A 72089-nucleotide genomic window follows, 5' to 3' on the forward strand; every position below is an offset into this window, starting at 1 on the left:
AAGCAGCTGAGTCAGCCGAGTGGATCAACGCTGAAATCTTCTCCTCTGATCCACTTGAGGGCGCCTCCAAGCTAGTCCAAGGCGCCTCCAACTCTGCCGCGCAGACTTCAACTCCTTTGCACCCGAGGCGCTTCTAAGCTCCATGTAGGCGCCTCGGACACTGTTCATCTGAGGCTGACCTTGCTCATTTGTCCCTGAAAAGCATGTTAGTTCACAAAATACACACATACCCTACAAGACAAAGTTAGCACACATAAAATATAGTAAAAGTAGTATTTGACAGTCGTCGGACTATCCGGATTTGACTTCGGATTTTCGACCGGAAACCCTAGGTCGACCCGACGCCTACTATTCCCTCTACGGGGAACGCGTCCTCACCTACTCCACTCAGGAGAGATTACATGATGCCAGTCCAGTCCTCCAGACCGACTGGACTTTCTGCCTAGGGTTACCATCCCCTAGGACCTAGGGTTACCGCCCCCTAGGGTTTTTTCTCCATCTAGGGTTACCACCCCCTAGGACCTAAGGTTATCCCCCCCTTAGGGTTTTCCTCCACCTAGGATTACCACCCCCTAGGACCTAAAGTTGCCGCCCCTTAGGGTGTTCCTTCACCTAGGGTTACCGCCCCTAGGACCTAAGGTTATCACCCCTTAGGATTTTCGCCTGCCTAACCTCAGTTAGGTCTTTCCTGAAAATACTTATTCAAGTACGTTAGACAACAATTAATCTTAACTTTGAACTCTTTTCCATTATCAAAACTCAGGTTGGATCGTCGGATGCTTCCTACACCAACAACGTGGGCCTGATATGAGCACAAACCAGACCCAACATGGGTCTGATATGGTATCGTTTATTAAAACTTGATTCTATCTCCCCCTTCTATAAACTAACACGTGCTACCATGGTCCTTATAAAAAAAATAAAATAAAATAAAATTTGAAAGTGCTACCATAGGGTTTAAGTCTATAGTATGACCATCAATGGGTTATGAGCCAACTGACACAGAGCAATAACTTAGTCTCCAGGGTGTATAAATACGTTTTGGCACCTTATATACCATCTCCCCACCCAGACCTTCACAGAGAACTTGATTTCAACTAAATCCAAGTAGGGAGGGCTATCAGTGGATTTTGGTCAAAACTCACTGATGGACCTAGACACCTCTGATTTGACCCATTTCAGTTCGAGTGGGATTCTGGAATTGCAAGGACTCCAACGGTACTAGAAAATCATGATTTAAAGCTATATATGTGTGGTAGCAAGTGTTGGAAAGAAAAAAACAGCCATTGTTGGGCCTGATATGAGAGCATATCAGGCCCAACGTAGGGCCTGATATTAAATCGTTTCTTAAAACTTGATTCTATCTCCCCCTTCTATAAACTCAACACGTGCTACCATGGTCCTTATAAAAAAAATAAAATAAAATAAAATTTGAAGGTGCTACCATAGAGTTTAAGTCTACATCATGACCATCAATGGGTTCTGTGCCAACTTGCACATAGTCATAACTTAGTTTCCAGGATGTATAAATTCATTTTGACACCATATATACCATCTCCCCACCCAGACCTTCACAGGGAACTTGATTTCAACTAAATCCAAGTAGGGGAGGGTCATCAGTGGGTTTTGATCAAAATCCACTGATGGACCTAGACACCTCTGATTTGACTCATTTCAGTTCGAGTGGGATTCTGGAATTGCAAGGACTCCAACGGTGCTAGCAAATCATGATTTAAAGCTATATATGAGTGGTAGCAAGTGTTGAAAAAAAAATCAGTCACCGTTGGGCCTGATATGAGAGCATATCAGGCCCACCGTGGGCCTGATATGAGCGTATATCAGGCCCAACGTGGGGCATGCTATTAAATTGTTTCTTAAAACTTGATTCTCCTCGAGCGATCATTCATATTTCTCCCCGAGCGGCATTGCTCTGGTTCTCCTCCTCCCATTTCGACAGTCTGATATGCTCGGCATATGCTCTGGTGGGGCTTGTGTTATTCCTTCGCGGGAGTTGACGATGACGTGACTCAACTATCCTCCTTTCCGTGTTCCTTTGCCTTGTAGATCGACGTCTATGTTGTCGATCAGGAGAAGGTGATCGACGACAGTATCCACGTGGTGTTGGTCTGCTAGCTATGGGCGTCAAATCATAGTAGTCCCTCGAGTTATGTGTCGTCGATTGGTAGAAGGAGCAGAAAAGTGGCGTTCATACCTTACCTTTTACGGCCCTCAGGCGACCATCCACCACATGTTGTACGGCATGTGTCTTTTGCACCGGTGGGATTGGGCTCCACCCGATCGAGGCCCCTTCGGAGGTTGATGGCTACTCGGCGGTCTTCGTTCAAATGCAGTTGCTGGTTTTGCGAGCATTTCCTTTTTTTCACCGCTTGAGCTTCTTTCACGTTGATATACTCCGTGACCTTCTTCTGAAGATGTTCGTGTTGGACCGCTAAGCCGACTAGAAGAGGGGGTTCAATAGTCTGCAAAAAAAAAAAAAAACACAACCCTTCTCGATCTTTTAACAGAACACTTGCATAAATTATTACTTAAACATAAAAATAGAAAAGACGAGGCACACCGAAATTTACTTGGTTACAACTGAGTAGGTTGTTAATCCAAGGAGAATGTAGCACTAAATACTCCTTCAGGCGGAGAAGCCTAGTACAACGTTGAAGCGCAAAACAGAAAAGATAATCTAGAAATTGAGCGTACAAGTGTTGGAAGTGAATTACTTTGAATGATTAAACGCTTCTGGACCAAGGCTATATTTATAGCCTTGGTTGGGGTACCCCGAAGGGGTTCCGGGTGCCTTGGGGGATAAAACTTTACCCCCCCCCCAACGTTTAGATCGCGATTGACCTGATCCTGGTCAAAGTTCAGGTCCGGGCGCCGCGGACATTTCCTGGCGCCCCGGCTGGGAAAGTCAACCCCGTTGACTTTTTTCAGCCCGGGTCTTCTGCTCCGGCTCCATTCGCCTCAGACTGAGTCTTCTGCTTGCTTGGGTGATCTCTGACATCCGGAATAGGGCTCACCTGAACCCAGGTCTTCTCGAGTAGGCTTCCGCTGCGGCTTCTCGTTCCTCTAAATCGTCGCATGCTTCCTTCTCGTCCGCCAGTGTACTCATCCGCAGTCTTCGTCCCTCGGTCGCACCCCGTGCTGACCTTCTCGCTAGCTGCATCTCTTGCTCCTCGAGCAGTCTTCTGCTCCGGCTTCTCGTCCCTCGGAACCACTGCACGCTTCCTTCTCGTCCGTCGGTGTATTCTTCTGCAGCGCCTCATCCCTCAGACGCATCGCGTGCTGTCCTTCTTGTTAGTTGCGTCTTCCGCTCGACTACCTGTGCTCCTAAGCTCCTGCACACTTAGACACAAGGTTAAAAATACACAGGACCTAACTTAACTTGTTAATCACACCGAAACAACCTTGGGGTTCCAACAATCTCCCCCTTTTTTATGTGAACAACCCAAGTTAAGCTAGGGTAAAAATAGACATAAAAATAAACTAACTAATTTTTACAATAAAGTGCAAAAAGATTGAAAATTTAAATTTTGATCTACCTCCCCCTAGACTTATACTTTTCCTTCTCCCCTTTTGATCACATAAAAAATGGGGTTCCAAAAAAAATTTTAAGAGTAAAAATATTTCTAACTTTAACAAAAATTCTAAGTTGAATAAATTATAAGTTAAAGAATTTACAATAATTTTCAACAAAAAATATTCTAAGTTAAACAATTTCTAAGTAAAACTTTAAGTAAGAAAATTTTCTAAGGAAAGACTCTAAGTAAAAAAAAAAAATTCTAAGTAAAGCTTTAAGTAAGAGAATTTTTAAAAAAATCTTGACTTAGGAAATTTTGCAAAAATTTTTTTAAAAATTTTTCTGAGTAAAGATTTTAAGCAGAAATTTCTAATTTCAGAAAAACTTTTAACTTTTAAGTAAAAGTTTTACGCAAAAAAAATTCTAAGTAAATTTTTTTAAAAAATATATTTAAAGGACTTTTTAAAGCATTATTAAATTTCCACTTTAATACTTTATTATAAAGTTAATTAAAAATTTTATTTCAATATTTTGACTTCCAGGTCGTGGCGAGCTACTATGCCTTCTTGGTTATTGGAACAACAACAACTTCCTTAGACAAAGTCTTATAAAGAAATTTTAATGTCTAATTTTCTCGCTAAAAGCCCTAAATTAGTTCAAGTTCAAGTCAGACAAGACTTTGGAACCCAATATAGGTTCCAGCCAACTGAATTAACTAAAAATGTCTTAGGGACATATCTTTTTGAAATATTCCTAATTTGTCCCTAGTGATATCTAAAATATCAATTTAAATTATTAAATCTTCTAAAATTTGTATTAGATGAGCATGCACGGTTTTTCAAGTTTTCTATTTGAATTTTCATATTTACATTTTCTGATTTCAAGTTTTCATTTTCTAATTTTGATTTGTCTAAATCTTCTAAAGGGCAAGATTTAGCTAGTATTATTTTTAAAATTTTATTTTCTTTTTCTAATTTGCAGCAATCTTTTGTTAACAATTTAACGAATTTAAAGAATTTATCGGGAGGAAGAAATCATACCTGACTTACCTTGTCGATCTCATTATCCATGTCTCCCCCTGAACTGTTGCTTTCTTCCGACGTAGCTCCCCCTTCATCGATGCTCTCAATGCTCATTTCGTAAGAACTTGAATCGCAGTCGTCGTCTTGATAACTCGCCATTAATGCGAGTCCGAAAAATGCCTCGACTTCTGATTCGGACGACGTATCGTCCCACGTCGCCTTTAGGACCTTGCGCTTTTAGATAGGCTTCTTACCTTTATCCTTGTCTTTGTTCTTTAGCTTAGGGCAGTTGTCTTTGACGTGCCCTTCTTCGTCGCAGTGGTAGCAGCGGATCATCCTTTTCTTTTTACCTTGCGGATGGTTAGAGGTTCTAGATTTACAAAGTTTTTTAAACCGTTTTACCATCATTACCATTTCCTCGTCGTCGAGAGAAGACTCCGACTCAGGTTCGTCTCTCAATGCTTTGAGGGCGGCATTGTGTTTGGGCTCCTTCAAACCTACACATCTTGATTCGTGCACTTCAAATGTCGAGAATAATTCTTCTAATGTAATTTTTTTCTAAATCTTCTGAAATATACATGGCATCTACTAGTTATGCCCATTTTAAATTTCTCGGAAAAGAATTTAACACGTACCTTAGCGAATCTCGGTTACTTACCTTTTCTCCTAGATTCGTTAGTCCGGTGATGATTTCTTTAATTTTTGAGTGTAGATGTGCAACTGTCTCTTCTTCCCCAAGTCGCAGGCTGGTGAGCTGATTACGAAGTAGATCCCATCTAGCGAGCTTGGCTTCGGACGTTCCTTCGTGCAGCTCAAGGAACTTCTCCCAAAGTTCCTTTGCCGAGTCGTAGTTCATGATTCGGTTGACTTCTTGTGGTGGGAGAACGCTTAGAAGATGGTACTCTACTTTACCGTTCGCCACATAGTTGACCTGCTCCTTTTTCATCCATTAATATTTTTCTTTGCCCTCTGGTCATCCATTGATATTTTGCTTTGCCCTCTGGAGCTACAAAACCAAATTCCATTATTAGAATTAACTCAAAATCTGTTGTAAAAAATACCTACATTCGCTTTTTCTAGGTAGCGAAATCCCCTTCGAACTTCGACGGGTAAATGCTCGGTCCGACCATCGTCTTTGCTTCGATCGGCGGTTAGTCCTCCTGAAGCGCCTTGGCTCTGATACCACCTGTTGGACCGCTGGGTCGGCTAGAAGGGGGGGGGGGTGTGAATAGCCTACAAAAAAAAAAATAACCCTTCTCTATCTTTTAACAGAACACTTGCATAAATTATAACTTAAACAGAAAAATAGAAAAGACGAGGCACACCGAAATTTACTTGGTTACAACCGGGGAGGTTGTTCATCCAAGGAGAATGTAGCACTAAATTCTCCTTTAGGCGGAGAAGTCTTGTACAACGTTGAAGCGCAAAACAGAGAAACTAATCTAGAAATTGAGCGTATAAGTGTTGGAAGTGAATTGCTTGGAATGATTAAAAGCTTCTGGACCAAGGCTATATTTATAGCCTTGGTCGAGGCGCCCCGAAGGAGTTCCGGACGCCTTGGGAAATAAAACTTTATCCCCCAACGTTTAGATCGTGATTGACGCGATCCTGGTCAAAATTCAGGTCCGGGCGCCCGGAAGCATTCCGAGCACCCCAGACAGTTCCAAGCGCCCCGGTTGGGAAAGTCAACCCTGTTGACTTTTTTCAGCCCGAGTCTTTTGCTCCTGCTCTGTTCACCTCAGACCGAGTCTTCCGCTTGCTTGGGTGATCTCTACCATCTGGAATAGGGCTCATCCGAAACCAACTTCCGGTCTTCTCGAGCGAACTTCCGCTCCGGCTTCTCGTCCCTCGGAATCGCCGCGCGCTTCCTTCTCATCCGTCAGCGTACTCATCCACAGTCTGCGTCCCTCGGTCACACCCCGTGTCGACCTTCTCACTATTTGTGTCTCTTGCTCCTCGAGCAGTCTTCCACTCTGGCTTCTCGTCCCTCGAAACCACCGCACGCTTCCTTCTCGTCTGTCGGTGTACTCTTCCGCAGCGCCTCGTCCCTCGGACGCACTACGTGTCGTCCTTCTCGCTAGCTGCTGTTGGTGCAATCGACCTCCATGGTTTTAATGTCAGACAAATATGTTTAAGTATGTTTAAGTATGGAGCTTGATCAAGAGAAATCCTAGTTGTAGGCTAGGCAAGGAGAGAAATTTTGGTATGTCGTGGAAGTCAGGTGGATAGGTCTGGAGGACCTGATCCCTGGGTAGCCGAATACTGAGTTCTAGTTGTAAGCTAGGCAAGGGGAGAAATCTCGGTATATCGTTGAAGCCAGGTGGATAGGTCTAGAGGACTTGATCCCTGGGTAGCCGAATACTGAGTCCTGGTGAGTGAAGCCAGGTTGAGAAAATCTTAGGGGGTGGTAACCTTAGGTAACGAGAAGTCTTGGAGGAGTGAACTCCAAGCAAGGATGATCAGATGGTTTCCGATCCACCGCGCGCGGTCGACTGGACCAACGGATCTCGGTAAATCTAGGTTTAGGTTTATCATTGTATTCTGTATTACTATTATTACTGTTGGCTAATGTAGTATTGCAGGAAAAGTCTTAGTGGATCAGGCGATCAGACACTGAGCAGGCAAAAGTCCAAACAGGTCTGGAGGACTATGTTTGGCAGGTAAGTTGAGGTAAGCAACTGGAGGAGCGACAGTGAGGTTGAGTTCCCGAAGGGAACAACCTAAGGTCGCTGATCCAACTAAAGAAACCGGGAAGGTTTCGAAGTTGAGATCAAGACAGTTCTACTGTCTAATATTACTCATGCATAATATATTATTACTATTCTAACCTTTGTTTTGCAGGAATATTGTTTAACTCTGTTTTACAGGTTTGTCCTGATCAGTCGACCGAATAGGAGGATCGGTCGACCGAACCAGCTTGACTCAGGCCAAAGATCAGTTCAGATCAGGCAAAATAGAGTTCAGTCCGATCAAAGCTTGATCGATCGACTGAATCAGAGGATCGGTCGACCGAACCATAGAGACTCAGCACTGGACAGCTCATCAGTAGCGATTAGCAGAAAAGGGAAAAAGGGTTGATCGGTCGACCAAACTGGAGGACCGGTCAACCGATCCAATCAGAATTAATTGCAGCATTAATGAAGATCTCGGCTGATTTCGACGAACAAGGAAATAGACTGTTCGGTCGACCGAAAAATAGGTCCGGTCGACCGAACCATTTATGAGCATTTACTACAAAAGATCAAGCCAGCTTCTATTTTTGGCGAGGAAGGAATGGAGTCGGGTTCGGTCGACCGAATAGAGGGATCGGTCGACCGAACGCTCAAGGAACTTATAAAAAGTGCTCGAAGTCAGAGGCTATGATAACACTTTCTGATCAACTCAAGTTCTATTCTGCAAGCTGTACGTGCTTCATCAACTCTGCAAGTCATTCCGATAGTGCCGACCGAGCTTCGACTTTCAAATCTATTGTCGGTATCTTTTATTTTGTATTGTACTTAAATTCATTTAAGATAGTAGAAGTGTTACTATCTTAAACATCTTTGAATCTGTACGATCTGCTTCTTTCTGAGGGTTTCGGAAAGAAGGGTTATAGTGCTTTGCCCATCGGTGCGGTCAAGGACCGCAGACCTTCGAGTAGGAGTCAAGCTAGGCTCCGAACGAAGTAAATAACCTTGTCTCGTTTATTATTTACGCTGCACGATTCTGATTTAAAAGTAAAAGAAAAGTTTTAAAAGAGTACGATATTCACCGCCCCCCCTCTCTATCGTACTCATCCGATCTATCAGCTGCGTCTTCCGCTCGAGTACCTATGCTCCTAAACTCCTACACACTTAGACACAAGGTTAAAAACACACAGGACCTAACTTAACTTGTTGATCACACTAAAACAACCTTGGGGTTCCAACAGTTCGAAGTCCCGCGACGACCTCCTAATGAGTGATCTGAAGAACTCCCCTTTAGTGAGTCCCTGGGTAAAGGCGTTCACCAACATGTCTGAGGAGACCGCCGGGATGTCCATCGCCACTTGATTGAAGCGCCGGATGTAGGACCTCAGCACTTCTCTGGGCCCTTGCTTAAGGACGAATAAGTTGATGCTCGTCTTCTGGTGGCGGCGACTGCTAGCGAAGTGATGCAGGAAGGCCGCTCTGAAGTCCTTGAAGTTGTGGATCGAACCGCTCAACAACCGCTTGAATCAACGTTGTGCCGATCCAGATAGCGTGGTGAGAAAGACCCGACACTTCAATCCATCTGTATACTGGTGAAGTGTGGTCGCGTTATCAAACTTGGCCAAATGGTCGTCAAGGTCGGTTGCTCCATTATATTCCTCGATCGTCAGCGGGGTATAATGCTTCGACAGAAGGTCGTCCAGAATCCCCTACGAGAACTGTTGATTGATCTGCTCGGGCAAATCGTCTTCCTTTAGCACTTTTCTTTTTTGTGTGTTCCAAACGAGAGCCTCATCTGAAGAAGATCCCCGATCTCTATCTGCCCAGCCTCTCTCTTATGATGGAGTCCGGAATAGTGCTCAATGGAATGGAATCGGTGCACGAGGGGCTTCCCCATACGTGTCGATCAACTTCTTGGTCTGCTCCCGAGCAGCTTTTTGGTCCGCTTGCTCTACTCGTTCGGCCGACCGGCCTGTAGCTGATGTCGCAGGCTTTGGTGTTTGGCGTTCGAAAAACGCTTTTTGTTGTTGCTCCACTATCTTCGCTGCTCAGGCTTGTATCAGCGCGTCGAGCTCTTCTTGCGTCAGAGTCACCGTGTGGTGTCGTACAGCGTCTTTCATCTCCTCGTTTCGGATGAAGGCTATGTTCTCACAAAAGATGCCAAAATGATCTTGTCCGAAAGTGGGCGAGTGGAAAGCTGGGATGTAGCGACTTCACTGACCAAATGTGAAATCTGCTCCGATTTGCAAAACAAGTGATGTCAATGCCGAGCCAAGGAAGGGGTCCCTGACATTGGCCCTTCGACACTCAAGTCAGTCACCGGAATGGGGAGAAGTGAAACGGTAAAATTATGTGTCAACCGTAAATCACGGGTACCTTAGCCGGAGATGGACCCTCCTTTATATAGAGCTCTGGTGGGCAACGTACACGCTCCTCGAGGTGTGAACACGTTCTACGATATGTTCTTAGTCACGTTCTCCAACACGTTCATGGTCACGATCTCCAACATGTTCGGGGCCACGCCCTCCACTGTCCTATGAAAGGATATCGGGAGGATCACCGTCCTACTGTCTGGCCGAGCGGATTAGTTGCTCGGCCAGGACTGCACTCTGTCCACGGTCAGGTCCTGCTGCTCGACCGAGTGGGTAGTCGCTCGACCGGGAGGCCTCCGCTCTATCAACTCTAGTTGCCCTTCCGTGCGACGCTTCAATTGCCCTTCCGCGTAATGTCTGTGTAGTAACTTGCCTTCCTCCGTTCGGCCAAAATATCTGGTCTCCCTCAGCGTCTTGATAATATGACTTGAGCGCCTACCTATGGTATCCTCCTGAGTCGGATGACTTGTCCGCTCAGACCTATCTCCCTTGATCGAGATCTACCTATCCCAATCGGTCGTTACATTTATCCTCCGTTCGGCCCTTTGACACTTGGGCGTTGATCATCTTGACTTGACTTCTACCCTGATGATTGACCCCGCACCAGGTGGACCTCCTCCTATCGCCGCATCATGTTTGTTGCATAGGTAGACCATATTATGTCAATCTATGCTTTTTGAAACTTCGAGAAAAAGAGATTGATTTACGATAATTAATCAATAATGCATCAATAGCTAAATGAGTATGAAAAAGTATCACCTTGCAATGCCCCTAACATTGCCATATTTATAACCATCATGCGCGGATTGCTTGAAGCCCACATTGAAACCTTCTTGGGTAGAAGCCTCTTTGCCGGTAGATATAACATCTCGATAACCCATATAAGTTATTGTCAAGGATTTATTGGCATTAGAACTTAAAATCTCTAAAAAATTTAATAAAAGTTCATCAAGAAGAGTTACACAGAATAAAGTTAGCAAGGATAATGTATAAAAATAGTCATGGCGCTCTCTGATTAACTCAGCATCTGAAGTCTCAACAGGAGGCTCATCATCAAACCAACAGTCATCAGACGCATGCTCTGATATGAAAGAAAAAAGTTCCATTGTTAAACAATATATTTGATTTTTAAAACATGGTGGATCATAAATCTACCCCTCATAAAGTCAGTTTGTAGTTTTACAAATCACTAAGATTTACCATAAAAGTTTTAGAACTAACTATTAATTTGTAACTAATTAGTTTCGAGACAGAAGCAATTTGTTTTGGTTCTATACGAATCACTAAAATTGAGCATAAATACCCAAGAAGAGTAATACTCGTAGAATGAAATATCGATTCGTGTCGTCCAGGACGGACAAATTTTACCGTTCCATCGGATGATCGAAACCGGCATCGAAGGTATTCTTGTCTCATGATGCATCGCAGGCATCACCAGAGGTGTCCTACAATGCCTCTGACAGCGCCAGAAGTGTCCCGCGACGCTTGAAGCATCGAGATGTTTTCGGAGGTGTCGCAAACGCCTCCTGCAACGGGATGCTTCCGAAGACGTTGCGAGACGCCTCCGTCGATGCCTTCGGCACTGGTGGAAGCGTCCCCCCTGGTAAATCGCCGCTAGCTGCGATATTTCTTTTCCTTGCAAAATTTAAATTTTCTATTTAATTAATTTAAATAATTCATAAGATATTGTGATATTTCATACCGACTCTATAAATCCTAAATTATCCTAATTATATATATATATATATATATAATAACTTTTATTAATTAATATTCTAAAAATTTTTTAATGTTTTAAATTTCATTTAAAAATTTTAAAAATATAATAGTTATATTTAAATTCAAATATTTTGTATTATTTTGAATTCCATTTAAAATTTTAAAAAATTCATTAAAAATTCTAATAAACTAGTTTTATATTTTGATAATTTTTTATTATTTTATATTTTTTTCAGTTGATATTTTTTATTATTTAAAATATATATATTAATTAATAATTAATTAAATGAATAAATAGTTAATTTATATAATTATTATATTTTTTTATTAATTTATATACTTATTATTATAGATAGATAAATTTTAATCCGAATTATTGATAAATTAATTTTATTTAAATAAAACTATATTTAATTATTTTTCTAATAATATTAAGTTGTTCAATAATTGAGAGCTTATATAAAATTAATATACAACTTATTTTTATATACCCCACAAATATATTTATCTTATAATTATTATATATAAATAAATAAATACCGAAACCATATCGGCACGGCATGATACAATACTGAAACTGCATCGTTTAGGTCTAAGATCGAAACCTCGGCACAAATCAAAATTTTAAACCATGCTTAAAAACCGTATTAGTTAATATAAGGTCATATGTTATCGCAAAATCTAATATAATTTTCCCTTCTCCATTTCTCGTTCCAAACCCATAACCCCCATATACCCTCTCATATTCCTCATTTTTCACTCTGACATGCCCATTTAGATCACCTCCTATTAAAATCATTTCATTTAGCAAAATATTTTATAATACTTCATTTAAGTTGTCCCAAAACCTTGATTTTATAGCTTTATCTAATCCTACTTATGGTACATATACATTTTGTTCATAATTTATTTCACCACTGTTATCTTAAGGGCTATAATTCTATCTATTTTTGTCTAACTATTTTTACAACTTCATTTTTTAACAAACTATCTACAATCATATGCGGATTGCTTGAAGCCCACATTGAAGCCTTCTTGGGCAGAAGCCTCTTTGCCTGCAGATATACCATCCCGATAACCCATATAGGTTTTTGTCAAGGATTTATTGGCATTAGAACTTAAAATCTCTAAATAATTTAATAAAAGTTCATCAAGAGTTACACAGAATAAAGTTAGCAAGGATACTGTATAAAAATGGTCATGTCGCCACTTCTGCTCTCTGATTAACTCAGCACCTGAAGTCTCAACAGGAGGCTCATCATCAAACCAACAGTCATCAGACGCATGGTCTGGAATGAAAGAAAAAAGTTACATCGTTAAACAATATTAAAAATAATAATAATAATAATAATAATCTGGTGCACAAAGCTCCCACTATGAGGGGTCTCGAGGAAGGATACATTATGAGCAGCCTTATCCTACTGTTTACAGGATTCGGACCTTTAAAACAGAGATCATAAATCTACCCCTCGTAAAGTCAGTTTGTAGTTATATAAATCACTAAGATCCAACATCAAAAATTCTAGAATAACTATTAACTTGCAACTAATTAATTTTGAGACAGAAGCAATTTGTTTTGTTTCTATACAAATCACTAAAATTGAGCATAAAAACCCCAAGAAGAGTAGTACTGACTACTAATTAATTGAGTTCATGTCAGAAGCATGACCAAGTTGTAATTCTGGAAGCTTTAAGAAATGTCAATGTACAATTAGTTTAGTGGAAATACTAAAAATAACTAATATAGAAAAATTCACAAGAGAGAATAGTAAGAAAGGATATAGGTTTATTCATATGTAGTTATTTGATTGCTGTGGAACCATTCTCCTAATTGATGGACTGATGGAAGGAACTGACAGTTTAAATTACAAATTTTCAGACTAAAGCATACCGATTTGATCATTTTCTTGAAATCCGATCGATGAAACAGCAATTTTTTGGAGAGTCAGCTCCCCTGTTGATGGTGCTGGATGCTCTTCAGCCATAGGCCCTTCTGAAGGCAATAAATATATTATGGATAAAGTATTAATTGCAAAATAGAAAGAACACACAAATAAGAATAACTGAAAATAGCCTTGCAGAGCAAATATTTAAGTGATCCACACTGCAGATATATTAACAAGCGTTGCATTTAGATGAAATTGTGCATCATCTCTAGAAATTAAAGATCAGTGTGTATAAAGTACAAGAAAAAAGCAGGGCATTAGAAAAACTTCTATAGTAAACCCTAACAGCAGCAATGTCAACAGTAAACCCTAAACCCTAAACACTAATGCAAAGATTTTCATTTGATATTACCATTATTAATGAAAAAAATTACAGCATAAATGTCAACAGTAAACACCCCATTAATTGAAACCATAACACAACATATAGTGAGATCTTGATATCTTGCTCATTGAACAAGATAGGCATATTAGAATTTTGGCAGGGCTATAGGATTGTGCTAGAGAAATTCAGCTAAGTGAAATCCACCACGTATTATATAGGTCTTCAAAAATAGAGAGCATAAGTAACTATGAATGTCTTATTAATGATTTATGAAAGGTTATTTCTAATAAGAATAATCAACTGTCATTCATTAAAAACCATTAGGACTACAGAGTGTAGACAATTCAATAAGTCAAATTGGCACACCAGGGTATAAACAAGGAATAGGATCAACATTCAATAAGGCTAAATGACCATGCATGGTTGGTTGGTGCAATGATGCTCCCAAGTGGTCAAAAGGTTATTTTGATGTATTTGACAAAGGGTTTACATTATGTTTATTTTGTGCTTGTAATGGTGTACATTAAGTTTGCAAAAGCTTGACAAAGTACATATGACTCTCATGGAGCTTGTTGACTTGATGAAGTTGACTTAGTTTGATGTGATTGTGAGATCATTTGACTCGATAGCTTGGAGATTTGTAATGAGGTGAATTTGAAAGGAAGGCATGGAGCATGCTCGAGAAGCTGAGTGCATATCAGAGATTGAAGAGCTGATAAGGTGAACTCTAGGATGAGCAGCATAGAGCGACTGTTAGGTTGATATCTTGGAAGTTCATAACGAGCTGAAGTCAAAGGCAATGCGAAGTGAAACAACCCTATATCCTACACATGCCAAGATATTCAATACACGCTGATCTAAAATGGAAGACTCATCAAATAGCATACCCTAAGACTTTTTATATGGAAAACAAAGTGAAGATGCATGACATATGAACCTCAACACATAGCAACCCCAGTAAATTGAAGTTGATGAACTTCTACCAAAAAGATAAGAAACCAAACAATAGAACTCCAATCGTTATCTACATAACAAATCAGAGGACAATTTCATAACATGCTCTCGGGTCCCCGGACAGTGTGCTATGCTTCCATCTTGTCTCATCAGCTATTCCGACCCCCACATCCTCGATCATATCCTTGGTGGCATAGCCCTTACATGTACCATTTACATGATGAATGTACAAACTCAGTAAGTATATTCCACTATAGATATAAGAAATAGATAGTAAGGCAAGAATGAAACTAGGGAACATGAAGCTTAAGCTTACTTACACCTTAAGAAAACAAGGAAAAGAACTATGCATAACTTAGCAAGGGATAAACATGATGCAAATGTGACAACCATCTTTAGAGCACATTCATTTGGTCCGTAATCATAAACTTTAGAGGTACAGCCTAGGCTTACCTATAATCATATAGCAAAAGCCAATATATATTCATGCTTGGAAGGGCTCTCCCCGGAGATCATCCCGGGGCACCCATTCTGTACTGTTACCACACGTGCACATATTCATCCCAATGTCCCTACCTGATGAACATAACCTATTCATATTATACTTTGCAATCATACATATATAATAACTGATTGAACCTTTATGGAAGAAACAGGATACTCTTTACATAAGAAACTTTGCTCTATTCATACCATATTTCACAAGAAAGCATGCATAGTACTCAAACCAACTTACAAAGGAAGAACTACCTAAAAATTTAACAGTGCATAGACCAACCTAAGTATCTTGAGATAACAAAGAAAAGAAAACTATTTTTTCTTTAAAAAAGTACTAATTTCCATCATATCAAATCTGTCCCAAGAATTTAACTAGTAGAAAGGAACGAGCAAATCGTCAGAGTTGATTCAAACCCACCCAAATCTGTCCAAGAAATCCAACTATCATAAAGAAGGAGGTCCACCACTGGAATCAAATTCCAAGAACTTACCAAATTCTGACCGGAAATTCCACCATCAAGGAGAAACAAATTCCACATTGAAACCCATTCCAAAACTCACCAAATTCTGGTTGAAAACTCAACATCAAGGAGAAACAAATTCCACATTGAAACCCATTCCAAAGCTCACCAAATTCTGGCCGAAAATTCAACATCAAGGAGAAACAACTTCCAAATCGTTACCCAGAAACTGAAACCATCACCGAGAGTAAGAATCAGATCGAAATCACATCGCAACCTCCTAATTCTGTCAACTAATTCACAGCTAGTTTGAGAACCATAATCACATCGAATCCGAATCCCCACCTTCCCAATTTGATCAACATTCGAGAACCCTAACGGAGAGCAGTGCGAGAAAGCAAAATCAGTTTACGAACTCCCAAATCTGTTCCCATGGATCAAAACCATTACAAGGGGCTATGCAATCAACGAAAGCCAATCGAAATCTCTCAGATCCGAAGCGGAAAAATCGAGAAATCCTTGTGCGGAAACAGGGCATCATCTGGATCATATTGTAATCTATAGAAAGAAACATTCATCTACAAAGGGAATATACTTGCCTTTCCCTCATTGGTGCTGCTGTCGGGGCGTAGGAAGAAAGCAGCCGGCTGGTTGGATCGGAAGGAAGGGAAAGTTTGACTTGCCGATCATCGGCGGCGTCAGGCGTCTACGATCGGGGCTTGCAAGAGTGAGCGGCTGCGGCTAGCGCACAGGGCAGCTGCGACTAGGGCACGGGCACAAAATGCGGGCCTCCGACGAGCGCCTGGTGTCTGTGGCTAGAAGAGGAACGACGGTGGCAGGCGGTCGGCAGATCGGAGCAGTGCTGGTCGGCAGTCGCGCGATGGGGGCAGAATCGCAAGGGAGAGGGGCTCGGCCGCTAGGGAAAATGAGATCGGTAAGGAAATAACGTAGGTTCCTAATTATTTATACTAAGTTAATTTCTCTATTAAAGTCTACTTTATTAATATTCTAAACCAGGATTTCTTAATCAACCCAATCGATCTATCCCTTAAAATATATCATATGAATTTATTTTAAAATTTAAAAAATTTCTAAATTTTTTTATAAAATTTATAAATCAACTCTTTAATTAATATTTATTATTTTATTTTTAACTGACTCGTAAGACCTTACATGAAGGATGACATGAATCAAATTTAAATAGTTTGGAGCATCTAAGGGAAGACCTAACAAGGTGAAGTAAGCTTAGAGGGCTTGGTACAAATGAGGTACGGAAGGATTAGCAAGGCGACCTGTAAGGCATAGAGTATCAATAACATTGAAGATCTAGAGCCAATGAGAACATGAGATATTATGTGAGTAAAATGTAATCTTGGTGATACGGGTTATGATAGATCGGCTGAGCGAGTGAAAGAGGGGTTCAGGTTAAGAGAGATAGAACGGGTATATTACCTGTAACGCCCCGCCCTTCTAACCTTACCAACTTATCTTATATGGGCAGACGTTACTCCTTTCATATCTAAATTTGAAATTCTTACATTATATGCTGCTTAGTCTAGAGATCTACTTTAAACTTATTTCGACTGATAGGATGTGATTTGGCACGGTCCTGTGTGCCACACAACCGTGAAAGGCATTCCTGACTGGCGCAAGGGCCCGGTCGTGTGAAGGTCACACAACCATGTCACCTTGGCCAAGAGAAAGAGGTGCACGGCCGTGTGAATCCACACGGCCGTGTCCCCTTGGCCGAGAGGAAGAGGTGCACGGTCGCATGAATCCACACGACCGTGTCCCCTTGGCCGAGAGAAAGAGGTGCACGATCGTGTAAATCCACACGGCTGTGTCCCCTTGGCCAAGAGGAAGAGGAGCGAGACCGTGTGAATCCACACGGTCATGTCACAGGCCGTGTGGGGGGTCACACCCTGCTCTCCAAAAAGGGGTTGTTCTCCCCTTTGTACTCATCTTTAGATTAGGGTTCTCTTCCATTGCTTGGAGAGGGGTCCTCCCCTTTGGGGAGATCCTAGATTCTCCCTCTTTTCCACTCTAATTACTGCCAAACTGATAAATTTATCCTAAGCAACTAGTGGTAGTATTTCATATAGAGAGGAGAGAAGAAAGTACTTTAGCATCAAGTTCTAATATATTCCATACAATAGCAAGTTCCTAGATCTCCTTCCATTGTTCCGTCACACACTCACCAAAACACCGCTCCTGCTGCCTCCTCCTACTCAAGCTTTCCTTTATCTTTATCTGCAGTATACGGAAATGCAAATCTATAAGCGAATGCTTAGTATGTACCATCTACTCACAAATCCAGCATAAAAAGAAGGAACATGCTTTCAAAACTGCTTGGGGAAAACAAAAAACTCGCACTTGACAGTAATTCACGCTAAAACGCATAATTCAGAAATCTGTACATAACATGCATTTTTAAACAGGTTTATCATGCAAAACATCAACTTAGAATCATGCTAGCAATGTAAACATGCAATGGAAACATAAGTCTTGTCATACTATAGAGTTCATCCATGCTACACTTCATAACTCAAGTTCTCAGACTTAAGAAGACTTCTACTAAGACAAACAATGAAGTTTGAAAACTTTATATTACATAACTAGTAAAAATAATAATAAACTTGATTGGGTCCGGCATTGTACAACTTTCCGTGCATCCTTAATAAGATCCGAGGTAGCTAATCCCGAATCTATTAAGGTATTATTAGGCTATCTAGGGGCCTAGGGGCGATCTAGGAGCCCATCCATGGACCTTGTGTCTAGTACATGTCACTTTAAAGTAAAATACTTTCTTTTACATATTGCTTTCTTATACTTGTAGGGGATCGGTGGTCGGCTTGAAGGGGGTTGGATAGACGACACTCCCAAATACTCACTTCTTCCTACACTTGTTAGCTTGCGCAGCGGAATACAAACAAAACAAACAAGCTAAACACTAAAGGAAATACAAAGATTAAGAAAGAATAAGCAAACCGCTAACACGTCGATGTAACGTGGTTCAGAGATAGCTTGCTCCTACTCCACGGCTGTCCATAAGGTGGATGATCCCTCAATCCGTCGGTGGATTAGTCTCCGGCAAACTCCAGCTAGCTCAAACCTCCTTGTGGGTGAAGAAACCTCACCACAAACTCACCAAGACCTCTTGGACACAAGGGAAACTCTTGAGCACTTGTATACTACTAATTAGACTTTAACCAAGTCCAATTTCGTCAGCTATAACTAAGCTCCCAAAGCTTGGTTATATAGGTCACGGGTTGGAAACCCCACCTACCAGTCGACTGCACTCTGTGGAAATTCGACCGTTACATCCCAACGGCTCGATACCAGTCGACTGCTAAAACTAGCAGTCGACTGCTCCACACTGACTGAACAAATAGAAGCATTTTGTTCGTTCCCAGTCGACTGCATGGTCGACTGCACTAGTCGACTGCACCAGTCGACTACTAAAACATGCAGTCGACTGCTACAGTAACGCTACAGTGCTACTACAATTATTGCTACAGTAAAACCCTAAATTTAGGATTTTACCCCGAGTATAATTTCTCAGCACTCGGACCCTCACCCTTATGACTCACTTGACGTTTCTTTGCAGCCTTGACCTCTTGCCTTCAAGCCTACTTCCTTTGGCTCTCATCCCTCGGATGCATCCAAGCCCGCGGCTCGTCCCCAATGTCATCCTTCGCATATGCCTCGAAGTCGATTCCCTCGGCCCTTGTCCTTGCTGCCTTGTCCACGGTCTCTCGGATGCATACAAGCCCGCGGCTCATCCCCAATGTCATCCTTCACCGGACCCGAAGACATCAACCTGAGTCACATGTGTATCCTGCAGTCCTGTACAACTCAAGTACATATATCAAATACAAGGGTGAACCTAACTTAAACCCTTTGCTCAAATACCAAAACACATGGTCGCACGGACCATTGGGATTGCTCCAACAATCTCCCCCTTTTTGATGTTTGGCAATATGTTTAAGTTAGAGAAAACATAATAGCAAAACAATATGCTAAAAACAATGGACTTACGATGCCAAGGCTACACACTTAGACTTACAACGCCGAATGGACTTACGTTGCCAAGGCTACACACTTAGACTTACACCGCCGAATCAAAAGTAATGTAACAAGCATTGAAACCTATCACAAGGCTCACCCTACACCTATCACAAGGCTCCCCCTACACCTAAGCTCCCCATTGAGCTAGAAATTTTACCACAGGGCTTTTTAAGAGTCTATCACAAGACTCCCCTTACGCAAAGGCACCAAAGACACTTTTAGGTTTTCCCAACTAAACCTTACTTCTCCCCCTTTGCCTAACATCCAAAAAAAATCTCCAACAATATCCCAATTGTTGAAAACTTGTCATCCAAATTGACCCTAAACTCATGTATTAATCCCCCATGGATTTCATACACCTGTACGAGTTGACTCGGTCAAAATTCAGTGCTGAAAATAATTTCAAACTGGTATCAGTCGACTGCAAGAAGTACCAGTCGACTGCCCTTACTAAAACAAGCTTACAAAAATATTTTGTGCTCAAAAATAATGTTACCAGTCGACTGCTAACTGTACCAGTCGACTGGTACACTATTCATGCAAAAATCAATCTTTTCTGGCCAACTTTAGAAATGCACCAGAAATTCCACAGACCTCTAAAAATTCTCAAATTTTATGGAGAGATCTATTTTATCAATGTCTACTTGGAAAATATATATATATATAAATATATTTATTACAAATCCCAAGATTGACACAAAATATAAAACTAGTTAAAAAGTCCAATTGAACCTTGACCTAAAGTCCTAGTTTTGACTTCCTCTTGATGTATTTGCCCATACTAACCCATAATGCATCCCTAGCATTGGTTTATATGACATCTATACATCCAAAATCAATTATCATGCTATATGACTCCAATGTCATATTTCTAAGCATGAAACATAAACCAATTGTGACAAATCTCTAGGTTTGAGACTCAAGTCCGTCTCCAAACCACTTGACACATTCCATGACTCGTCTAGACTCCCAAGTAAAGCCCACCTGAGATCCATTGGCTATGAGTCCCAACTTGACTCTTTGAGCTCCCCCTGGAGCTCTTAACCTTAGTCACCTTCCTAGATGACTCATCCACAATTGCTAGGCTACATCGGTGCACCTCCGATGACACTTGGCCTACAAACCTAACCTTCTTAACCTTGGACACCTTGTCCTTGGTTAATTTCTCCTTACCTTTAAATGACCTTCCCTTGTTATTTATTGGCTTCTCCTTACTATAGTCATATGCAACCCTGGCATAAGACTTTACCTTAGCATTGGAGACACTAGATCGGTATCCTAAACCCGATCTATCATTGTTGGGTCTTTAGCTACCCAACACCATACCTAAACCCTTAGATCCAACATTGAATCTTTCTAGGATTTTCTCCAACTTATCAAGTTTTGCTTTCAAAGCTTGATTTCCCCTTTCTAGGTTCCTAAACCTAGAGTCAACATGTCCACCATGGACATTCCTAGACCTACCCATTTTTCTAGGCATATGTCTCCCCTTCTTGGGATTAATGCCTTGGGTCTCCTTAGGTCTATCATTTATAGAGTTATCATGAATGAGTTTCCTAGGGTTATAATCCACATTTACCCTACTCCTATCATGATATTTAAATCCAAAATTTTACATGACATACTATGATTAACAAAATCATTTCTCCTAACATGCATGGAAGAATGAAAATTTGAATTATACTTCAAGTTAGGATATACCTCCCTTACCCTTGAAGCTCCCCCTTGACTCTTGTTTCTCTTCTTCTTCTCCCATTTCTTTAGATGTGCTAGCTTCTTAATCTCTCCCTTCTTGGGACATTTGGTGTGGTAGTGGTCATTCTCTCCACACGTGAAGCATATGATGTGCATTCTTCTTCCTTGGGTTTCTTCATGCCTACAACCCTTGTTAGTATTCAAATTAACTTGAATGAGTTTGGGAGTTACCTTCTTCTTACCCAATGGACACCTACTTTTGTAGTGTCTATTCTCATTGCACCCGAAGTAAATTATGTGGTCCTTTGACTTCACTTTGGTGAAGGTGCTTGCTAGGTTGACCACTTCTAAGACCTCTTCTTCTTCTTCACTTGTCTTGGAATTTTCTTAAATTCTTGAGGATGTAGATGATATCTCATCTTCCTTTTCCTCCTCGGATGTTGAGCGTGACTCAACTTCCGTTTGCTCCTCCTCAACTTGAGCAATTAAACTCATCTCCTTGGGTTCTTCTTCTTTTTGTGTAGCCATAGGTTCTTCCCATTGAACCTTCTTTATCTTGTTCCACAAATTGTGGACATTCTCATATTTACCTACACGACTCATCACGTCATTAGGCAAAATATCAATTAATATAGATATTACTTTGTCGTTTGCCTTTGACCGTGAGGTTTACTCCTCCGTCCAATGTCGTGGTCGGAGATTTTTCCCTTTCTTGTCTTTCGGGACTTCGAACGGGTCCTTGATCACCATCATGGTGTCCTAATCCGTGTCGAAGAAGACTTCCATCTTCATCATCTAAAATGTGATGTCCCCAAGGCTTCTTCTTTCAAACTTTGGAGGTTCAATCAAGCCGGTCATCTTATTGTAGTTGCTCTTCTCGGTGGTTAGTCTGGTGAAGTGTGAACCTCGCTCTAATACCACTTGTTGGGAATCGGTGGCCGACTTGAAGGGGTTTGGATAGACGACACCCCCAAATACTCACTTCTTCCTACACTTGTTAGCTTGCGCAGCGGAATACAAACAAAGCAAACAAGCTAAACACTAAAGGAAATACAAAGACTAAGAAAGAATAAGCAAACCGCTAACACGTCGATGTAATGTGGTTCGGAGATAGCTTGCTCCTACTCCACGACTGTCCGTAAAGTGGGTGATCCCTTAATCCATCGGTGGATCTCCCCGGCAAACTCCGGCTAACTCAAACCTCCTTGTGGATGAAGAAACCTCACCACAAACTCACCAAGACCTCTTGGACACAAGGGAAACTCTTGAGCACTTGTAGACTACTAATTAGACTTTAACCAAGTCCAATTTCGTCAGCTATAACCAAGCTCCCAAAGCTTGGTTATATAGGCCACGGGTTGGAAACCCCACCTATCAGTCGACTGCCCTCTGTGAAAATTCGGTCGTTACATCCCAACGGCTCGATATCAGTCGACTGCTAAAACTAGCAGTCGACTGCTCCACGAATGAATAGAAGCATTCTGTTCGTTCCCAATCGACTGCTAAAATATACAGTCGACTGCTATAGTAACGCTACAGTACTACTACAGTAAAACCTTAAATCTAGAATTTTACCCCGAGTACAATCTCTCAGCATTCGGACCCTCACCCTTATGACTCACTTGACGCTTCTTTGCAGCCTTGACCTCTTGCATTCAAGCCTACTTCCTTTGGCTCTCATCCCTCGGATGCATCCAAGCTCACGGCTCGTCCCTAATGTCGTCCTTCGCATATGCCTCGAAGTTGCTTCCCTCGGCCCTTGTCCTTGCTGCCTTATCCACGGTCTTTCGGATGCATATAAGCCTGCGGCTCATCCCCAATGTCATCCTTCACCGAACCTGAAGCCATCAACCTGAGTCACATGTATATCCTGCAGTCCTGCACAACTCAAGTACACATATCAAATACAAGGGTGAACCTAACATAAACCCTTTGCCCAAATACCAAAACACATGGTCACACGGACCATTGGGATTGCTCCAACAATACTTGCACTTGTCATTTAAACAAGCACCTTATGTGCGCTTAATCCCCCACACTTATAGGGAAGCACTCTAGGGCACTTTAATACGGTTCTTAGCCCCAAAACTAAATAGGAAGCAATTTAAGATATTCTAAACATGTTCTTAATCCTAAAACTTCAGAGGGCATCTTACATATTATAGCATGTATCTTCTTTAACATGCATAAGCAGGTATCACAACTTGTATCTTCTTTAATATGCATAAAACATATCACAACATGTAATCATCGAAACAACTCATACTGCAGGTGAGTAATACTTACTTCCTTTCGCTAGATCTTTCTATTATAGGGTATAGGGAAGACAATTCTCTCTTGTACGTCTTAATCTCTAAGTCACCTTTCCCGTTCATACTAATCCTTGTGAAAACTCTCCTCTTAGATTCTCCTATTGAAGAACTTAGAACTTAGAACCCTAAGGTTCTTGGCCGAAAACTAAAAAGAGAAGAAGAGGAATTCGGCTAGGGAGGAGAAGAGGAAACCAAAAATTAGGTTTTTGGTCTCTTCCATTTCCTTTTATACTAAGTGGAAGTTGAAACTGTTGGATCGTGAAACGTCGATAGAGGGGGGGTGAATATCGATTCGAAAAATAGTGTTAATAAGAGTTAAGCGTAGCGGAATAATTAAAAACTTAGAAAAGCTGAACACAGTGTTTTTTACTTCGTTCGGAGCCTGTGACGACTCCTACTCGAAGGCCTGTACTCCGTGAGTACTTTCATTGGACAATTCACTAGTAATTCGAAATAATGATTACAAAAATAGTACAATGAATGCTAATGAAAATTAAAACAAATACTGACAAGAATTTAATAAGAAAAAGAAAGGAGCGTATTGTCGGAGCTTTGTTAGCGTCGCAGAAGCGCAGAGCAGTAGAAGACTTTTCTTTTCGTTGTTGTTCTGAAGCTCCCCTCTGACCCTTCTTTTATATGATGCTCGGGGCGCCCTAGATGCTTTCCAGGCGCCCTGGTGAGATGTGGCAAGTCCAACCAGCGAGCTCCAAGTGGCAACGCGCGATCAGGATAATTTTTATCTCCAAGGCGCCCGGATCCCCTCCGAGCGCCCGGACCACCTTTTTCCAGCGAACAACTTTCCTGCAAAATAAAATGTTAGCACAGTTTATGAGTTCAGTATAAGAAGTATGACTTAGCAAAACAGAGTATGACTTAGATTCCGTCTTTCCGAGACCAGAATCTAGTCACGATCTCGACTTAGATATCCGAAATGGATCTAAGCCGGATCGACGCCTAATGTTCCCTTCCCGGGAACGCGTCCTCGCAGTCACTCCCCTCCAGTGACTTACCTTACTTACCTGCCAGACGTCCGGTCAGCCCTTCGACCCGTCTGGACTTCTCGCCAAGCGTCTGGTCAGCCCGTCGACCCGCTTGGACTTCTCGCCAGCTATCCGGTCAGCTCGTCGACTTAGCTGGGCTTCGTGCCAGACATCCGGTCAGCCCGTCGACCTGTCTGGACTTCTCCTGCACACTCGATCAGAGTGTTAGACAACAACAGACTAACTTAACCTGATTTGTCATTCATCAAAACCTGGGTTAAATCGTTAGTGCTAACCACACCAACAGAAACATCTCTTCACACATAATCTACATATAATGAATAGTTTCCTATTTCCAAGTGATGTTTTACCACCACCTAATGACTTCTTAAACCAATCTTAAATCAAGGGTCTAGGGTTCAAATCCCAGCCCAGGTCATTTATATATATTTTATTTTATTTTCTCTTCTTCTATTTCTTTTTGCTCTTTTGGAAGAGAGAAAATTTACAGGTATTACATTACCAGCCGACTGCAGGCTGAGTGAGCACCCTCGCGCTCATATATGCTCGGTCGGGCAAAGCTCGCCCGAGCATAAAGGCATTCAGCCTTATATATAACTCTCAACGGCATATCAGTTGATCGCAAGTTGAGCGAGCATCCACGTGCGCATATATGCTCGGTCGGGCAAAGCCGGGCCGAGCATAAAGGCATTTAGCCTTATATAAGATTATCAGCATATTACTGATCAATCGTAGGCTGAGTGAGCGCCCTCGCGCTTATATATGCTCGGTCGGGCAAAGCTCGCCCGAGCATAAAGACATTCAGCCTTATATATAACTCTCAGCATCTTACCGGTCGACCGCAGGCCGAGCGAGCATCTACGCGCTCATATATGCTCGGTCAGGCAAAGCCTACCTAAGCATATAGACATTTAGCCTTATATAAGATTCTCAGCACATTATCGGTCGACCGCAGGCCAAGCGAGCGCCCTCGCGCTCGTATATGCTCGGTCGGGCAAAGCTCGCCTGAGCATAAGGGCATTTAGCCTTATATAAAACTCTCAGCATATAACCGGCCGACTGCAGGCCGAGCAAGCGCCATCGCACTCATATATGCTCGGTCAGGCAAAGCTCACTCGAGCATAAGGGCATTTAGCCTTATATAAAACTCTCGCATATAACCGACCGACAGCAGGCCGAGCGAGCACCCATGTACTTATATATGCTCGGTCGGGCAAATGCCCGCCCGAGCATAAAAGACAGGTTCAACAGGAAGCATCCTTAATAGTATACACGGTCGGCTTGAACGATCGGCCGAAGCATATTCAATAGAAGGTAGTCTGAACAATATATACGATCGGTTTGAACGACCGACCGAAACATATTTAACAGGAGGTAATTTGAATAGTATATACGGTCGGCTTTAACAACCAGCCAAGACATATTCAGCAGGAGTTATTTTCAACAGTATATACAACCGACTTAAATAGCTGACCGGGATAAGCTCAGCAGAATATTTTGCAGGAAATATGTTCTAAAAGCTTCTTCAATTATGATGACATGTCCCCATTATAAATACAAGTTATAAACGATAAAATGGGTACATCTGGGGTACAGAAAAGATTTCTTAAAGGATTATTACCGGAGTATAGAGGATGACTTCATTTTCTAACAAAATCTAACGAACCGGGGACCATCTCATGACTACGGAGGTCACGTGAGGTGGTATAAAAAGGGGGATTTTCTCTGTTGGCAAGGTACGCAAGTTTTAGCATCTAAACTCTATTTCACTTCAGTTACTGTTCTTCTTGTTCTTCTTCTTCTTCTTCTTCCATCTATGAGAGGAACTGACCTGAGCGTCGGAGGGCCTAGCCAGGGATCCCCACGCCGGTCTTAGGTCACTAACACTTTGTTGGCTTGTCTCACTGTACATAGAAACGTTGAGGAGTTTCTTCAGATCTTTGGAGTTCATCTTCATCAGAGGTCATCGTCATTCATCAGAACTAGTGCTCATCTTCGCAGATTTCAGATAGGATCAAATTTGACGTCGTCTATGGAAACTATTCACCTGGATCTGAGGCTATAAAGATGGAAGATGTTGGCAAACCCAATACCATCACTATTTCGCAAGACGATTTGGAGTTGCTCATCAACGCCAGAGTACAGAAGATATTGCAGCAGCAACAACAACAAGTGAATACTGGTGGCACACTACCTGTAGTGCCACCTCCGGCGATGTCGGTAACTTCCCACCACCGAGAAAGGGAAATTAAAGGAGGAGATCTGGCTCATCTATTCTCTTCTCCTCTCTCTCCCACTCGATGTCCTAAAGCTTATTTTCAAATATCTCTAGAACAAGGAGGACAAAGGGCAACCCTTCAGGAATCCTCTGGAGAAACCCTTGTAAGGGAAAATAGAAAGGGGAAGGTGGTAGCTAGCGATAGCTCTCCTGAAAGGATTACCACTCCATTTTCTCAACAGGTGTTGGATGATCCGCTGTCAAAACATTATCAGAACTTAAATGCTGGATAATATTCGGGAACAACTGATCCCGAAGATCATCTTCTTAAGTTTGAGCATGCGACACTTCTCCAACAATTTACTGATGGAGTTAAATGCCGGATGTTCCTTACTACTTTTGGAGGAGGAGCTCAAAGATGGTTTAAGCGACTACCGGAGAATTCTATTCGTCACTTCAAGGATTTTCGCAAGGTATTCCTATACCATTTTTTCCAGCAATTAGAGGTATCATAAAACTCCATGGAGTCTTGTTTCTATTAAGCAAGGACCTAAAGAATCCATCAGAGCTTATATTAAGAGGTTCAATCAAATGACTACAGAGATCTTGGTAAACGCCTTCTCTCAGGGGCTTAATGGCAATGATTTTTTCAAAGATTTGGTTAGGAATCCTCCTACCAATTTCGATATATTAATTGAATGAGCTTCGAAGTTTATCAATGTGGAAGAGGCTTAAGCTGCCCGCAGGAAAGAGGTTAACACCTCTGCCCTGATTCCAGCAGCAGTCCGCCCAGGGGGATCAGCTGAAGCCGCCTCCGATGACGAGAATTGTTGCGGATTGGATAAGCAGCGGATTCTACCTTAACCTAACAGAGGGGCCTCCGATGAATCGAGGTGCCTCAGATCCACCAATTCAGTTGAACATTGGTAGTGAACAGATAAAGTTTATCCGATTGGAGGTGCCTCCAAATGTTCCAGCGCCTCGGATGTGCTATGTTAGCAAACGATCACTTCGATCAATGACCTATAAATAGCACCCTAAAGTTAGTTGTAAAATACACACCTATTCTTAAACTTCTGTAATTCATTTTAAGCTTTTAACTACTATAAGGGGTTACTTCGCCTCTGATCTCTTCGAAGAAGGAGATCTTTAGTGCATTTTCCATTGTCTTGGATTAGTAACCTCCTTGGTTGTAAACAACTAAATCTTCTATCTCTTACGTTTCTTGTATGCTATTTGTTTTTAATTAATCAAGTGTGTGCTTGCTAAGTTGTTAGCAAGATAAATTGTTAATTTATATTTGCAAGCTATTCATCCCCCTCTAGTTGGTCCACCCGATCCAACAGATTCAGGTCACCTCGGGTCGAAGTGTCGGGTCGGGTTCATTTTTAACATCCCTAAATGAGCACCTCTCCCTATGATTTTATCCCAAAAATATCTCTAGATACAACACTATTATAAAAGTTACCCGATAACTAATATAACATATTTAAAGTGAATTTAAGATTTAAGATTTACACCGTGTATAAGATATCGAGTAGCTATTATAATGTGTAGAAGTTACTGAGTAGTTGCTACAACATATTTAGGATGAGTTTAGGATTGTAGCAGGTACATAATAACTTTTATAATTGTTTTAAAGTGAGTTTGATGAAGTTTAAATAATTAACCAAGTTGAAAAATGGTATTTTGATATAATAGTATTCATAAATCTAAACCCTAAATCATAAACTCTATTCTCACACTAAACATGTTGTAACGACTACCTAGTAGTTTCTACACATTGTAACAGCTACCAAGCAATTACTATACAATATAAATTCTAAATTCACATAAAATATATTATAACAACTATTGAGTAGGTTCTATATATTATAGAAGCTACCAGATAATGTTTACAATGTGTAGAATTATCGGATAGTTTCTATAAGTCAAGGGGTATTTTTGGATTAAAATTAGAGGAGAGGTGCATATATAATTTTTTATTGAAAAAGATGTTTTTTTATGATTTATAAAATTTAGGATGTTCTTTTTTAATTTTTATCCTTAAAAAATAAAAAAAAATACCTGAATTATATATAAATAAACTTAATGATTGTTTCACATTATACTAAAAGATGATTATGTATATCATGTATTTTTTACAGTCTATCTCTAATAATATCTGATGCGGATATGGTACGAGGGGTATAGGAGAAGTTAAGAGGAAGAAGAAGGACAATTTGGTAAAGGGACTCTTAGGGTTTTAAAGAAAGGGGGCATTGTAGCAAAAAAGGGAGAGGGAGCTTCGTGCAGGGTTTTTGGGGCCGCCGTTGAGCACAGGGAGCAGCAAGGTTCTTCTTCGTATGGGGCTTCTCCGTTGCCAGCAGGGGAGAAAAGGGAGGAGGTTTTTAGGGTTCAGCCACCGCTACAGCCACGAAGGAGGGGCGCCATCTTCGACACCTCCGCCGATCGCCAGGCCGCCGCTATCCAGTGGCTGCCTCACGCCGTTGGGCTCTCTTTCTTCTTTCTCTCGCATAGAGTTTCCTTAAACTCTCTTCCTCACAACGCCACCACCGGATCGAGACTGCCTCCTCCTTTCTTCTCCGATCCCGGTGCCTCATGTCGTCACCATCGCCGCCAGCGGCTGCGGACGTCGTCGCCGACCTCTCACAGGCACAACTCCACATTTGTCGCCGCCGAGTCCAGCGGACATCGCTGCCGCATCCAGCAGCCGCTGTTGCAGCTTCTAAGTCAGCGTATGATCTCGATGCTGATTCGGTGCTCCAACCACCGCTGATCCGGCCATCAGGCTGCTGCTAGTGCATTCTGTGTGTTATGCCTTGGGTGTTATGTTCCGGCCATCGAGCCATTCTGTTTCGCTATTTGCGTCGTTATTATGCTTGTGAGTCACAGGTATTATCCGGCCTGCGTGCCGTGTGCCGACCTGCGAGCCGTCATCATATCCCGACCTGTGAATCGTTGTAGTATTCCAGCTTAGGAGTCGTCGTCATATTTCGGCCGATATGCTGCCTCTTGGATCCATGCTGCACCGGATTTCATGTCGTCGCCCCCAGATCCGGTTCCTCAGCTGACTCACACCCATCTACTCGTCCGGGCCGCTACGACTCGATCAGCACCGCAACCAGCTCACCGACTCATCCGAGGGCGCCCCCTGGGGCCAAGGTACGTCATCGTACCCATCTTATATTTATTCAATTGTTTTGCTATTATTCGATTGCTCATATATTCGTGGGACCCGCCTCGAGCATCGGGGTACCAGAGATCGGGGCAACCAGGTCGCTAGATACAGGTATTGTTGACCAGAAAGCTTCGAGTGACTTGGTCAACACAGAAAACAACTCATCATTCGGGTTATGGAAATACGGTCAACATTCTAGACATGTCACATTGACAAATTTATCTTCTCAAATTTCCGACAGGAACACTATCAAGAAAGATAAATTATGTGATCAGTTATTCTTATAACTGACTTAATAATTGGTTGACAGCTAGTACAAATTATATTAGTAAATAGTAACAATAAGTCTTTAGTTTTATTTGTCTTATTTTTCTCAGTGGTTTTTAGAAGCTCGTGGATAGAGTCAATCTCATAGTAGCTGAGGTGAAGCTGTCAGCAAAGCCATCTTTAATGTGTATTATCTCTTTAACTTTTCTAAAAGCTTTTGGCACCAACCAAGCAAGATTTAAAAAGTATTCAGTGAATATTCATGAATTTATTCTGATCAAAATTATATTTTAAATAGATTATTACGTTGGTGGAATCATTAATTTTTTTACATACTTATTCATCTACCATTTGGCAGAATGTTTGGAAAGGAGGGGAGACTAAATATCAAAAGAGGTTCTGATAGACACACGAAACGGAAAATATCTAAAAAAAATATCCATTTTGAAAACATTGAGCATAAAAAAAATAGGGCAAAAATTAAAAAAACTTCTCAAATTATTAAAATAAACATTTCTTGAAAATAAATAAATAACACTCCATTAAATATTTTATCTCTAAAATAACTCTTATTCAAGAGATTATAACATTGTTTCCTACCTATAGGGTTATTATAGTAATTACGATTAGTTATTATAATATTTAAAAGTTACTATGTAATTATTATAGTGGGTAAAAATAAGGATATTAAAAGTGAATCCGAATCTATTTGAAAAAAAATCAGGTTTAAGTTAAGGGTCTTCAAATTCGAGTGAGATTCATATTAGATATTTTTGAATTGGATTTGAGTTGACCAAGGTTGATCAAAAATTAGGTTTTAGTGACTTTTTTGCTAAAATCAAAATTACTTTAGAAATTAAAATATTTTTAGGTATATTAATATTAATGTTAGTATGATAATGATGAAGTGTTAAGATAATAGTGAAGAATTATTTGAAAATTAATAAAAAAAGTTATTTTTAATTATATTATTCCGGTTAGATTCGAGTTGATCGGGTTCAAGTTTAAGAGTTTCAAGTTGTATTCATGTTCAGATTTGGTTCAGGTTTAGATTTTTTATAAAATTATTGTTTTAACTCGACTTGAATTCGATCCGATTTATTTGAATTGACATCCCAATTGTTTAAAAATATTTTTAATAAAGTTTAAATAATTTTGATCCAATGTTAAATAATATTTTAATATAATAATTTTCTGAGTTCATTATTTAAAATTTAAAATTTAAACCAGAAATGCATAGAAATTTTGTTGTAATTGATAGATTGTGTAGAAATCATTCGATACCTACTGCAATATAAAATATACTTTACAATTATAATAATGTGAGAAAGTAACTATTTTAGTATTTTTAAATTTATGATTTATAATTCAAAATTTAAAAATTTATGATTTAACCCCGGAAGTTTTTTATAACATGCAGAAGTCCTAGGGCTATAATGTCTCGATAGAATGTTAAGATTGTCATCCATTTACTCGCGGTTCGAACTCGTTATGATGTATACATATGATTTTTTTTTTTCAAATAAGGTGTGTAATTAAAGGATATTAAATTTCTGAATTGATCATATTTTTTAATTTACCTTATAATTAGTAGAAAAATTTTATGGGAAGACTAATTATTTTTTTATATAATTGGTAGAAGCTATTCCTTACATGCTACAATGTGAAAAAAACCATAAACTTCATTAAAATTAATTAAAAATAATTATTAAATAGTTGTTATAATCTAAGCTATTATAATAATATTATATTAAGTATTATGCGTTATTGTTATTCCGTAGAATTTACTGTTTATAACCGTTAGTCGTAATTATAATAATGACATTCATTGGAAAGTACTTCTTTTGATTTTTTTTTTTTTTTAAGATATGCCCGATTTATTTAATTTTTATACTTTCGAAAAATATTGATGCTGACAAAATAAAAAAAATAAAAAATAAAAAATACACAGCTACTGAAAGTTGGATCACAGAGACGGGTTCTGGCCCCTACCTACCTTGACCAGCTCCTTCCGGGCCCCGCCCCCACCGTAAAAACAAATACGCTGCTGTTTCGCGTGTTCGTGTGGGCGTGAGTTGAACGAACCAAAGTACGCCGAACCAAACAACCTCCGATTAAATTTTATATTACACATCGGGAACCATCGATCTCAATTTCGCACTCTCACTCACCGACATAGCAATAGCCGTAGCCGTAGCCGTAGCCGTAGCCGTAGCACTAGCACTAGCAAGCAGATATATCCATAGCACAATGTGGACCGAAGCCACTAGCTACGAGCTATCGATCTCCGCTATTTACCACAGTTCAAATCTCTGTCGCTAGCCCACACACTGCACCATTTCCTCCCTCCAATCATTCCCCCTCCTCCTTTCTTCTCGACCTTCTTCGTACGGCGGAACCCCAGCCCTCGCCCTCCTCCGACGGTACCAGCGGACGCGAGGCTCGAGCTAGGTAAGGGGACCAGTTACCAACGCCGGGGGGTTTCTAGGGTTGGCGTTCTACGGGTTCGGTTTCCTTCTTCGGCCGGGGGGATGTGATTTTGAGGCTTCGAATTGAGATCCGCGCCGCGCATTTCGGTTTCTGATCTGGTTCGGCGCGGCCTTGATGCGGATTTCGATCTCGAGAGGCGAAGGCGAGAGAGAGGGGAGTTTTCCGGCCTTGATCTGGCGTAGGGACTTAGGGTTCCGCTGCTTGAATTGTTTCGCAGAAGATGGGCTCGTGAAGGGGAATTAGGTTTCTGTTTTTTTGTCCGATGTGTTTTTTTGGAAGCTTTTAGCTGGGATGTTGAGAGAGATCGAGGGGTTTTAAGTGGAGATTTTGTATTCCGTCTTGTTGCCGTGGGATTGATTGCATGGGGAACAAGATAGGGAGGAGGAGGCAGGTGGTGGATGAGCAGTATACCAGGCCGCAGCAGGGTCTTTACCAGCATCGCGACATTGACCAGAAGAAGTTGAGGAAGCTCATTCTCGAATCCAAGTTGGCGCCTTGCTACCCTGGATGTGACGAATACGCCCTTGATTTCGAAGAGTGTCCCATCTGTTTCCTGGTTCGCTCCTATTTCTTCGTACCTAAATCTTTCTCATTTGTTTGTTTATAATTCAAATTGGTTAATTTGTTGGAGCAAGACCTGATGTATGCCTGACTTATTACCCTATTCTGCTAATAGTCTATTTCTTGTCATTTGCTAGCCCTTTTGATTATATATTCTAATTTAATTTGAAGTATTCATCGCCTCTCAAAAATTAATCTATTTTTGTAGTATTATCCAAGTCTTAATCGGTCAAGGTGTTGCATGAAAGAGATATGCACAGGTAACATGAATCTATGTAATCTTGTGAAGTCCTTTCTTTTTGTCTGTTGTGCTCATCATGGCTATCTAGATTCTGATTAACGTGTGATTCTTCTTGCAGAGTGTTTCCTTCAAATGAACCCACCTGATGTAACTCGGACAACACAGTATCCTTTGTATTTTATTTTTTGGGTGACTATTTGTTTTGCACAAAATAAAGTTTAATACTTAACCTAATAGGTGCCCCTTTTGCAAAACGTCAAATTATGCAGTCGAATACCGTGGTATGAAGACAAAAGAGGAGAAGGGCATGGAAGAAGTTGTAAGCTTTTCAATGTGCATTATGTTGGGGCACATTTTTCGATTAGAATCGCCATGTTCATTTTCCTATGAAAATTTCTTTTTTATCTTGTTCTGAGTACAGGAAGAGCAGAAAGTCATTGAGGCAAAAATAAGGATTCAACAGAAGGAAATTCAAGATGAAGGTAAAAAACTAAAGAAAAGACAGGATTCAAACTCATCAAGAAGAGTGATCAATGCAGAGCACGAAATTCAAGATGAAGCAAAAAGATTGAAGAAAAGACAAGATCCGTGCTCATCAAGCAAAACAATTGATCCAGCAGATGAGTACTGTAACATAGGTAGCACCTCCCTTCCAGTTCCCACTTGATATTATCGTTCTATTTAAAATAGATTACTAAATTGATCTAATTATGCTCATTATTTGTTGTCTTAACAACACAACAGTACCATCTTTCAAACGGTCTACACAAACTAGTGAAATTGTTCCATCTCAAATCTCGTGCTCGGTGCCAGCAGGTCTGCTGCCTTCCCACTATAGAAACAGGTAGAAACCCTTCAGTTTTCTATACTAATTCAGTAGTTTGGTTCTGATATTGCTGCTGATGTACTTTCTGCAATTCATCATAGGTTGCACTGAGTGTTTTCTTATTTTATCTTTACGGCTCTGACTTCCTACTAGAGTATCTGCTTTGGAACCATCTGTATTCATATTGGTTAAAGTTTTATTGTTCACTTTTTCTTGGAATTTAAGAAATGAAATTTTCATCTTGCTGGACTTGTATCTTGTTGAACTCAATCTGCTTAAGCTTAGTATATTGATTCTTTATGACTTCATTATATGTATGTACTTTTAGATGCCAAGTTTGTTTGTATTTATTCACAAATTGAAAAGTTTCTCATTGTCCTCATTTTCTTAGACATTTTGTACTTGAGGATGCCTCTTCAAATTTCTTCCAATCTGTCCAGTTAATGATGAATGTGAATGCGCTCTTGGATCATTGAACCTGAGGCACAATGCAAATAACCATAGTATTGACATACTTTGAGAAATCGAAAGTTCCATATTACTGCAGTTAGATATAAACCCCAATAATCTTTATCTGTATTTTTCTCGAGAAATTAAACTGCCACTCAAGGTGAATGATCACTTGAGGTGATATTAGTGGTGAAACTAGGTCCGTCAGGTCAAGCATCCTTTTGAATAAACTGAACCTCTCTGAATGCATTCATGAAAACTCAAATCTAAATCCGAATTACATGGAGGAAAACCTATACTAGGTTGGATTCAGGTTCTTTAGGGTCTTATATGGGCACCAAAATCCAACCAGAAAACCTAGAATATCAGTTCGAATAGGTTTTCTTGGATCTGATACCAAGCTGGTAGGAACTTGGATCTTATCCAAGGGTCAACACCAAAAAATGGAAGGGAAAAGGTGATGATCACTTTGATGAAACCTATTACCAAATGACAGAGGTGTACTATTTCATAAACGCAAAGGAGATCTATAGAATGATTCTTTGATTGTATACAAGAGGAAGATTGCTTCAATAAAATAGCTAATTCTCAGGAAAATTAATGCCATAACTAATTCTAGAAAAAATAGACAGAAAAACTATTTCTAGAAAAGATGAAAGGAATACCTTATTCCACAGAAAGAAAAGAAGATAAATTTAAATTGAGGGGGGAGGGGGAGAGTAATAGGAGTATTTGAGTTAATTTTCTTTTCTATAGGCCATATTACTACAGTGCCCTAGGTTTGTGGCTATAAAACCACTTGGCAAACTGTAGCAGCCGGATGAGAGAGGGAGAAAGGGCAATGAAAGCCCAGAAATCATAACCATCCTTGGTTTTAATACTAAGTTTGATAGCAAACTTGCAAAATGTAATTGAAAATTTAAAATAATTATAGTACAATTTACAAACATATATAAAGTTTGAAGAACAATAAGAATATATAATGATAAATAAATAAACAATGTGAAACTAAAACATTTAATCTAACACTTTAAAAACATAAGAAATTGATATCTCGTTTTGTCTGTGTGATAAGATTTGAATGATAAGTTCTAGATCAAACCTGAACCCTATAGTCACTTTAGCTGATAAAGGTACAGATATCTGTATGTTTGTGCCTTTTGACCAGGAAAGCTGAAACCACATAACTCAAATCTGGAGGGCGCGATGTCAAATTGCTTGATATTGTCATTGTGAAGATGAGATTCTTGATAAATCTCTGGATCTGGGGTTTCATTGTTACTGGATAGAGCCGATGGGCATCTACTTTTAGGTTCTTTTATCCTTTTTAAAATAAAGTTTCAGCTACTAATCCACATCATCTTCTCTTTGACTGCCACTTGGAATATATGATAAATGACTAAAAAATTCCAAAGATAATAGCAACCACTATAAATATTATTGTGGTGTATGATACAAGCTTCCAACTTAATAACCTGCCTTGAATAAGAGCATCCACATCAGTTTTCCTATCACTATATCTAAAATTTAGGGTAAATAACTCACTTTATTAAATTTAGACCATCACTTTTCACTACACATTACATCAACTACCCTAAAATTTTCATCTTCCTTAATTTTTTATTATTTTATTCTTTTTCTTCTATCTTTATTATTATTATATTTATGGAACGAGTAGAAGGAGAGAGATTGAAAAGAATGAGTGGAAGGAGAGAGATTAAAAAGAAATACTATTTTATTTTTAGGGTAGCGGTTTCATTCCCTAAATTTAAAGAATCACTATTCATTAAATCTAAATTTAGGGAATGGATAGGGTAGCTGATGCAAAAGTTTTTTAGCTACCCTATCCAAAATTTAAGGTAAAATTTTTGGATAGGGTAGCTGATGTGGATGCTCTAACATATTAAGATGTATCAGATGCCTACTTATCCCGAAAGTGTAGGCTAATAATAAATACTCCAACTGTAGTGATATGCTTCAACATTAATTACTTGGTGATCTGAATTTATTGTCACATATGGAACATCCCTTTGATTTTTTTTGTATATCTAGCATGAAACAAATTGTAATTCGTAATTATCACCAAGTTGAACTTTTTGCTTGTTTGCTGAACAATCTATTATCTTCTGTGTGCCTTCATTGTGTTCAGTGCATATTATTTGAAGAATTGCTAGGACTGATCCAAAAAATTTTAATTTGGTTGGTTTTTGTTATCGAGTTGTGACGTACATTTAAAATGCTGACCAGGAGTCCAGTTGGCACAAGAATTCATGAATTTTCTTTCCTGAATTCTAGGAATTTGGTTCATCCCTACTTTATTGTTGCCATGTATTATCTTATTGTCATTTCACATCTTTTTCAATACTAAACTACAGGACTGACAATTTTGACGTGGATTTTGATCACATGATGGTCAGGGAAGCAATTTGGCTTTCGATTCAGGTAGCATTTATTACTAGTTCATTTGAACTTTGAGCATAATGTAGCAATATATGAGCAATGGATCTATGACACAAATAGCATTTAAGTTTATCCATCCTCAAGTATGTTAGGTTGATAATGTTGCTTAGTGTGTGAGGATCCTTTTTGTAATATCTTCCCTTTCATGCAAGTATCACGAATCTATTTTTTCTCCTATATTGGAGCTAAATATTTTGTCCAAAGTGATGCTTCTGGTATACCTAGAAGTTGAACAACAGCATGCTTATCTAATTATTATAATCTGTTCTCTGATTATGTCTTTCAACATTATCATGAGATACGTGACCTAGCTATATTAATAGCCAATAGCTAGTTGTCTATTACGATGCACTTTCATTCTACTAAGATTTTTACTGGACACCCTTCTCCGATGCAATCACTGCATGGTACATATTGGAAAATCAAGAGAATTTATACAATCATGAAGACAGAAATAGACTTTAAAGACTAACTTAATATTATTTACTTATTTATTTTTAAAAATAAAACTTAGGTGACGTTTGATTTAGAGGTTTGGGAATGAGGGAATGGTTTCATTCTCAAACCTTGTGTTTGGTTGATGGGAATAGAATCAAGAGTTTGAAATGAAATCCAAAAACTTGGGTATCGATGAAATTCACCTTCTCCCTTGGGTTTTGATAGAATGAGAATGAGAATTAAGTTTTGGACAAAAATACCCTTAGTATATTTGTTCAATTTTTCTTTCATTTCACTCTTTTTCTCCTTGTTCTCTCTCATCATACTTTCTCTCTCCTCATTCTAGTATCACATTTTTTCTCTCAACATACTTTCTCTCTCTTCATTCTCTCTCATCACACATTCTCTATCATTTTCTCTCTGTACTCTCTCCCATCACACACTCTCTCGCCTCATTTTCTCTCTCTTCATTCTCTCCTCATTTTTCTCATCATACTTTCTCTCTCCTCAATCTCTCTTACCATACTCTCTCCACATTTTCTCTCATTACACTTTCTCTCTCTTTATTCTCTTCCATCACTCTCTCTCCTCATTTTCTCTCATCACAATTTCTCTCTCTTTATTCTCTTCCATCACTCTCTCTTCTCATTTTCTTTCATCACACTTTCCCTTTCTTCATTTTTTCCTATCACACATTCTCTCTCATCATACTTTCTCATCATACTTTCACTTCTCAATCTCTCATTACACTTTCTCTCTCTTCATTCTTTTCTCATCACACTTTCTCTCTCAGCACACTTTCTCTCTCATTATACTTTTTCTCTTCTCAATCTCTCCTATCACGCTCTCTCATCACCCTCGGATGGGTCTAGTGGCTAGCGTATGAGGTGTTGTCACCATGAGGTTCGAATCTCGACAAAGCCGAGGTAAATGCCTCCCTTATGTGCTAGTCACTATTCCAAAAGCTAGTAGCCGCCCGTGATTTACCTCCTCCGTGTTGGCCTTGGGATGGGTTGGCGGGGGCGCTAGGGGCGAGCGTATTCGCCTTTTGCCACCATACTTTCCCTCTCTTCATTTTTTTCCATCACACTTTCTTTCTCATTATACTTTTTCTCTTCTCAATCTCTCCTATCACGCTCTCTCTCTTCATTTTCTTTTATCACACTTTCCATCTCTTCATTTTTTTCCCATCGCACTCTCTTATTATACTTTTTCTCTTCTCAATCTCTCCTATCACGCTCTCTCTCCTCATTTTCTCTTATCACACTTTCCTTGTCTTCATTTTTTCCCATCATACTTTCTCTCTCATCACACACTCTCTCATCATTCTCTCTCATCATATATTTCTCTCACATTCAACTTTCTCTCCCATCTAATTTTTTTACTTATTTTCCTCTAAGGGTAAAAAAGAAAATTTATGTTCATTCCGATTGAAAATATTCAAATAACCAAATATTTTTTTTAAGAATGATACCCAAGCTCATACCTATTCTCATTCCACAATATTGTAATACTCATTCCCATTCTGATTCCTAAGAGAGAACCAAACGCCACCTTAATGTTTTGGTATGCCACAAGATTGGTTGTTTTTTATTGCCATTTCATAGGCACATATTGTTAATAGCATGGATTAAAATCCCGTGCTGTATCGAGTGAAACGGACAAAACATTTAGTTATGTCCGCCTACTGGCACACCCGGCATGAGGCATCGTGGCTGCTGCCGAGGAGTTGCCCAACCCCCGCGGTCCCCATGGAGGCATTTTTGGATTTTTTCAATCAACTCCTAACTATGGTAGGGATAATCTAAATATACTTAATTAAACCCTAATAAAATTATCTAATTAATTTATTATTATTTTTTTATAAATATTTATGTTAATTTTTTAATTAATATATTTTATATTTAAAAAATACTGAAACCATATCGACACGACACGATATGGTATTAAAACCGTATTGTTCTGATCATAGACTGAAACTTTAATACGGTTTGAGATTTTAAACCACAGTTAATAGGTCTGTAGATTATTAACTGGTTTAAGGATTTGTAATGAAAATTTTAAAATGATTCTAGGTGCATCAACCCTAATTTGCACTGGGTACGATTCAGCTTTAAAAAATGTTATATTTATTACGCCAGGAACAAATTAGTTGTCAATAATTGTCTGTTCCATCACCTGTTTATGCGTCACCTTTATTTTAGTTCAATTATGTGTCACCTGTTTATGCCAGGGATATTTTCTTTACTTAATCTATCTCAATGATAATCTCTTTGAAATTGGATAGAACTCCAATAAAAAATGACTAGTCAAATTAGAGAACATCTCTATTCAGGAGGCCCACATCAGCAGAAGTCTTGCTGCAGCTATCCTTTTTCTGAAATAGATGTCCTGCTTCCTTAGTTAATGAAGATTTTATGTTCCTCGTGCTTATTCTAAAATCTTCAAACCAGGAAAGTGTTTGTTTTCTTCTCCCTTTGAGAACACTATAATACACCGTTGGTATCTTATTTTCATTTAGGGAAAACAGGAACCAGACAAAGTATCGCAATTGAGGTATCTGATACTCATTAGTAAATTCATAGAAAGGGTATCAATTTCACGGATCAGATTAATCACCTTTATATCATTACCATTGTTTTTTTTGGACAGATATGGCACCAAAATATCAGTATGGTTGATAGAATCTTGCAATTCATTGTTCATCATGATATGTTATGGTTTCGTCAATAGTTTAGTCTTTGGCATCTTCTAACAATCTATAGATATCCGGCCTTCTCCTTTATAAAGGTCAATTTCGTTGATCAAGATTCACATGTTTAACCATACAAATTGCTTAGCTAATTGAACTTTTATGTATTGGTTTTTATAGTTGTTTTGGTGTTTCAGATAACCTAGTGGTTTGGGATTGTTATGTTATTGGTGTCTATACTTTTTGTTTAGGTGGGATTAGGTAACCAATTAAATTTTATAGGATTGATTCTCAATTTCATGCAATACAACTTTTCTTCGGTATTCTAATACTGCAGTCTTCTTTTGTGTTCTAAAGTTGTGATATTGCATCTCTAAGCTTCTGAGTTTACTACTATTCTATTCTTCTTTTTTCCCCCTTTTTTTCTTGTCATTGAACTGCTATCTTCAATTTGGAATAAAGCTGAATAGTCCTAGTTGTATCTTTATTAACCTTTTGATTTCGCATTAGCCAAACTGTGGCTATACCTTATAAGTTCCAACTTCATAACATACAATCTGGATCAAAAGTGGACAGGACAATCCAAAGTATTGCCTTTCCAGCTTAATTCATATATAAGAAGCTTTAATATTTCAGCCCCCGCTTGGTATTCTCTGCTTGACACGGACTAAATGCTGGCAAGCTGCTCCGGCTCCAAATAGATTGTGCCATATCCAGCTCTTTGTTCTTGTCAAGAGAAAAAATCACATGCTTTAGAATCCTAGTTTCTTAGTTTGGTTGACCTAGTTTCTGATTGGTGCTTTTTTTTTTTTGGCAGGAACATGGTTATCATGGATATCCAGCTTATTTTGGCAACTTCTTTCCAGGACCATCCTTTTCAGAAGAACCCTATCATTCCCATGGAATAGCTCCGGAAGTATCTTCCTATGGAGGATTAGCTTGTGCTGCTGCGGCTTTAACTGAGCGTCAGCCAATTAATGTTGTATCCGGCGCTAATATGCCTAGCAGCAGTACCTCAATATTTGACATGGTTCACCGGTCAGGCAACTTATCCGCTGAAAATATGAGGCTCGTGCAGACTAATCCTTCAGGACATTGGTCTGAGATACCACTGCAAATTGAGAGGGAATTACAAAGAGGCGACTTCGGGGAGTCTTCGACCGGTTTTTGGTCCAATATGACAGAGGCAGGGACCAGTTATGCTGGTTCTCATGCTATGATGGATGCAGGAAATGCATTAATTCCATACCCAGACCGAGCTTTAATGAATCAAGGATACTTTGTTCCTGAGAGCTTTGAAGAGCAAATGATGATGGCCATGTCTGTCTCGCTTGTGGACGCACAAGGAAGGATGAATTCACAAGGACTTATGTGGCCGTAGTGATTGAAGAAGGAAATTGCGCCCCTTTTTTTTTTTTTTTGCTTCTCTAGCCCTTTCCCCTCTTTTTCTCTATTGGTTTTATTGTTCTTTCATTGTTGGTATCCACTACACTTTATCAAGAAAACGGTGAAGAAAGGAAAAAGGAAAAAGGAAAAAAAAGTATGAAGCTGATACCACTTTTGATTAATATTGAGGAAGATAGCGCATACTATAGTTTGTAGAATCGCGATCTTATGCAGGATCGATTTTGGGTTAGGATCGGTTAGGATCGGATCGTAGAAACGTACGATCTTATAAAAAATCTTTAATAATTAGAAAGGGTGTTTCTACTATCTTATAAAAAATCTTTAATAATTAGAAAGGGGGAATTCAAACATAAAAAAAGGATGATGTGAAACAATATCAAATTACTATAAATATATCTTTGTATGAATGATTTGTTTGGAAATGGAAAATTTTAAAAGTCAATATAACTAAATGTAATAATTTGTTTGGAAATGGAAAATTTTAAAAGTTAATATAACTAAATGTAATAATGTATTCATTAACTTAGAATGTGTAATTTTGAGCTAGAATATTATAGTATCATATTATTCAGTGCTCCTTGTTACACACAAAAATAGACATCATGTATTCATATCGTTTGGGATTTTTCTAAAGTCCTTGAAGCCAAAAGCTTTTGGAGTAGAGTTAAATGTGAATCTGCACATATCCTCCCTACACCAATGAGATCGCAGAATATTCTACCGAATCCAAAATCCAACTTCAATAAGCAGCATCATAATTCATAAGTACTAGAACCAATCAAAATGAATAAAGCATACAAACATCCCATTGCAACCACTCTCTGCACTGCACACAGCCACACACACTGTCGACATCCCAAAACCAGCAAACCACCTCAGAAAGCTGCAAAACGAGACCATGCCAAGCCTCCAATACATCCACACTTTCAAGTTCAACTCTATTTTCTGCAGAATAAGTCCCAACTCCCAACATACACCATATGACCATAATCCAGAAAAAACCCATATCAAAATGCTCCACAATTTGCAATGCTCAGCCACTTAGACAATGATTCCCCAACTGCCATAAAAACAAAACAAAAACACACAATCCAGAAAACCACATTTTAAGCTTTGGTAACATAGCATCCGAAACCTAACAGAAATATCACAAAAATCACAATGCAACCACGCTATCCATTCAACGCAAAAATAATCCATATAAATACACATTCAATCAAAAAATCAACAACAACTCTCTCGTATATTATAGCCAAAATAACTTAACACGCAAGCAACCAAAATAACCTAGCGTACTCTTAACACTTTACATCTTAATTCTAAACATATATACAATTAGTTTATATAATTAGAAGTCATTCTCAAATCCATAGCAATTATCTCCAAATCCATAATCTTCATTGTGGCCAACAGTTTTAACAAATTCATCCACTTTTGGCATTTGAACAACATATTCATTGATCACATTTAAACCATCTTCATTCTCTTCTTTATTAACCAAGTGAAAGTTGTGCATTTGATTGACTTGTTTTCTCTTTCCAGGAGATTCACTAGGTGTTTCATCAACTACATGAAAATCAAAAAATGAATGTAATAAATTTAGCACTAATATGTAAAAGTTAAAACCCAATGAAACTTTATATAATGATTGATGATAAATAAAAATAACTTACTAGTCCTCATTATATGTGATGCAATGACTTCACCTCATCATTTTCCTCCTCATCTGTAGTGTCATGATTTTGATTTTCATCTAAAATTCTCAACCATTCATTGTCTTTTGGTAATACAGGATCTTCTATCTCTGTTATCCATTCATCATCAGAAGGAAGATTTTCAAATGGATCTTTTTCAACATTCATCATCTTTTGTTTTTCTCTTTCCCTCTCTCTTTCTCTTAATCTCAAGTTATACATCACAAAAACCAAATCATTCATCCTTTTTTGGGCTAAACGGTTTCTTCTTTTTGAATGTACCTATTTTCAAATGAAAAAGTATTAAATATCAAGTTATCAACACACACAGAATTTGTTATAAACAAAGTTTTTCAATTGTTTAGATTATTTAGCTACTTGAAAAATTAAATAGCATACAAAAAAAAAGTATTACCATTTCAAATGTACTCCAATTCCGTTCACATCCTGAAGAGTTACATGTCAAACTTAAAACTCTAGTAGCAAATCTTTGCAACTCCGGACAATCATCCCCAAAAGAATGCCACCAATCAGCTACAGTAAAAACAAAACATAAAAAAAATAAATCATAAACATTTTCAATTGAGTGTAAATTTTTTAAAAATAATATTAAACCTGATGATTTTGTGTTCCTTGATCGAATAACATTTTCAATGCCAAATAATCCTTTTGCCATTCTGAATATGTCCAATTGTTGGTCAATTTTATCTCGATCAGTAACATTGGGAACAATTCTGACCATACATTCATAAAGTCCACGCTACATTCATATCTATTTGAAAAGTTTGACTATAATGATATTGAGGATTCAAATAATAGGTTGCAGCATGTAATGACTGACTAAGCATGCTTTCCCATCTCTTATCAATAACAGCATAAACGGGCTCATATCTACAAAATAGTGAGAAATTCAGTAACCACATAATTCAATATCAAAATTAAATACATAATAAATTCAATAATATTTTACCTCTTTTTAGCACTCCTTAAATTTGCCTTAATCTCCTCTTTTGCATGTTCTATTACTTTGTAGAGAAAACCCATAGCAAACTTATCATCAGAATCAACCATTCTCAGAACCTTTATAAGTGGTGATGCAATCTTTAAGCACAATTCAACATTTGGCCAAAAATTTTGAGTGTCAAAAATAATGTTGCAGATTTCTTGTCCTTTTTTCTTCTTAGCATGTGAGCTGCCTCTCCATTTTTCAGATGCAAAAAAAGCAATTAGCTCACCTTTCAATTCAAGAAGGCGCCTCTTGGAGGTGGTGTGGTCGTCGCTGGTCAGCGTGGTCGTCGCTCGTCGCCTCGACCCTCGTGGGTGGTGCCGTGGCGGTGTGGTAGTCGCTCGTCGCCTTGTGGGTGGTGAAGGGGAAGCAAACAGAACTGCAGAAGTCTTTAACGAGTAAAAACCTAATATAGTAATATCTATTAAGTAAAAAAAATATTTAATAATATTTCAGAATTCAGATTGGGTTGACCGGCTGGGTTTATGGGCCAAAACAAGAGATGGGCCAAACTGCCAAAATGTCAAATCATGGGCTAATTTTTAAAAACAAGACAGAATCATAGAAACATAGAATCGTACCGATCCCATCTCGATTCTGCTACGGAAAACGATCTCGAACGACCCTGGATTGATTTTAGGGTTCCGGATCGTAGAATCGTACAATCCTACGATCCGGATCGTGATTTTACAAACCATGCCGCATAGAACTTGAAAGGATGGATACCTTCACGAGTACTTTTTCTCTAGTTCCTATTTAGGGTTCAATCTAAGTCGTTATCCGTAGTGCTGCTAATTAAAGAGCCTTGACTCTGTCAGTTCTGTCATACTTCCTGCAATAGTCGCTGCATCTTTTCCTAAAAGATATGCGACAACAAAGGATAAGACTGAATATTGCAATTGGCAAAGCACTGTATGCTTAGCAAACCTCCAAAATCAATTAGTTAAAGCTTAACAGTATCAACATAACAGAGAATGCAACACATACAGACACTCATTTACAACCCCAATAACAACCCCACAAGCAGTTCAATCCCCTTTCCAATTTTACAATCTATAAAAATAAAATAAATTACATAAAAAAATCATACAGATTTTACAACAATCATTACTACAAATCCCAATTCTCGATTACCAAATCAACAAGGAGCATTTGTTTGTCATAATTAATTGAGGGCGGGACCTTCCCCGACACGGAGCCTTGGCCTTACGGCATCACGTGGTAGGGGCGCAATCAGTGGCCATGTTATCAGATTGAGCCTGCTTAATGCTCTGCCGCTGGTAGATTTGCCTCAGCCTCTCTATCTCCTTCTTCAACGCCTCCTGATGCGCTGCAAAAACTCGAAATCTTTCCCTTCAGGTTAGAATTCGACGATCACAAGTAATCAAAATGAGGAAGAAAAGGACGTCACCATCTTTAAAGATCTTGTCTTGAGCTAGCGCAGCAATTCGCTGCTTCAGATGGCTGTTGCCCAGGGTGAGCAGAGATCTCTGCTGATCGAGGAATGCGACTCGAGGAGACAATGCTGACACCTCAGTCTTGAAAAAAGAAAAAAAAAATAGACAGAAAACAAATTTATGGAGAGTATCGGAATTAATATAATCATCATCGCCATTTATCCGTATGAATTATATATATCTTCACGTACGTACCTCGAGTGAAGTAACACTCCTTTCCAACTCGGAGATGTATTGCAGCTTCCTCACTCGGGATCTCTGCGCAGATTGCCTATTTGCCAGTATCCTTCTCGGGAAATTGAGATAATAAATTAAGAATTCAAGTGAAGATTTTGGATGAGAAATGTTTTCAATTCTTCTTGGCATATTAATTCACCTCTTGACTCTTTTGGGATCGACAATTTGCTCCGCAGCAGCAGATTTTTGCTCCGTGCTCTTGTCGCCTGCGGCGCCCGGCGCCGTTTCGGCGGGAGACCCCGCCGCCTCGTCGGCGAACATGGACATGATCAGCTGGTCGGAGTCGTCGTCGTCGTCGTCCCCGTCCGCTGGCGCCATTTCCACGAACGCGACGGAGTCGCTGGCCGACCGCCGGTGCGCCGCGCGCTTGGCCGCGGAGAAGTCGAGGAATTCGTCCACCCACGAGGCGGCCTCGGCGCCTCGTCCGGAGATCTGGTGGCCAAAACTAGGCCAATTGGCCGCCGCCGCCAAGTGGGGAACTCTGGGAGGCAACTCGCGCGCCATGAACTCCCTAGCTCGCCGGAGATCTGAACCCTGTAACGCCGAGGATTCTGCGCGGTGTATGCGAATTATGGTGGCGTTGGTGGTGCGTCCGCAGAATTTTTATTCGATGGCACGAGGCAGGCATGGCATGGCATGGCTTTGCACGGCACGGCACGGAGAGTGAGCGTCACATGACAAAGAGAAGAGGGACAGCTAGAAACAGCTATGGAGGGAGAGGGAGGAGGGAATTAACGAACAGTGGCAGCAAAAAGGTTTGACATCTCCTCATAAATTATTCAACCAACACTAAAATTTACACAATAACTTGTTACTTTCGATCGATCGATCGATGAGTCGATCTAGCTGCCCAATTCAATGATGGATGGAGTGGGGAAGGTGGAAGACAAAAGAGAAGAGGATGGAGATGTGGATTATTATTCAACATCATGTTCCTCCATGTGCAGGGTTCACACCCCACTCGCTGCAGGCTCTGATTGTTCATCCTTGCACATGCATTCGGCATATCGCTTTATTTGTTTATTCGTCTACATTCTCGATGCCCTCCGTGGCTTTATGCCCTAGCTAGCTAGCTCTCTTCTTCTGGTTCCGACCGCCGGCAGCCACCGAGTTACCATGTGCGATCGAGTTGTTTCATCACTACTTATTGTATATATATGCACATACGAACATCGATCGGCAATAAGGTTCGAATCACTCGGTCTGATACGATGCTTCGGCACTCATATTGGATGCATCCGATCAGAATTTGTTACTTCATCGTGAGAATTACATCAATCCCTAATTTGTCGTATGGGGTATGATCCTGTTCGAAACTAGTGAATACAGTTAGTTAGAAATGTGACTCGGTAGTTGACCATGTGAAGACTCTGCTCCGCCTTGCAAAACCAAGTATGTCAGTACCGGGTCAGAGAAGAGGTTCCAGCGTTGGCCCTAGACCCGATCACGGGCCCATAACGGGTTAACAGGCCGGTTCCGATTCCTTTGGTGAAAACCCGACGGACCGTCGGTTCAATAATTTTTTTTTACGGTTTGAATCACCAGTTAACCGGCGGTTCCTAGTCGTGGGGGGGGGGGGGGGTTGGGTATTTTTTTTTCAATAATTAGGATTATTTGACTGTTTTTTTATCAATGATTATGATTTAATATCCGTTACTATCCAAAATTTATAAATAGAGAGTTCATTTCATTATTTTCACACATCTTCTCTACTCTTAATCTCAATTTCCTATTCTTTATATGTTTTCGTTTTCAATTTTCAATTACAATGGAAGGAGGTTGTAGAGGTGCATTATCTCGAGCTCGGAAGGGAAAGGAAATAATGAATCTGTGGGAAGAGGACCCCAATATTCAATCCATCGATGATGAGATCGAGCACCTTCCGAATCTGACACTCGAAATATAAGGAAGTACCGATGCAATTACTTCTAAGGTTCGAGAACTTCCTCCTCTAAAGTTTTCTATTTTTACTAAACATTTTGAGAATGCCACTCTTCTGTCAGGAGAAATGCGTGTAAAATGTAAGCACAACAATACTTCTTACAAATTCCAAGCTGGTGGCGGCTATGGGTCGTTGAAACGACATGTAGAAACGAAGCCCCGAGAGAATATGATCTCGACCGTTCTCAAACACAATTATTAAGATTTTCTTCAACAAAAGTACTGATTCTGATTTATTTTTGTATTCGGATAATAAATTAAGAGAATCATTATCTAAATTTATTTTTGTATAACATCTTTTTTTTAGTTTTGGATCTAAATGCATATTTGAATATTTTTGTAAAGAATCTCTTAATCCATGTGCTAAACATGTTCCTGTGACTACATTTACTTATACAATTAAAAAGTTAGTAAAATAAGGAAAAAAGAATTTAATTGATGAATTTAGTAAATTAGATAATCAAGTTTTTTTATGTTTCGATATTTGGAGTGATTATTGGCAAACACATTCGGAATATGACTTAACTCATAAAATATTTTCAATATCATTAGATAATTTAATTTTAGTTACAATACCGCTTGTATAGATAATCTAAAATTTGTTTGTCAACCTATTATTGGTGGTTTATTTTTTCATATTTGTCGTGTATGCCATGTTTTAAATTCATGTGTTTAAGATGTATTAAAAATTTTAGAAAGTTATATTAAACTAATTAGAATTGTAATTTCTTATTTACAGTCTCATCCATCTATAATGAAACAATGGGTAGGTTTTGTAAAACTAATAGAGTGAGACCTAAAAAATTACTACGTGATGTACCAACACGTTGGAATTCAACATACTAATTATTACAAGATTTATTTCAATATAAAGAATTATTATGTTTATTTTTTTGCACAAAATACTAATACTAATACATATTTATTTTCACAACAATGAAATATTTGTAGTAGTATTTGTGAAATTTTAAAAGTATTTAATGATGCAACCGAACAACTTTCCGATGTTTATTATCCCACTGCTCAATTAGTTTTAGAAAATTTTCTAATATAGTATTAATTTTAAATGAACATATTAATAATGAATCTTTATCTCCTTGCATCTTAGCTATGAAAACTAAATGGGGAAAATATTTTTACTTTATTCATGAAATTTATTTAATTGCATTTGCGTTAGATCTTATATTTAAATTAGAAGTTTTATAAGAAATGTTAACTTTATATTATGACGCTTTAATTCCAATTAAAGATTCTTCTTCTCTTGATCTAGTTAATATTATATATAATGTTAGAATTTATTTATATAATATTTATAATCAATATGTAAAATATGGAACACAAATTAATGTTTCTGAAATACAACAAACTACTAGTAGTAATTTAAAATTTACAAAATTAAAACACAACTTTTATTAAAAGAATGGACAAAACGTCCACGAGGATCCTCAAGTTCCACACAGGAAGTTGAGAATTACTTTATGACTTCTTTTGATTTTAATGAAGTAGATAGCGAAAATTTCGATATCTTAAAGTGGTGGTCACAGAAGGCTCAAAGCTTTCCTATCCTTTCCGCGATCACCAAAGAAATTTTAGCTTGTCCAGTGTCAAATGTTGTTATGGAGCAAACGTTCAATGCCGGCGGTAACATATTAGATGAACGACGATCAACTTTGTCTCCCGACTCATTGGAAGCCCAAGCATTACTCGACGATTGGACCAGAGCGGAGAAAAGAATCCAAGGAATGTAAATTTTGGATAATGAAGTTGAAGATTTTGATACTGAAGGAACGAATATGACAGGAACGAGAAAGGGAAGCGAGTGACAATGTAAAGGATAAAAATATAAAAGAATTACGTGGGCTTTGATTCCCTTATATCCTAAGGAGATACGTAGACAACTTAAATAAATGCAAGCTCTTTTTTTTACAATAAATTTTAATTTTTAATTTTTTTAACATAATAATCTTGAACCGTGGTGAATCGTGAATTGAACCGTGAACCGTAACTGTCTTGGGTAGTTAAAGTTAAGTGTTGACCTGCCTGGAACCGTCGAACCGGTGGTTCCAAACCGTCGAACCGACGGTTCCAAACCGTCGAACTATTGGTTCCGAACCGTGATCAGGTCTAGTTGACCCTCTAACACTTAAGTCAGTTACTGGAATAGTAGAAGAATAGTAGAAACTGTAGCAACAAGCGTGTGATTACAGAATAACAGATACCTCTATCGGTGCATGACCCCCTTTTTTGTATAGTGACCATATAGTGTACGCACACACTTCTCAAAGCACATGCACATTTACCCATTTTTCCTATGAAAAGATAAGTCAACAAAGTGTCTCTGACACTATTCCTTAACATGGCGTGCAAATCCCTGACATGACAGTAGAAGCTTCTGTCGTACGATTTACCTGTTGACCATACCTTGCTATCAGCGACACAAACTCCCAAAATGATACAATGAGCTAAGCAAGGGGCCCCATTGTTTGGTCGAGCGAGGGAGCCGCTTGGCAGGGATTTCCCTCCCGATCGCTCTAGGTTGTTCTTCTCCACGATTGCTTGGCTCAATAGGTTTTCCTCGTAAGGTCGGATAAGTAATCCAGTCAGACTAGCCCTTATAGGGGCATCATAGTTGCGAACATCTGTCCTCCTCTCTTTAGTCATCTGGCTATCGGGTCGTTGCTTATCGCCTGGTCGGAGGAGCGATTTGGTCGAATGAGCCTCCGGGCGGCACTATGATACTGAGCTCTCCTTTCGCTGAGTGGGTGGCAATGCCTGATTGACCCATTGCCACCCGCTCGATCAACTTTGGTGACCCGATGATTCCATGCCTTTGACCGCCTTGACTTTCACCTCCACATCGACTTCTTTTCTTACCTTTGACTCATCTTTGGTGGGCTCCTTTTACCACCATATCAAGGTATGTCTCATCCATCATCTGATGATATAACAGACATATCTTACACTGTATATATTCTACAATCAATCGTGAGTTAATTAGAGCATGAAGTTGTGCTTTGGCATGATGCCTAGATGTCAAAATGTAGAGGATTGTGTTTGTTGTGCTCCTTGTGGCTTAAAGAAATTATATGCCCGCGAAGTGCCTCACGACCCTCTGAATACTGGAGTTAGGTAGAGAAGCTACCTGATCTGCTTAAGATACTGTCCCAACAAGCGGAGAATTTGATGCCTTCACATGCTATGTCTAGAGGTCGACTCAGTTCACATATGTGTGGCAAATCTATTGTACATGGGGAGTATCAGAAGTCTTCATTGTCTTACTGAGATGGAGGTCAAAATTAGATGGGTCGATAAGATCACCATCACTCGGGTCGCATGAGGCTAGAAGGTTTGTCATTTGGTTCGGGGGTAACCTTAGATGAAAAGCCTCATCTCCACTCGGCTAGTCTCCACCGACAAGATGCTTTGCTCATCCCCACTCGGCTCAACTCTACAAACTCGACAAGCTAATACTGTTGGAACCCCAAGGTTATTTTGATGTGATTAAACAAGTTAAGTTAGGTCCTGTTTGATTTAACCCTTGTGTTTAAGTGTGCATGAGCTTAGGAGCACAAGAAGTCGAGTGGAAGACGCGACTAGCGAGAAGGACGACACGGGGAGAGAGCCGACAGGCTCGGTGCGTCCGAGGGATGAGGTGCCTCGGAAGAGTACACCGATGGACAAGAAGAACATACACGACGTTCGAGGGACGATAAATCGGGGAGGAAGGCTGCTCGAGGAGAAGGCCGAAACTTGAGTTCGGGTGAGCTCTATTCCGGATGACCGAGATCACCCAAGATAGCAGAGCCAAAGCAGAAGACCCGGATCGAGACGAGCAGAACTGGAGCAGAGGAACCGGACCGAAAAAAGTCAATCTTGTTGACTTTTATGGTCCGGGCGCTCGGAACCCAAAGTTTATCAAGAGTGATGTGGTCGTTAACCGACGCGTCGGGGATATAATTCTATCCCACTCGAGGCGTCCAGAACCCTTCCATGCACTCGGAACAGTGCTATAAATATAGTACTAATTTCAACAGTTAGAACAACAACTTGTAATTCCATTTCTTCTGTTTTACTTTTGTTTGTGAGCTGTGAACGTTGTAAGAGGCTACTCCGCTTGAAGGAGATCTTCAGAAAACTGCGCTTCATTGTCCTTGGATTTGCAATCTTCTGATTGCAAACCAAGTAATTCTTCTTGTGTCTATTTCCTTTTAATTAGTCTCTTTATTTTTAGTTACAGGTGTTCTTATTCAAGTATAAGTCGAGAAAGAGTTGATTTATTTTTATAGGGCAATTCACCCCTCCCCTCTTGCCAGCCTCCAAAGGGACCAACAAATACCACTCGACTAATCTCCACTGACCTGATGCTCTGCTCATCCCCGCTCAGCTTAATTTCACCGACCCAACAAGCCAATGCTACTCGGCTAGTCTCCATCGACTAATGCTCTGCTTATCCCCACTCAACTCGTCTCTATCGACCTGATCTAATGCTTTGCTCATCCCCACTCGACCCAACTCCACCAACTTAGCGCATTGCCTTGTTCAGCTTCACTCTTACTATCTCACCACTTAGGCCATTCGAATAGATTCTATTAGTCTGACGTCCGGTGACCTAGCATGCTCAAATCCTCTGGCCCCTTGGTCAACAACATGTATTGATTTATATAGGCTGTCAGAGCTTGTGAAATAGCATGGCACACTTGACATGTGATAATTCGTAGAATATGACCTTAGAGGTACAATGTGAATTTTTTTACCGGAGTATGACAAATGTTCCATCATCAATTAATATCTAGAAGAAAGAGGTATAAGCAATGACAGAGTCAACTTAGGTAATCTACTTGGTTTGTGGCACAATGTCGATGTCGTTACCCCGGACTAGCCTTCTCTTTCCAGCACTGTCACACCGGGCTAGCCTCCTCTTTTCGATGCTTTTTTTTCCCTTTCTCCCATGTAAATCTCCTTCTCATTGTCATTGGGCCCTTGGGCTACAACTCGGATAACCATAAACGTGACTCCGTCCTTGGGTATCAGACAACTATGGTATAAAAAGGAGTCCGCTCTTGCTAACGGAGGTACGTTAATAATTCTACTCATCCACATCTCTACGTTGTTCTTCTTCTCCACTTTTTCTCGTCGAAAATATGACTTAAGTGTCGAAATGACTGAGCCAGGGCACCCCTGATATGCATTCTAACCCTCTTTTTCTCTCTTTCTAATAGACTCAATTGGTTCTCCTCTTGTTGTGTAGTGACTTCATCAACATAGACAACAACTCACCGGTGATTCATCCGTCGACGATCTTAAGTAGAAACATCAAAGAATATATTTTTTTGGTTGGATATTCCATAACATCTGAATAAATATTACTGAGTTCTAGATTCAAAGTCTCATAAAACTGTTTGTTATTTTTTCTTCATTTTATTTAAACGAGCAAGTCCCTTGTTTGTGACTCCCAGACCCTTATCTGATATTGAGGTTCCATATTCTCTTTAAAGACTAAAAATTTCATAATGGAACCAGATATTTGTTAAGTAATCCTTGGAAATGTGGTGTTACAATGCACCTTTAACTAAGGTCCATGAATATACTCGTACAAATAGAAGCCCAACAATGCAATAAGAAACTTAGAGAGAGATCAATTGATAACTGAACTTTTGTTTATTCTTAATGAAGATCTTTCTTTAAATCTTTATTATGTTTATGTTTTTTAGTTTACATTGTTATATAATCATATCCAATATCCATCTTGAAGATTTTTGCATAACAATATTAAATTATATATATATATATATATTACGTGACGTCGTGCACGATTGAGAGGGGACCTACAAATACAATATTGACCGCTAATTGCATTGTAGGCCCCTCGTGCACGATTGAGGGGGACCCACAATGTAATATTAATCGCTGATTGTATTGTGCGCCCTCTTAGTCACTGTACAGAGAATGACCATATATACACAGATGTTAGCCTACACATTTTGTTTGTGTGTGACGCAAGAGTGACCGAGTTGGATTGTAGATGTCCGGATCACTTTCGGATGCACCAAGTCCTCAAAATTGACTTAGGGCATCTAAAAATGATCTGAATGCTCGAAAGTGATCTGGATGTCTGAAAATGATTTAGCCACTCAAAATCCTATTCAATCATTCACGTGTCATGCACAAACAAGATGTGTAAGCTAATAGAAATTCTATTATGTTAGTAATCATGGACACTTATTATTATTTTTTTAATTTATATTTTTTATGTGAGAATTGAAAATTAGATTTAGACCAAACTTATTTTTAAATTTTAAATTTTAAATCCTAAATATTAATTTGTTTTAAATGTTAAGTAAATTTGCCACATTATATATAGAAAGAAAATTAACAATCTTGTTTACCAACAAAATCCTGTATGTCAACGAATAGAGAATTACCACGTGTCAATCGCGATGTTGTCACTCTTACCGTCATCGAGCACCATTTTGTTTTCACACGCCGGCTTCCACTTCGCTTGTTCGCAGTCTGCCAAAGCGAAGCACCCAATCGCAAGCAAAATCCTCTCTTTCCGCTGCTCGGCTCCTCCGATCCGTTTGACCTCACCAAATTCCTCAGATCTCTCCGGGAAATCTCGGTTTCTACTCTTCGGCGAACCCTAGGGGAGATTGCAGCTGTGTTCGATTCTTTCCTGTCCATTTTCTGTCGGTGCAGGGATTCAACGATCGTGGCGAAGGATTTCATGGCGTCTGGGCCGCTGGTCGGCGCCGGAGGCGAAGGTTCCCGCGGAAATCACCGGTGGGCGGAGAGCGGCAAGGTCTACTCGCGCAAGCCTTTTAGCAAGATCCCTAGATCGTCGCCTAATTCTCAGCCGATTGCGCAGACCTCGGCTGCAGAAGAAGTCGAGGAACTCGGCTCCGTTTGCCGCCAGAACCCCCACCTTCCGCTGGCAGCCGACGATGGCTCGTCCAGGTTGAAGCGGCTCCCAGCCGAGCCCTCTTTCGGCGCCGCCGCTAATGGCCGTGGCCGCATCGCCACCGTCAGTCATGCTCCTAGTTCGCGTCAGGAGGCGCTGGACCTGCGCAGGAAGCTGGCTTCCGAGCTCGAGCAGATACGTGTCCTCTCCAGGCGGCTGGAGGCCCATGAGCTCCAGGTCGCCTCCGTTGCTGGATACGCACATTCACAGCTCTCGGCTACCGATCCAAACACACCGGTCTCCACGAAGAGAGCACCAGAGGCAGCCACGCCTACGACTGCACCTTCTGGTCAATTCCGCCCTTTCCTCAGCGTCTCCGTTGATGCCACGAATGATACCCTGGGCGAGGGAGCTGAGAAGGAGAAGCGAACGCTTAAGGCCAACCAGTACTACAAGAATTCTGAATTTCTTCTGGGCAAGGATAAGTTGTCACAGCCTGATCTTCATAGCCAAAAGAAATCCAAGACAAACACTGGTAAGAAGCAATCTTTAGGGTTATCTGAATACAACAGCTCCCATTTGGAAGAGAAGAAGATATATGCGCAGGCCTTCAAAAGCTGTGGCGTGCTTCTCTCCAAGTTGATCAAGCACAAGTTTGGCTGGGTGTTCAACAAGCCAGTTGATGCCAAAGCACTTGGCCTTCATGATTACTATACTATTATCAAGCATCCAATGGACCTTGGCACAGTTAAGTCTCGGCTTGCTAAGAACTGGTACAGCTCCCCACGAGATTTTGCTGAGGATGTTAGGCTTACCTTTCGCAATGCCATGACTTACAATCCCAAGGGACAGGACGTCCACGTCATGGCCGATCAACTTCTGCAATTGTTTGAGGAGCAGTGGCCTGCTATTGAGGGTGAGTTTTCCTTTCTTGCCTACCCGCCAACCTCAAAGAAGCCTCGACCTGTTGACATGAGAATGCTGGAGAGATCAGACTCCACTGTGCATCCTGCGGCAGTTGAACAAAAGACAAAACCAGTGAGCCAACCAATGCACATAGGCCGAGGACCAGCTCCAAAGAAACCCAAGGCCAAGGATCTCAATAAGAGGGACATGACTTTTGAGGAGAAGCAGAGGCTCAGTAATAACTTGCAAAATCTACCTCCAGAGAAGTTGGAGAACATTGTGCAAATTATTAAGAAGAGAAATTCTTCTCTTAGCCAGCATGATGACGAGATTGAAGTTGACATAGATAGCGTCGATGTGGAGACCCTTTGGGAGCTGGATAGATTTATCACAAATTACAAGAAGAGTTTGAGCAAAAACAAGAGGAAGGCTGAGCTTGCAACTCTCTTTAAGCCTGAGGCTGAAGTTGATGCACGTGAAACATCACATGAAAAGGTTGGAGTTTGCATATCTTAATTTTCTGTGTTTTGGTTATTGCTATAGTGAATTACAGGCTTAATTATTACTCTGTTTACCTTTTTTCAGACTCATGATCCCATTGTCACTGAATTGCCTGAGAATAGCAAGAAAGGTGAACTACATGTATCTACAGATGATTTTTCTTTATTACATTATTATCATATGTTGCTTACAGATTTATTTGGCATTCAGTGGTGGATGAGAAGTATGTAGCTTCTTCATCGCCAGTTGGAGGGGAAAAGAAGGGAGATAATGGAAGTAGATCTAGTTCAAGCAGCTCTAGTAGTGATTCAGGATCTTCATCTACTGGTAGCATGCTTACTTCGTTCTTATTTTTTGGTAAATTAAATGCTGCAAGTATTTGTGACCTATACATCATAACTAAGGAATTTGCCTCTTTTTTTTTTCTTTTATTTTTTCAGATTCTGATAGTGAAAGTTCCTCTGCATATGGTTCAGATGCTGCACATTCACCTAGAACATGAACATTTTGGAAAGGTACAAGTTGTTTGTTATGTCTAACTACTATAATATCAATCTTGCCTGAGATGTCTCGCATAGTAAAATTCTATGCATTCTGAAATGCTTGTGAGATATACATCATGCATTTTTTCTCATTTTAGTAATTCTATGGAGTGCTAAAAGAAACTAATCAAAAAGGGGTTAACTAGAAACTTATGCTATTTTCTGGTGATACACTGATACCTCGGCTAGTTGATGCATCACTATTACAATTATCACTAGTTGATGCATGACTGATGCAATCATTACCATGCTCTTCAGAGATGATGTGGCCATGTTGTACCTCAATTTTCAATGCAAATTGTAGGATTGTTCCACACTTTATAAGACTTCTGCAAGATATCTTGTATTGTACATAGCCATTTTCTGTCCACATATATAAATAACATTTTGAACTTCACATGCATCTAGGCTTATTTAAGTTACAGCTTATGAAACTTAAGTATACTAGATCCTCAATAACTCTGTTGAGATTTTTGGTAGGTGAATTTCTCGAGGCAAAACATGAGCTAAAATTCGTCGCAACTGTTCCTTTCGCCAGTTTGGAACCATCACATTTATAATGATTCCACCAAGTATAAGCTATTTCTTAGCTTCGCTTCCCCATTTATCATTTCCTTTATTTTTGCTAAATTGTTCCATCTCCCTTTGATGCAATCAATCCAATCTATAGACACTTCCTTAGCACTGCTGCTCCAGAATGTATTCTGGTACACCTAGAGATTTTGCAGAGAATCTACACTAATCTTCCCACCATTTTAGCTGTTCATTATGCTGTAAGTCCTTCCATCAGCATACTTATCATCACTAGAGCCATCACTTTGCTTCAGGAGCAATAATTGCTTAACTCTCTGATTCATGGAGTTTCATCTTTACTTTCTTTTCTATATTTTTTTGCCCACATTTGTTGCATAAGACTTGGCTAGCAACGATAAAAGAGGATAATATTTATTTAAATATAGATGAGGGGATTGAGCCTAATAATATAGGAGGATTCATATAACCGACTCCATTTAGTGTGATAAGACTTAGTTGTTGTTGTTATTGTTATTGGTTGCATAAGACTCGATTTGTCAAAAGATGTAGTATTAGTCATATTGATTAAATCCAACTGGTCCATGTACAAAGTATAGATATAAGAAATGAGCAGAAGCAATGTCATCTTACACTAAAGAAAATGCCATGGATAATATCTATTCTAAATGGCATACCTTGTGTGCGGTACAAATAATGCCGCAAGTGTGCATGCAATTTTTTTTTTAAACTTTGTGATCAGCATGCCATGTTATCCCAACTATTTGTGGTTGACACATGGATGTAATCCCTCATTCAACTGTCATGAAGCCATGTTAGTTCCAACTATCTGGAATTGGCTATATAGCTCTTATTCTCCTTCAACCCTATGCATGGCAATGTGAATATAAGCTGTTTGCACTTTTGTATTTTGCATTATTTACTTTTAAAATTCATCAATTTATTAGAGAGTGTATCAAGATATAAGTCAAATAAGTGAAACAATAAATATAACTGACACTAGTAAATAATCTTAAATTGCTTATTTTATTAAATAACTAACTAAGCTAATTCAATTTGTATTTAGAACGTCAAACAGATAATTTATTATATAACATTTCGTCTAATCTATGTCAATTATTCAGTTTATTTACACATTAATGAAGGATATCATTCTCCCAATTATATACTGTGTACCATATCATGCTAGTCCCTTAATTTATTTCTAGTTTTTTTATGATTTTCTTGCAAGTATTTACTTTCAAGCTTGCTTTTCATTTCATGGAAAATGCAGCTGCTAATCCATGCAATTTGTAGTTTGCTGTTAATGGCTGACAACAAGCTTGTCAATGTTATCCACTGCAAGCATACTAGTTTTGATGCTGTGGCGTGATAGGCTAGAGACCTTGTTTCTTTTTGCCTCTTCTCACTGTTTAAATCCATTAAGCTCAGCATCTCCGTCCAATTTTTGATTAATTATAATTTTCTTCCCGAAATGTCTTCTACATTTTTTCCTATCTGTATGATATATTGCAGTATTATTCAGTCATGAATTTTTCTTGTCATTTGCTAAGTTCTCTCTATTGAACTCTTCTTGTTACTTCAATTGTTGACACCAAATTTCTTTGTGACAACAGAAGCCAATTACCCATTGCATCAGATGGCGGCTGGACTAAAGGCCTAGGATAATGATATAGAACACACCGGTGATGGTAAAACTTGGGACATCGACTTTGTGACCGAATGTTATGTGATGTATGAAAGATCTGATATTATCTAGTTAGTGTTTAAGTAATCGTGGTTAGATACCACTGAAAGTGGTAGAAAGCCTTCTGGTCTAATTTCCAGTTTCTCATTCATGCAAATATCTATTGTAGGTAGTAATTTATCGATATAAAAATAATTTAGTTTAGGTATGTTCCCGCAGATGAGCGATGTATATGTTGTTCATTAGCAGTTGAGCAATCCAGCCTCACCAGTATTAATCACCCTGTAAAAATCTGACACCCTGCAGATTGTTCCACTGTTAACGTATTTCTCAACATATCATTTTGATTGTTGATTCTGTGGATTTTGAATTATAGATGCTAATTGGATGGGTGTTTGCCAAATGACGATCTACTTCAAAATGGATTGCCTCAATTGTGTTTTACAGGAGTTTGCTGGAGCAATGCTCGAGTCTGCTACTGTAATTATTGCATTTCAACTTCTTTGAGTCTTTCAAACATGATCATCAAAGTCCAAGTGCACTATTTTTTACCATGTTTCATATTGTCAAAGGAATATACGCTGATAGCCCCGGAGTAATAGTGCAAAAATTAAGTTCTCTAATGGGCAATCAAAGGATTTAAGATTTGAGTTTTAATTACCGTGCACTAAGGAATTTTCTTTATAGTGAGAAGTGGTATAAGAATGTTGGCCATTTCAATGAGTTTTCATTAGCATTTTTCGATTTAACTTAGTGGTTGTTGGAAAATTTTTTATAGGGTTATGTTCATTTTTAGAATTAGTCGATTGAAAAGTTGGATATATTTGAATTTAAAAAATAATAAGAATACTTTGATATTTGAATTAAATAATAATAATAATAATAATATTCATATCGCTTGTTGCTAATTGAACCTCTGCCACGGTAAGTTTATCAGAGAGACTTTTATTCATTAATATTTACATGGTAACAAATATCGTTTTAATCGTAGCTGCTATAATACTCATTATAGCAATTATAATTTTATAACAATTATAACATAAATTTATCTCAGATATGATTTTGTAATGGTTACAATACTCGTTATAGTAACTATAATTTTATAGATGATACAACATGGATTTATATTGTTTAATAACATTCATGATGTAATAGTTGTAAATTGTAGTTGTTATAACTACGATAATTATCACGCCTCGAGGGTAGACTTGTTAGTCACATTGGACCGCATCCGTAGTGATAATATGAGAAATACATTATCGAATTCAGTTTATGCAAAATAAAAATTTGATGTCTTTCTAAATACCAATGTGTGTATGTATGCATGAACATGTGAATATACTACTAAACAAACTAAAAGAAATAAAACTCAAAGATTCGATACGGAGAAAAAACGTAAATAGACTGTGGAAAAATAAATCAAACAACGTAAACGAGAGTCCAAACTCGAGTGGGATCGACAAATAGAACCTTTGAGCGACACAACATATTCTCTACCTGCTAATATGAAAGTTAAAGAAAAAAAAGCAAGGAGCATTTGTTGGAACCTTGACACCGCTAGATTGGGGGGGGGGGGGTGAATAGCGACTCACCCAACGTTTGTTTCCTACAATGGTTAGTATGTACAGCGGAATAAAAAAACAAATACTAACAAGAGAAAACAAACCTAACACGTTGATTTAACGTGGTTCAGAGATAAAGCTCCTACTCCACGGCTGTCCGTAAGGTGGACGATCTTGATCCGTTGGTGAATGACTCCCCGGAAAATCTTCGGCTAGCTCGAGTAGTTCCTTGTGGGTGGATAAACCTCGCCACAAACTCGTACAAGCTCTTGATCACTTAAGAATACCTTGGAGACTCTAATAGGGGTTAACCACCTCTATTTTCGTCAACCTTGGCCAAGCACCCCGAGCTTTATTAAATAGAGCTCGGGAGGAAACACCTAGCTGTGTTTCCTGCCACCAGTCGACTGGTACAACCACCAATCGATTGGTCATAAGTAAAATTCGACTGTTACAAGCCAACGGTTGACTACCAGTTGACTGATGAAAACACCAGTTGACTGTTACAGTAATGCTATAGTGCTGCTATAGTAACGCTACAAGACTGCTATAGTATACACTGGAATTTACCCTGAGTGCAGTCTCTCATGCACTCGTCCTTGCCTGTACAACCTAGACTTAGCCTTCTAGCCTCCTCCATCAACCTCGCGCCCCTCGGATGTCTCTCCATCCTTCACACCTTTCCTTCTGGAGTTTCCATCGACTTTGTCATTGTTGTCGGGTCTTCCTTTGCCAAGAGGTTGCACCTTCGGGACTTCATCCATTACCAAGTCACACTTGGATTTACGTTGTTGTACCTGTATCCTGCATACTCACAATGCATATCAAATACAATAATAAACCTAACTTAAACCTTTGCCTAAACATCAAAACCTAGGGTACCTAAATTGTTCGAACAATCTTTCCCTTTTTGATATTTGACAACCCGTTTAAGTTAGTGAAACATAAATGCAATAACAATGCAAAGTAAATATGCAAATCACACATGCATAAACATGGAATCTAACCCTAGGCTCCCCATTCACTTAAGCTCCCCCGCAAAAGCAAACTTCTCCCCCTTTGTAAATAAATGAGCAATTGCTCACCCTTTACCTAAGCTCCCTCTTGAATTAGGATTTCTTGTAAAGGTATTTTAAGTTTTTCACTTAAACTTAACACTTCTTCCCCTTTGCCACACATCAAAAAGAATTCTAATAATATCTCAATTATTTGATTCTTTAACATCTAATGACCATAAACATCATGTATTAATCTCCTATAAGATTACATACATGTTTACCACTCTTTTGGTCATTTTCGAATGTTGAAAAACTTTTTTCAGTCCGTATCAGTCGACTGTCGTCAAAATGAGCTTACAGAGACATTCTGTGCTCAAAATTATTGTTACCAGTCGACTGCCATAGGTCCCAATTGATTGCCCTCATCAAAACGAGCTTACAGAGACCTTTTGTACTTAAACATACTGTTATCAGTCGACTGGTATAAGTCCCAGTCGACTATCCTCATCAAAATGAGCTCACAGAGATATTATGTGCTTAAAAATACTGTTATCGGTCGACTGCTACTTTATTTTAGGAAAAATTAGCCTTTCCGACTCAATTTCAGAAATGCACCAAAAATTTCATAAACCTCCAAAAATTCTCAAATTTTGTGGAGATATTTGTTTTACCAATGTCTACTTGGGAAAAATATATACAAAAATATATTTATCACAGATCCCAAGATTGACATAAAACTCGAAACTATCGAAATGGTTCAATTGAACCTTAACTTAAAGTCCTAGTTTTGAGTCCCTCTTGATGTATCTGCCCATACTAAACCATAATGCATCCCTAGCATTAGTTTATATGACATATATACATCAAAAACTAATTTTCATGTAATATGAACCCAATTCACATTTCAATGCATGAAACACATCCCAATTGTGTCAATTCACTAGATAGAGACTTAAGTCTATCTTCTAACCACTTGACACATTTGATAACCCATCTACCATGGATCCCAAAGGCTCTTCCTAACCTTAAGAATCTTAACCTTAGTCACCTCCCTTGGTGACTCATCCACTATGGCTATACCCACATGGTGTACCATAGGTGACACTTGGCCTACAGACTTGACTTTCTTAACCTTAAACACTTTGTCTTTGGTTAATTTCTTCTTGTTCTTTACCTTGGACGCCTCTGTTAGGACCTTCGGATGGCTAGAGAGGGGGGGGGGTGTGAATAGCCTCCACTAAAAACTCAATCAATTCCTCACAAAAACTTGTTAGCACAGTGGAAATAAACAAAAAGAAAACTGATGCAAGGAAAGAAACACAACCCACAGCTTACACAAGTATGTACGAGGTTCGGGGATAACTTGCCCCTACTCCTCGGCGTGTCCGTAAGGTGGACGATCCCTTGATCTTTCGGTAGATCACACCCCAGACAAATTCCGGCTAAGTATTTCTCCTTCTCGGTGGAGTAACCTCTCCACAACGTCACAGAAAAGATTTGAAATGGAGCACAGGACTTACAGAATTCAGTGGTCAAAAGAAATGAACAATAAAACTTACAACCACGAAGAAGAACACAAAGACAGAAGGGATTCCTCAGCCAAGAGCTCAACAACACAGCACCCTTGCTTCGGTCGACAGAGAGTTTCAAAAATCTTACCAAACCTCTCTTCTGTCTTCTTCTTATTCTGCTTCTTTCTCACTGTCTTCAGCCAGAGCCGAATCACTGTCACCTGTATCGAATCACTGCGACCAACTCAGGCATCGCCAATCACTCTTCCTCCTCATCTGGTTCTCTGAACTCACACCAATACCATCCATGGTCTTCACTGGTGTCTCTGAGCTCGAACCAATAAGAAAGAGTCAAGCTGTTTCCAACTGATCGCAGCCAGTGAACGTTGATGCTCCAATTGCACCATTTGCAGCGAAACACAGTAGAAAGAGCATTTGGTCTTATTCTTCTGATGGAGCTTAATTTGAAATTAAGCACTGGCACGACACCTGCAACCTGTAACTCAAAAATCTCACAGCAGATGATTTGATCAGGTGAATCAGAAATCACAAAGAAACAACAGAAGATAAACGACATTGTTGTGGATCGGTCAACAGACCGATCCATAGCCTTCCGGACCGATCAGGACACACCCTGATCGGTTTGGGATGATTCTGATCGGTCTGTGGACCGATCAGCCTATGGGTGGATCGGTCCACAAACCGATCCTCCCTATCGCTCTGAATCCCATCGCATCCCATCGCTTCCTTCTGATCGGTCCACAGACCGATCAGATAACCCACAGATTGCTTCTGTGTGGTTACTGATCGGTCACGAGACCGATCAGATAATCCACAGATTATTTCTGTGTGGTTACTGATCGGTCACGAGACCGATTAGATGACCCAGGTATCACTGGATCGGTCGACAGACCGATCCAGTCAACCAACGTATCACTGGATCGGTCAACAGACCGATCCAATGTCTCTGTGTTAGTTTTAGAGCTTCCCAGCCCTAAACCCTAACGTCTTCCTGGTCCAGAGAACGAGCTACCAAGCCCTCTCTGACCTAGTCTGGAAAACAAGCTACCGAGCCCTCTCCGACTTCCACGTCCGGTCCAGAGACCGAGCTACCGAGCCCTCTCCGACTTCGTCCGGTCCAGAGAACGAGCTACCGAGCCCTCTCTGACCTAGTCCGGAGAACGAGCTACCGAGCCCTCTCCGACTTCGTCCGGTCCAGAGAACGAGCTACCGAGCCCTCTCTGACCTAGTCCGGAGAACGAGCTACCGAGCCCTCTCCGACTTTCTCGTCCGCAGCTCCAACCTCCACGTCCGGTCCAGAGAACGAGCTACCGAGCCCTCTCCGACCTAGTCCAGAGAACGAGCTACCGAGCCCTCTCCGACTTCGCGTGCCAAGTATCCGTACTTGGACTTTTCCTCTCCACATGATCAACCTTGATCATTAATCAGTCTGAGTTTAATTAATATCTGATACAAACTTAAATCAGTGTCAATAATCAAAACAACAGCCAGGTCAGACTGTATTAACAATCTCCCCCTTTTTGTTGTTTGACAACACGATTTAAGTTTAGATCAGAAATGTTCATATTTTCCTAATTTTAGGGGAATCAAGATCCTCCCCCTAAGACAGATACAACACCATGTAAGGATAGGGGAATCAAGATCCTCCCCCTAAAGCCAAACTTTCATTTATCTCTAAACTTAGTTATCTTCTCCCCCTTTGTCAAACACCGAAAAGGTGCGAATTATGAAAGAAAACGTTAAAGGACTCCCCCTTAACCCATACTGTCTTTTTCTCAATCCACCTAGAATGCCCTCTAAGTGTACTATAAGACAGTAATAAAGAAATAAGAGACATACAAGACATGACATATGAACAGCAAATTAATAGACAATAGGAAGTGAAACATAAAGAAAAATAAGAAAATGAGCAGCATAAATATATGAAATCAGCAAGTATCCAGGTCAGACATAAGTATCCAACAAACAATATCTAAAACATAGATAATCAAAATGACATCATAGAACAATGTGTATCACTCAGCCTCCTCATCATGAGGAGCATCAGCATCATCAACGGGAGGAGTGGGTCCCTGAGGTGGCATGCCGCTGCTCGAGGATGGATAGCCCGGGAAATCCTGCGGAGGTGGGTATCTGGCCATCCATCCCATAATCGCCTGATGTGTCGCCAGCTGCTGACTGCGTAACTCATCGTATCGCTGGTCAATCCGTACGCGCAGCCCGTGGAGCTCAGCAACCAGCAGCTCATCGTGCCGATCAATGCGACTCTCCAGCTCGGCAATCTGCCAGCGCAAATCAGGATCTGCCTCTCCATCGTCAGCAGCAGCAGGAGTAGGAGCAGCAACAAGCGCAGCAACAACCTGTCGTGGAGGTCCCCGTGGTAACTCACCTAGAGCTCTCCCATCCTTCCACCAAACGCCCCCATCCTGTCCTATGATGCCAGACTTGGAAAATGCCCATTTCCCAAGTCTTCAATCCTGCCTGACCATCTTGACTATTCTACCCTTGGAGACATCAATCTGAAGGGTCTCGAGCCAATCTGTAATGATATGCCCATAAGGCATATAAACAGTGAAGCTGTTTGGCTCACTATAGGAGATGATCGAAGAGTAGATGCTGGACATGATGTCAAAATCGAGACGCCGACGCAATCCATAAAGCATCAGACAATGATATGGTCGGATTTTAGACAAGGGTTTAGATGTGATTGGCAGAAGGCAGTTTGTGACAATCTTAAATAGGATGTAATCTTGGCCAGATAATCTCAAGGCTGCAAAAGTAGGAAAATCAACATCTAATTCATCTAGCCCACCCAGTCTAGGATGTCTGAAGAAATACTCATAAATAGAGTCAGATGTGACATCAAAAGGTGAAGGTAGGGGGTCTGGTAAGTCAGTATATATCGAAAAGATATTTCCGGAACACCTCCGGCAACCTAGATAGTCAAAGAAGGCTGAGAAACTGAAATCAAGAGTCTGCTTAGCAACTTTTGTTTTATAACTTACATCATTAGTTTGATGAAGATTGTTATAAAACTCAGATACTAAGTCATAATTGATATCTCGTTCTAAATAGACAAGTGTATCAAGTTTGTAGTAGGCAATGATTTCTGACACAGTTGGACAAAATTCGTCCATGAATTTTCGATCCACAGACCTACAAGGGAGTAATTTAAAGGTTCTTTGTCTAAAGGCTTCCTCAAAATGGTGGTTTGGAAATCTCCCGGAGACAGATGGTTGAGGTCGGGAGGGAGCCTTAGACTTCGACTTCTCAGGTGACTTAGACTTAGAGGTTCCTTCACCTACTAGTTTCTTCCTAAGGGTTAACAATGTGATACAATGGGGCAAGTAAGTGAGCACCGGAGCCACCAACACCTGAAAGCCAAAACACAATGCACAGATACGGTGAGAAATGAAACTGAAATGCCAAGGTGAGTAGTTCTAGAGAAGTATGGAGTTACCTTGGTGCCATTGAAGTATCTTTTGGGCTTTGGCTAGGGCTTCGGCGTCCAAAGAGAAGAGAAGAGTTGAGGTTTAGGGAAGAGTCCGCTAGGGCTTCCGCGTGAAAGGGGAAAAGAAAGGATCGGGAAGATTTAAGGGAGTCCAGGTGTTGAAATGATCGGACGACTGTCCGATCAGGAGACATCAGGAACCTCCTGATCGGTCTGTAGACCGATCAGAAAACGATCAGTAGACTGCTGATCGGTCCCTGGACCGATCAGGGAACCTTCTGATCGGTCTGTAGACCGATCAGAAGGCGATCAGTAGCCCTCTGAGTACCAGACTGACCTAATCGGTCCCCGACCCGATCAGGGAACTCCTGATCGGTCTGTAGACCGATAAGAAAACGATCAGTAGGCTTCCTGGATGAACCTGATCGGTCCCTGGACAGATCCAGGATTCTCCTGATCGGTCTGTAGACCGATCAGTGTCTGATACTGAAATTTCTCCAGTAATTTCAGTAACTGAAATTCGTAGAGGTGTTCGATAATTCGTATAAGTTTCTCCAGTGAAACTTCCAAATCTAGTACATAGACTCTGAAGAATCTACAAGCATAACTATTTCCTAAAGATCATGGTCTAAAATTGATTATAGCCCGAAGGTTTCAGACATTTAGAAAAACAGACAACTCAAGGCTTGAAACATTGAAATTTCCGACCTTGTTATGTTCAGTTTCAAGTTTGTCAAAATATAACCAAATTGCTATCATTATTTCAAGTACTTGTCCTAATTTCAATCAAAATCATGAAAAGTATCGGTCAAAGGTATCAAACAGTTCATCAACCAGAGTTACATAATTTCTAGGCAAAGGTCCAACCAAGTTTCCTTGGTTGGAATATATGAGCAAGATCTAGGAACCAAATACACATGAATTATGTAATGGTCTTCCCCATACTCAATTTATGTCTCGTCAACCTAATTATTCAAGGGATGCATGATACATTTTGAATAATTCGGCTGATCCTAGCATCTCACCCCATTTCTAGCAAACAAAAATAATTTGTTAAACCTTATAGTTTGTGTGAGATGTTCCCAAGTTGCCCAAATTAATTTCCCAATTCCTCTTATCGTTTTAATGTCCTTATCGATCATGATGGGGTCCTAATGGCTTATTGAGCCAAACACATTCCCAATTCTCTCCTCAAATGACTAAATTCATTTTCCGGAAGAGGTTTGGTGAAAATATCGGCTAGGTTCGATTTTGACTCAACATATGTGAGCGCAATGTCTCCCCTAACTACGTGATCTCTAATGAAGTGATGATGCACTTCAATGTGTTTGGTCCTTGAATGATGGACTGGATTTTTCGTTAGGTTTATTGTGCTGATGTTGTCACACAACACTTGCACTCCCTTATACGAAAGCCCATAATCTTCTAGAGCGTGGATCATCCACAACAATTGTGATACACTCTCTCCCATGGCAATGTATTCAGCCTCGGTTGTGGAGAGAGCAACGCAATGTTGCTTCCGACTTGACCAACTAACCAATGATGAACCTAAAAATTGGAAACCCCCACTAATACTTTTCCGATCCAATTTGTACCCATCATAATCGGAGTCGGTATAACCTATCAAGTCAAAAGACTCCGTACGAGGGTACCATAGACCTACTCTAATTGTGCCCTTAAGGTATCTCAGAATTCTCTTAACTGCAATTAAATGAGATTCCTTGGCACATACTTGATATCTAGCGCACATGCCCACAGCAAAAAGTATGTCCGGTCGATTAGCTGTGAGATATAGAAGACTACCGATCATGCTTCTATATTGTGTTAGATCAACTGGTTTTCCATTCTCATCATTGTCAAGGCGAGTGTTCGTCGCCATTGGAGTGGATACTTCCTTAGAGTCACTCATTTTGAATTTCTTGAGCATATCTTGAGTGTATTTCGTCTGATGGACATAGATGTCATCTCGAGTTTGTTTGATTTCAAGTCCAAGGAAGAATGCCAATTCTCCCACCAGACTCATCTCAAACTCACTTTCCATGTAAGTGATAAATTCATTCAAATAGCCCTTGTTATTTGAGCCACAAATTATGTCATCGACATACACCTGGGCTACAAATATGTTTTCACCATCTCTACGCAGAAATAGTGTTGGGTCTATTTGACCTCTTACAAAACCCTTTTCTAGTAAGTAAGTTGACAACTTTTCGTACCAAGCTCGAGGTGCTTGTTTAAGCCCATAAAGAGCTTTCTTGAGCTTGTACACGTGGTTTGGAACTTCGGTATTCACAAACCCCGGTGGTTGTTCAACATAGACCTCTTCTTTAATAAAACCGTTTAAGAAGGCCGATTTAACGTCCATTTGATAGAGCTTGAAACCTATATGTGTAGCAAAAGCTAGCATTAAACGAATGGACTCTAGTCGGGCCATGGGAGCATAAGTCTCATCATAATCGAGGCCTTCGACTTGACTATAGCCCTTGGCTACAAGTCTTGCCTTGTTTCTTACGACTTCTCCCTTTTGGTTTAACTTATTTTTGAAGACCCATTTGGTTCCAATAATGGTGGTCTTCTTAGGTCTAGGAACTAAGTCCCACACTTGGCTCCTTTCAAATTGACCTAACTCATCTTGCATAGCTATGATCCAATCAGATCGTGCAATGCCTCATCAACTAATTTTGGTTCGATTTCTGAGATCAAGGCGACCTCATTAGACTCATTTCTAAAGAATGATCTAGTCCTAACCCCTTGTTGAATGTCTCCCACAATCTAGTCTTGGGGATGACTAGAGGCTATCCTAGATTGCCTTGGTGTTGGCAGTGCCTCATGAGTGGTCTCACTAGACACAGGCAAGGGCTCAGTATCAGGTAAAGGATCAGACTGAGCCCTCTCTTGCCTTTGCTCATCATCATCGGAGTCAATTTCGACTCTCTCTATGTTTTGATCATTTAAACTCAGATTTCTAAGTTCAAATTGAATTTCTCCTACATCCCTTGATTGATCATTTGATTTAGGAATTTCTTCAAATGCTACATCCGAGGACTCTTCAATCAATTTAGTCCTATTGTTGTAGACTCGATAGGCTTTGCTAATGAGAGAGTACCCGACTAGTATCCCTTCGTCAGCCTTAGCCGTGAACTTTCCAAGATGATCCTTGGTGTTCAAGATAAACACCTTACAACCAAACACCCTAAGATGTTTAATTGTAGGGGTTTCCCAAACCAAAGTTCATGGGGAGTCTTTCCTAAAAACCTATGTATCAAGACTCGGTTTTGCACATAGCAAGCGGTATTTACAGCTTCAGCCCATAAGTAGCTCGGTGAGTACTCATTGAGCATGCTTCGTGCAACCTCTTGCAAGACTCGGTTCTTTCTCTCCACAACCCCATTTTGTTGTGGGGTCATTGGAGTAGAGAACTCATGCCTATATCCTTTTTCTTGACAAAACTCTAAAAATCTATGGTTTTGAAATTCTCCACCATGATCACTTCTAATTGTTTTACTTGTTGTTGATTTTTCATTTTCGGTTCTTCTACAAAAGGAAACAAAAATATCTATGGTTTGATCCTTATTTTTCAAAAAGAAAGTCTATGTATATCTAGTAAAATCATCACTGATCACTAAGCAGTATCTACTTCCATTCAATGAAATAATATTACTGCAATCAAACAAATCCATATGCAATAAATCTAAAGCAGTAGATGTACTTATAGCGCTTTTACCTTTATGAGACGCTTTTGTTTGCTTACCCTTTTGACATGCATCACATAATTTTGTCTTTTGGTACTTGATGCTTTGTAAGTCTTGCACTAATCCTTTGTTGGCCAGCTTTCGAATATTCTTCATGTTCACATGGGTCATCCTCCTATGCCACAACCATGATTCTTCTTCTTTTGACATGAAACACTTAGCAGAGGCATTAGTAGCACTTTTAAAAGATACTTGATAAATGTTGTCTACCCTTGTGCCTACTAGTACCGTGTCAAGTGTGTCAATGTGTTTGACCAGACATTGACTTGAATGAAACTCAATTGTGTAACTCATATCACACAATTGGCTGACACTTAGGAGATTAAAGGTCATCCCCTTGACTAGAAGGACATTTTTGATTTGGAGACATTCGGATATATGAATATCTCCAACTCCTATCACCTTAAGACTACCATTATTACCAAAGGACACATTACCTCTATTTTTATTTTGAAGGGTAGTAAAGAGTGACTTGTCCCCGGTCATGTGCTTGGAGCATCCACTATCAACAAACCAAGTTGATAGATGCTCCCCCTTGAGAAATGCCTACAAGACACGAAAGATAGATGTTTTAGGTACCCAAATCTTGGGACCTAATGCATCTACAATGAAAGACCTAGGAACCCATGCCTTGGTCACACCCTTCCTAGTCTCATGAACCCTAGAAGCATGTGATCTATGAAATTGGGTTCTAGACACTAAGGAAATGAAACTAGACTCCTTAGGTTGATATCCTAACCCAGCCTTGTTGTAGACCGCCCTTTGGGCATTTAGAATCATATCTAAGGTCTTAGAGCTAGATGAGAATTTCTCAAGCATTTTCTTGAGTTTCTCAACTTCACTCTTTAGGGCTTTGTTTTCATCTTCAAGAAGCTCTTGATGTAGGTCATCAACCTCATCTTCCCTAAGAGTCTTCAAGTGTTCTACTTCATCTTTTAATGATTTAATTTCTATTTTTGATTTCTTAAGTAAAGTAGATAAATGTGCAATAGTTTTATAGCACTTTTCTAAATGCTGAGAGGTTACCTCTTCATCATCCAAAGATGATGAAGCCGCGGCTGATGTATCACTTCCGGAGTCCGATTCCTCCCTTGCCATGAGTGCTAATTGACGAGTACTTTTCTCCTTCTTCTCTTCCTCCGATGAGCTTGAGGAGGATTCATCCCAAGTAGCTTTGAGAGCTTTCTTCTTCTTGGCCCTTTCCTCCTTCTTCTTTAGTTTTGGACACTCGCTCCAATAGTGTCCTTTCTTGCTACACTCATAACATGTAACATTAGTCTTATCAACATTTTGATCAATAGACTTACCTTTCCCTTTGTATCTCCGGCTCCTTCTCATGATTCTTCTCACGAAGTTGGCCATCTCGCTTGATGATGATCCACCTTCATCATCGGACTCGGAGGAGGATGAGGATGTAGGAATCTCTTTCTCCTTCTTCTTTTCTTTCTTCCTTCTTCCATCCTTGCTCTTTTCTCCTGCAACTAAGGCAATACCTTTCTCTTTTTGACCCTTGTTAGCAAGTTCATGAAGTTCCATTTCACAAAAGAATTCATCTAATTTAACAATTGAAAGGTCCTTGGAGACCTTGTAGG

General features: G+C 39.8%; 5 protein-coding genes across 6 annotated transcripts; 2 read left to right on the plus strand and 3 right to left on the minus strand.

Moving 5' to 3' along the window:
• Positions 1-12112: 12112 nt before the first annotated feature.
• Positions 12113-16428, minus strand: LOC122010213. Of its 2 annotated transcripts, none has more exons than XM_042566673.1 (4): positions 16098-16428; positions 13206-13307; positions 12500-12603; positions 12113-12397 (listed from the first exon to the last, which is right to left on the minus strand). In XM_042566673.1, exons 2-4 carry the CDS (start codon positions 13297-13299, stop codon positions 12302-12304), a joined length of 294 nt encoding a protein of 97 aa, XP_042422607.1. In that variant the 5' UTR covers positions 13300-13307; positions 16098-16428; the 3' UTR covers positions 12113-12301. The 2 variants fall into 2 exon arrangements, with proteins under 2 accessions (XP_042422607.1, XP_042422606.1); XM_042566672.1 differs by lacking the exon at positions 16098-16428 and adding an exon at positions 14993-15114.
• A 16091-nt stretch (positions 16429-32519) lies between these two features.
• LOC122010214 (E3 ubiquitin-protein ligase GW2-like) lies at positions 32520-41966 on the plus strand. Its single transcript, XM_042566674.1, has 8 exons — positions 32520-33286; positions 33500-33551; positions 33651-33696; positions 33770-33851; positions 33954-34170; positions 34277-34376; positions 37184-37250; positions 41216-41966. Exons 1-8 carry the CDS (start codon positions 33092-33094, stop codon positions 41777-41779), a joined length of 1323 nt encoding a protein of 440 aa, XP_042422608.1. The 5' UTR covers positions 32520-33091; the 3' UTR covers positions 41780-41966.
• A 1521-nt stretch (positions 41967-43487) lies between these two features.
• LOC122011242 lies at positions 43488-44570 on the minus strand. Its single transcript, XM_042567638.1, has 5 exons — positions 44470-44570; positions 44337-44390; positions 44115-44233; positions 43915-44033; positions 43488-43781 (listed from the first exon to the last, which is right to left on the minus strand). Exons 1-5 carry the CDS (start codon positions 44568-44570, stop codon positions 43488-43490), a joined length of 687 nt encoding a protein of 228 aa, XP_042423572.1.
• Positions 44571-45444: 874 nt separating this feature from the next.
• Positions 45445-47145, minus strand: LOC122012835 (basic leucine zipper 6-like). The gene is made up of 4 exons (XM_042569492.1): positions 46339-47145; positions 46158-46248; positions 45917-46043; positions 45445-45835 (listed from the first exon to the last, which is right to left on the minus strand). The coding sequence occupies exons 1-4, from the start codon at positions 46701-46703 to the stop codon at positions 45720-45722; spliced, it is 699 nt and encodes a 232-aa protein (XP_042425426.1). The 5' UTR covers positions 46704-47145; the 3' UTR covers positions 45445-45719.
• A 7479-nt stretch (positions 47146-54624) lies between these two features.
• On the plus strand, positions 54625-59608 carry LOC122010215 (transcription factor GTE4-like). The gene is made up of 5 exons (XM_042566676.1): positions 54625-56439; positions 56530-56575; positions 56656-56772; positions 56886-56960; positions 59135-59608. The coding sequence occupies exons 1-4, from the start codon at positions 54865-54867 to the stop codon at positions 56945-56947; spliced, it is 1800 nt and encodes a 599-aa protein (XP_042422610.1). The 5' UTR covers positions 54625-54864; the 3' UTR covers positions 56948-56960; positions 59135-59608.
• Positions 59609-72089: the final 12481 nt, after the last annotated feature.

This window comes from Zingiber officinale, chromosome 8A, assembly GCF_018446385.1.
Source record: "Zingiber officinale cultivar Zhangliang chromosome 8A, Zo_v1.1, whole genome shotgun sequence".
Classification (NCBI taxonomy): Eukaryota; Viridiplantae; Streptophyta; class Magnoliopsida; order Zingiberales; family Zingiberaceae; genus Zingiber; species Zingiber officinale.

Bases quoted from the DNA above. Each gene is read 5' to 3' on its own strand.
- LOC122011242 (XM_042567638.1), bottom strand. From the start codon at position 44,570: ATGGTTGATTCTGATGATAAGTTTGCTATGGGTTTTCTCTACAAAGTA. The intron at 44,391-44,469 runs GTAAAATATTAT...ACTATTTTGTAG, and splicing joins TTAAGGAGTGCTAAAAAGAG to ATATGAGCCCGTTTATGCTG. The intron at 44,234-44,336 runs GTCATTACATGC...ATGTATGGTCAG, and splicing joins TGGGAAAGCATGCTTAGTCA to AATTGTTCCCAATGTTACTG.
- LOC122010215 (XM_042566676.1), top strand. From the start codon at position 54,865: ATGGCGTCTGGGCCGCTGGTCGGCGCCGGAGGCGAAGGTTCCCGCGGA. The intron at 56,440-56,529 runs GTTGGAGTTTGC...ACCTTTTTTCAG, and splicing joins GTGAAACATCACATGAAAAG to ACTCATGATCCCATTGTCAC. The intron at 56,773-56,885 runs GTAGCATGCTTA...TTATTTTTTCAG, and splicing joins TTCAGGATCTTCATCTACTG to ATTCTGATAGTGAAAGTTCC.
- LOC122010213 (XM_042566672.1), bottom strand. The intron at 12,604-13,205 runs GTATGCTTTAGT...CTTTCATTCCAG, and splicing joins TCAAGAAAATGATCAAATCG to ACCATGCGTCTGATGACTGT. The intron at 12,398-12,499 runs GTATCCTTGCTA...ACAAAAACCTAT, and splicing joins GACATGACCATTTTTATACA to ATGGGTTATCGGGATGGTAT.
- LOC122012835 (XM_042569492.1), bottom strand. From the start codon at position 46,703: ATGGCGCGCGAGTTGCCTCCCAGAGTTCCCCACTTGGCGGCGGCGGCC. The intron at 46,249-46,338 runs GTGAATTAATAT...TTTCCCGAGAAG, and splicing joins GATCCCAAAAGAGTCAAGAG to GATACTGGCAAATAGGCAAT. The intron at 45,836-45,916 runs GTGACGTCCTTT...GAGTTTTTGCAG, and splicing joins AGACAAGATCTTTAAAGATG to CGCATCAGGAGGCGTTGAAG.
- LOC122010214 (XM_042566674.1), top strand. From the start codon at position 33,092: ATGGGGAACAAGATAGGGAGGAGGAGGCAGGTGGTGGATGAGCAGTAT. The intron at 34,171-34,276 runs GTAGCACCTCCC...ACAACACAACAG, and splicing joins AGATGAGTACTGTAACATAG to TACCATCTTTCAAACGGTCT. The intron at 34,377-37,183 runs GTAGAAACCCTT...ACTAAACTACAG, and splicing joins CCTTCCCACTATAGAAACAG to GACTGACAATTTTGACGTGG.